Source organism: Manis javanica, chromosome 1 (assembly GCF_040802235.1).
Source record: "Manis javanica isolate MJ-LG chromosome 1, MJ_LKY, whole genome shotgun sequence".
Lineage (NCBI taxonomy): Eukaryota > Metazoa > Chordata > Mammalia > Pholidota > Manidae > Manis > Manis javanica.
In genome coordinates, this window is record NC_133156.1 from 2,507,344 (window position 1) to 2,579,432 (window position 72,089).

The 72,089-nt window shown below is 39.6% G+C and overlaps 2 pseudogenes; one reads left to right on the forward strand and one right to left on the reverse strand.

The window, feature by feature from the left end:
• Positions 1 to 15,373: 15,373 nt before the first annotated feature.
• On the reverse strand, positions 15,374 to 39,361 carry LOC140848756 (olfactory receptor-like protein OLF4; annotated as a pseudogene).
• A 24,410-nt stretch (positions 39,362 to 63,771) lies between these two features.
• On the forward strand, positions 63,772 to 64,714 carry LOC140848805 (olfactory receptor 7A10-like; annotated as a pseudogene).
• Positions 64,715 to 72,089: the final 7,375 nt, after the last annotated feature.

The following is a 72,089-nucleotide window of genomic DNA, read 5'->3' on the forward strand; positions in this document are numbered from 1 at the left end:
GCTACAGCCCACATTGTTTTCTGCCCTGCACGTAAAAAGTTTTGATATAACCATTTGGCCACATCAGAAGCCAGCTTTCCTTCCAGCCAATGCACCTGCACCAAAGTGTCTGCTTCATCATTTCCTGGGGATGCCAGTGGTAAATGGCCTGTCACATGGTATACTATAATTGTTTTAATTTCACTAAAGGCCCCTAAGTCTTCCTACAGCTCATGCCCCTAAAGGGGTCAGTGAGCAGCCAGCCAGTTTGCATGTATAATTTTGGTAGCCACAGAGTCAAGCCTCAGTAGATGGCCCAGCCATCACTGCAGACAACTAATGAGGAGAGCTCCTGGGTGATCCTGAGCCATACTGTCCACAACTGTGCCTTTCCTTCATTATATTCCATCCATATTGTGTCAGCCTTAGGATGGAAATCTAAGGCACCTCATTTCAGTGGCTGTCCATGGCTGGAGCCATTTGTGTACCATGCAACTTCCCTCCTGATAATGGCTGTCTGCTACTAATGGCTCCAAAGAAAATTCTTCTTGCCTTGCACTGATATAAGCATTATAGTTCTCCACTTGGCCAGTGTAGGCATCTATGCCACACCACTCTATGACCTTTGTGCCCACTTTTGTACCCACCAAGGAATGGATTAAGTGGTTATTACCTTTGTCAGGGCTGTTCTGCAGATGGACTCCATAGCCAGCAAAACATGGTACATGTCAGTCATTTGATTGTCTATGGAGGTGTATCAGACCTCTGCTTCTTCCCAGGGTTGTAACCAGAATACGATAGTTTGGTGGTGTCATTCAAGCCATGGCCACAGGCCCAAGCCATAATTGTCTTCAGTCACATGAACATCCAGCTCACAGGGCCTTGATATGCCTATCACACTCAAGGCATACACAGCCCTGACTGCCCACAATGCATCAGTAAGAAAAAGTACATGTCTCAGCCCAGTCCCACCTGACACCCTTTCATACCAAATAGTATAAGGACTTCAGATTTTGTACCAAGTGTGGAATAAACAGTCTCCAGTAGCCTAAAAAACCCAATATCTCTTGTAATACTGCAACAGTTGTAGGTATAGGGAAAGCCTGGATAGTTTCTATGACTACTTTTGGAATAACTTTTTTTCCTGACCCCACAACCCCCAAGAACTAGACTGAAAAACCAAGTCCCTGAGCCTTGGTGCTGTTCATGGCCCCTTCCTCCCATAGATGTTGCAGCAGTCTAGGTGCTTCACCTTCTAGGTCTGTAAGAGAATTAGAAGCAAGCATGACATCATCAATATAGTGGATCAGCCACACCATTTGTGGTTTCTCCCATGCTGCCAAGCCCTGGGCCACAAATCCATGACAAATGGTGGGACTAGAGATATCGATGTGGATGGACAGTGAATGTCCACTGCTGGCCTTTCCACATTAAATCAAACTGCTCCTGACTTTCCCGTGTATGTCAATAGAGAAGAAAGCATTAGCAGGATCCACAACATAATGAAATATCTCTAGTTCATGACTGAGGTGTCCATAAAGGCTGCTATAGAGGGGACAGCAGCATGCAGGGGGTAATGATTTTACTCTATTCTCTGTAATCCATGGTCATATGCAAGGTGCCATCTGGTATTTTCAATGGCCACTCTGGGGAATTAAAAGGGGTTTGAGTAGGCTTTATAATGCCCACCATTTCCAGTGCCTGGATGGTTTCTCCAATTTCTTTCTGCCCTCAAGAAAATTTTTATTGTTTGGGAATTTTCACCTGACAAAGGACAGGCAAAGCTCTGAGCAGGTGCTTAGCATGTCCCCTCAGAACTGCTTCCACCACACGTATCCACCTGAACTCACTTGCAGTGGTCTATGACCTTAGGCCCTACAGAATATCTATGCCCAAAATATATTTGGGAATTGGAAATATGTACAGACTATACTCTTTTGGGGGTAGATGCCCTATTCCTAATGGGATTAAGGCTTGTTTCATTCTAATAACCTTACCCCCATATCCATCAATAACAATGGAGGTCCCAGGAAACCAGTCAGTGTTGCCATAAATCAGAGAGCATCCTATGTCTACCAGAGCCAGGACACATTGCATATTCAATGAGGACCAATGAATTGATATTTCAACATGTGGCCTTCTGTCCTCACATGGTCCCCCAAAATAGGTGCATTGACCCTTTCCTCAGTCAAACCATCTCACCCAGTCATTTCCCTGTGAGAGACTAGGTGGGGTCAGCTAACTGTCGAGCAGGAAGTTCTGCAGACACAAGGGGTGGATTGTGGTTTTGTCTCTGTCTTCTATTTCTTTTTATTTTTTATTAAAGTATGATTGTTATACACTCTTATGAAGGTTTCACATGAAAAAACAATGTGGTTACTACATTTACCCATATTGTCAAGTCCCCACCCAAGTCCCCACCCATACCCCAATGCAGTCATTGTCCATCACTGCAGCAAGATGCCACAGATCCACTATGTATCTTCTCTTTGCTAAACTATTCTCCCCGTGATCCCCCACACCATGTATACTAAACATAATACCCCTCAATCCCCTTCTCCCTCCCTCCCCACCTGCCCTCCCACACCCCTACTGTTTGATAAACACCAGTCTCTTCTTGGAGTCTTTGAGTCTGCTGCTATTTTGTTCCTTCAGTTTTGCTTCGTTGTTATACTCCACAAATGAGGGAAATTATTTGGCACTTATCGTTCTCCGCCTGGCTTCTTCACTGAGCTTAATGTCCTCCAGCTCCATCCATGTTGTTGCAAACAGTAGGATTTTTTCTTTCTTATTGCTGAATAGTATTCCATTGCATATATGTACCACATCTTCTTTATCCATGCATCTACTGATGGACACTTAGGTTGCTTCCATATCTTGGCTATTGTAAAAAGCGCTGCGATAAACATAGGGGTGCATATGTCTTTTTAAATCTGAGAAGTTGTATTCTTTGGGTAAATTCCAAGGAGTGGGATTCTCAGGTCAAATAGTATTTCTATTTTTCGTTTTTTGAGGAACCTCCATATTGCTTTCCACAATGGTTGAACTAGCTTACATTCCCACCAGCAGTGTAGGAGGGTTCCCGTTTCTCCGCATCCTCACCAGCATTTGTTGTTCATAGTCTTTTCAATGCTGGCCATCCTTACTGGTGTGAGGTGATACCTCATTGTGGTTTTAATTTGCATTTACCTGATGATTAGTGATGATGAGCAACTTTTCATGTGTCTGGTGGCCATCTAAATTTCTTCCTTGGAGAACTGTTCCTTCACATCCTCTGCCCATTTGTTAATTGGGTTATTTGATTTTTGGGTGTTGAGGCATGTGAGTTCTTTATATATAAAGGATGTTAACCCCTTGTTGGATATGTCATTTACAAATATATTCTCCCATACTGTAGGATGCCTTTTTGTTCTGTTAGTGGTGACCTTTGCTGTATGGAAACATTTAATTTGATGTAGTCCCATGAGTTCATTTTTGCTTTTGTTTCCCTTCCTCAAGGAGATGCGATCAGGAAGAAGTTACTCATACTTATATTCAAAGAATGTTTGCCTATGTTTTCTTCTAAGAGTTTTATGGGTTCACGACTTACATTCAAGTCTTTAATCCATTTCTAGTTTACTTTTTTGTATGGAGTTAAACAATAATCCAGTTTCATTCTCTTGCATGTAGCTGTCCAGTTTTACCAACACCAGCTGTTGAACAGGCTGTCATTTCTCCATTGTTATGTCCATGGCTCCTTTATCATATATTAATTGACCATATATGGTTGGGTTAATATCACGGCTCTCTAGTCTGTTCCATTGATCTATGGGTCTGTTCTTGTGCCAGTACCAAATTGTCTTGATTACTGTGGCTCTGTAGTAGAGCTTGAAGTTGGGGAGTGCAATTCCCCCTGCTTTATTCTTCCATCTCAGGATTGCTTTGGCTATTCGGGGTCTTTGGTGGTTCTATATGAATTTTAGGATGATTTTTTCTAGTTCATTTAAGAATACTGTTAGTATTTTGATAGGAATTGCATTGAATCTGTAGATTACTTTAGGCAGGATGGACATTTCGACAATATTAATTCTTCCTATCCATGAGCACAGGATGCATTTCCATTTATTAGTACCTTCTTTAGTTTCTCTCATAGGTGTCTTGTACTTTTCACGGTATAGGTCTTTCACTTCCTTGGTTAGGTTTATTTCTAGGTATTTTATTCTTTTGATACAATTGTGAATGGAATTGTTTTCCTGATTTCTCTCTCTGCTAGCTCATTTTTAGTGTATTGGAATGTCACATATTTCTGTGTATTGATTTTGTATCGTGCAACTCTGCTGAATTCAGATATTAGATCTAGTAGTTTTGGAGTGGATTCTTTAGGCTTTTAATGTTCAATATCATGTCATCTCCAAACAGGGACAGTTTAACTTCTTCCTTGCCAATCCTGATGCCTTTTATTTCTTTGTGTTGTCTGATTGCTGTGGCTAGGACCTCCAGTAATATGTTGAATAGAAGTGGGGAGAGTGGGCATCCTTGTCTTGTTCCCGATCTTAAAGGAAAAGCTCTCAGCTTCTCACTGTCAAGTATAATGTTAGCTGTGGGTTTGTCATATGTGGCCTTTATTATTTTGTGGTACTTGCTCTCTATACTCATTTCATTGAGAGTTTTTATGATGAATGGATTTTGAATTTTGTCAAATGCTTTTTCAGAATCTATGGAGATGATCATGTGGTTTTTGTCCTTCTTTTTGTTGATGTGGTGGATGATGTTGATGGATTTTCAAATGTTGTATCATCTTTGCATCCCTAGAATAAATCTTACTTCATTATGATGGGTGATCTTTTTTATGTAGTTTTGAATTTGGTTTGCTAATATTTTGTTGAGTATTTTTGCATCTATGTTCATCAGGGATACTGGTCTGTAATTTTCTTTTTTTGTGGTGTCTTTGCCTGGTTTTGGTATTAGGGTGATGCTAGCCTCATAGAATGATTTTGGAAGTATTCCCTCCTCTTCTATTTTTTGGAAAACTTTAAAGAGAATGGGTATTAGGTCTTCACTAAATGTTAAAATTCAGCGGTGAAGCCATGTGGTCCAGGGGTTTTGTTCTTAGATAGTTTTTTGGTTACCAGTTCAATTTCATTGCTGGTAATTGGTCTGTTCAGATTTTCTGTTTCTTCCTTAGTCAGCCTGGGAAGTTTGTATTTTTCTAGAAAGCTGCCCATTTCTTCTAGATTATCCAGTTTGTTAGCATATAATTTGTCATAGTATTCTCTAATAATTATTTGTATTTCTGTGGTGACCGTGGTGATTTATCCTTTCTCATTTCTTATTCTGTTTGTGTGTGCAGGCTCTTTTTTTCTTGGTATGTCTGGCTAGGGGTTTATCTATTTTTTTTATTTTCTCAAAGAACCAGCTCTTAATTTCATTGATTCTTTCTATTGTTTTATTCTTCTTGATTTTATTTAGTTATGTTCTACTGACTCTGGGCCTCATTTGCTCTTTTTCTAGTTTCATTAATTGTGAGTTCAGACTGCTTATATGGGATTGTTCTTCTTTCCTGAGGTAGGCCTGTATTGCAATATACTTTCCTCTTAGCATGGCCTTGGCTGTGTCCCACAGATTTTGCAGTGTTGAATTATTGTTGTCATTTGTCTCCATGTATTGCTTGTTCTCTGTTTTTATTTGGTCATTGATCCATTGGTTATTTAGGAGCATGTTGTGCAGTCTCCATGTGTTTGTGGGATTTTTCATTTTCTTTACATAATTTATTTCTAGTTTCACTCCTTTGTGGTCTGAGAAACAGGTCAGTACAATTTCAATCTTTTTGAATTTACTGAGGCTCTTTTTGTCGCCTAACATGTGATCTATTCTTGAGAATATTCCATGTGCACTTGAGAAGAATGTGTATTCTGCTGCTTTTGGGTGTAGAGTTCTGTAGATGTCTGTTAGGTCCATTTGGTCTAATGTGTTGTTCAGTGTCTCTGTGTCCTTACGTATTTTCTGTCTGGTTGATCTGTTCTTCAGAGTGAGTGGAGTGTTGAAGTCTCCTAGAATGAATGCATTGCATTCTATTTCTCCTTTTAATTCAGTCTGTCTTCTATTTCTTGTTCCTTGCATCACCCTATGTCTGGAACTGCTGCTCCAGTTTCAATTGCTGCCACAGTTACAAAAACATTTTATTCTAATTTCCATCCAATTTCTTTTTATCCACTCCAACCTTTATTAAATCAGCCTCCATCTGAGTATCTGTGACCTTCATGGGCCCTTTAAACTCTTACTCTAATTATCAGATTGCACTGTCTTCCATCCCTACATTGTCTCTGTCTCTCTGAAGTCTGCTACAGCATGAGTAACCACATTTATGTGTTGTCCTAAGTGAGGGGCAAGAAGAGCCACTAGGGACTCACAGAGGGATGGGCAAGCTGTTTGAAGCACCAATTTCTTCTTCTTTATTATAAACAACTCCTCATCTGAGCCATTATGTTCTGGGTTATAAATGGCATTTTTCATGCCCAACTCATATAACACCTTTAGATGTTTGAATTCATTTCCCATCTAGTGTGAAAAGATATTAAATCACCCTGATTAGGCCATACAGTGCAAAGCATAGCCATCATCCAATCAAGAAGGGAACTTTTTTATTAAAGCATCATTGATATGCAATCTTATGATGGTTTCACATAAACAGCACAGTGGTTTCAACATTCACCCATATTGTCAGGTCCTTGATGCCAGGGTTCTTATTCATGGAGCTGAAAAATGAACTTCACAAACACTCAAGGTAGGAGAGCCAGGTAGAGGCTTTTATTAAGAGATAAAGTGAAAAGACAGAGCTCCTGGCTCACATCAGGAGGGGACAAGAGAGTCTGTGGTTGGCTCATTGTCTAAGGGATTTCTCATCAGTTGAGGGTTTTCAGGAACATGGCTAATGCCTCTGCCTTTTGGTTGTCTCTCCTGTCCTGGTCCATCTTTTCCTCCTCATCTCTATTATAGACAACTGAGGTGGTGACCTTCAGGAGGCTCTCCAGATTTTATTCTGGGCCAAATGCCAAATTTTGTAACTTCCTCCTGATATCTGGGGCCGATTGGGTGATGAATTTATCCTTGAGAAGGACTCGGCCCTCTGGGGACTGTGGGGACATGTGAGTGTGCTTCACGAGTGCCTCCCTGAGCCTTTCTAGAAATACTGAAGGACTTTCTTTTTCTTGCTGCCTCATGGCTGATAATTTAGAATGATTTATAGGTTTTACTAGTGCTCTTTTCAGCCCTTCTAAAATACAGGTCATAAAGTGGTTCCTGTACCAGTTATCAGCATCGTCTGTATCTTGGCCCCACTCTGGGTCAGTGAATGGCACTGCCTGACAGCCAGTGAGGACTTGGGTTAGCTCCTCTGGAGGTTTGCCACCTGCATTTATAGTAGGGCATTCATCTCCAAACTCTAAGGCTCCTCTGATTACTTTTTCTTTCTTCCCTCTGGTAAGGGTTTGGCTCAATATAAGCATAACATCCTTCCAGGCCAGTTCAAAAGTTAAAGTAAGTTCTTGGAAGGATTCTATGTACTTGTTTGGGTCATCTATAAATTTACCCATGTCCTGTTTAATTTGCCTCAGGCCTTGGAGGGAGAAGGGGACATGTACCGGGCTGGTCCCCACTCTCTACTGGTTACTTCCTGTGAGGGCAATAAGGATGGGTATAACTGTCTTTTCTTCACCCCCTGGGAAACCTGGTCTGGTGATTGAGTCAGTGATGCTTGAGGTGGTAGTTCTCCTGTGGTCTGACTTTTGGGGTTCTTGCCAAGTGGACTTGGATCTAGATAAGGTGGGCATGGCAGAGCCAATGAGCAAGAATTAGGGTTTGGAGTATGGTCTGGAATTAATCCACATTTTTGACATAGTTTTTTTCTTTCCCTAAGAGCAAAGAAAGCCTGTGCATGTGGGACTTATAACCATTTGCCCTTTCTTGCATCAAAATAAATCTAGCTGCCATGATCTTATTATACAGCAATATATAGGAGGCCTTGGAAGGCCAGGCCTCTCCATCAGAGAGTTTGTATTAAGGCCAGGCTTGTGTGCAGAAGATAAGGCACTTCTTCTTCAGGGTCTGAGGATCAAATTGCCCCCAGTTCTTCAGAATGCATGCCAGAAGCGTGTCCAGTTTTAGACTTGAAGAGGATGCTCCCATCTGGTACAGAGAGAAAGACAGGTGTCCAGCACCTAATTGGCCTCTCTGTGAGGGAGTCCCCTCACACTTGGAGCCTGGGTGACAGTGGTCAATCTCCTCCTCTGCCAGGCCTACTGGGCTTAACCGCTCCTTACCAGCATGGCCTCTACCTTGCCTTGATTTCCTCTTGCCTTCTGACTAAGTGAGAGTTGCTTCAGAACCCTGGACCTAGTGGGGACCTCACCAGTATGCCCTTACTTTACGCCTTCTGGGAGTCCTGATCCAGACCCTAGTTTCTCTGCACAGACTTTAGCACAGTATAGTTGGGATCATTCTTTAAGAGGTCCCTGTCTGTCTGATAAGTGCAGGGACTATTTGACCTCTCACTGCCAGTTCCATGGGCTTCAGATAAGGAAATGCCATGGCCCCAGGAAGATTGCCTTCAAGGAAGAGAGATCAATAGAATAGAGCCATAGCTAGAGTTTAAATGGGGCCATTTACATGTACAGTTATGGAGGGGGGTGTCTATACTCTTAAATACCAGTTTCTGCCACTGCCTGAGAATTATTTAGCCAGTCACCCACTGTAGCAAATCTAATCTGTGAGACAAGAGGTCAGGGGTCATCTGCGACTCTCACATAGGCAGTAGCTTAGCCAGAAATTTAGTCAGCGCCATGGGATCAATCAGCCAGAGCCGAGATCCAAGGACCACTGTCTACTAATCTGGTCTGCTCTCGGAGTCCACAGATTAGGATAGGAAAGTAGGAAAACGGCTCAGCCACTCCCCGATATTCCTGTCCATCCAGAGGTGGGGGATCAAGGAGCAACAGACACCAGGAAACCTTTCACCCAAGACTTAAGACTAGTAGCCAATGCTAATCATCTTTTAAGTCACTAATGGGTGCCCAGACACATTTTTATGAGATTTTTTAAAAGTGCATCATTAAGGCAGGAATAAGAATGAAGTGTAGGTCTCCTACCTTGTGGTGGTGAGCATCAGATTCCATGAAACGATGAAGTTAGAGGCACACATAGAGCATGTAAAGGAAGTAAAAAGCATCCTTGCCTCACCCAGAGTCCATGGTGGACTGAAAAGGCAGGCTGGAAGAGTGAGAGAGAGACACTCCCCATGGACACCCAGTCGGGCTGTCGGGGTCGGATTCCAGACACATGGGCCTTTGAGGAGCCGCTGAAGTGTAGCCTCAGCCTAGACTCTCGCAGTTGCTCATGGCTTTCCTCAGTCCCTTGCATCCAAGGAGAGCCTCTGAAAGGGAATCCCGGCCTCCACTCAGGTGACTTTCCCAGCTCCCAAAGGTGATGGGGGATCCACTGAGGGTGATGCAGGGGAACCTGTCACTTGAGACTCTGAGATCAGCAGTTGGGCTAGTCCCATTTAAGAGGCTGATGAGCACCCAATGCTGTGCCATAGACAGCTTCCTTCTATAAGGAGAGTGAAAGAAAAGGCAGGATTGGATGCGGATACTCACCTCCACAGTGATCCCCAATGAGCCCCCAAAGATGATGCCAGGGTTCTTGTTCACACAGCTGGAGAATGAGCTTTGCAAACACTCAAAGTAGGAGAGCCAGGTAGAGGCTTTTATTTAGAGATAAAGCGAGAAGACAGAGCTCCCGGCTTATGCCAGGAGGGGACAAGAGAGTCTGTGGTTGGCTCATTGTCTAAGGGATTTATAATCGGTTGAGGATTTTCAGGAATGTGGGTGAAGGGCTAGGGGTGCAGACTTGTACCACCTGCCCTGCCCCCAGGATGGGCTGGGCTGTCTGTTTGCCAGGGCTGTTTACAGTGAAGTTGTGGGTTATGCTGAGATACTCTTCTTTATTTTCAGAAGACTCAAACATTCCAGGCCAAGTTGCTCCTGGCCTTTTGAGCTTTAACTGATCTCACCGAAGATGTCTATATTCTTACTCTGGTATCTCTACCCTGGAGAACTAGTGTGACTTTGCATAATGTTTAACACAGAGTTTTGATAGAGACTTCTTTGCACATTGTTTCATTGTTCTGACTGTAATTATCTTGCTCTGTTTTTTCTCCGGAGGCCCTCACCCTACTCTGCCTAAACCTATGCTACCTGTCTCATCCTCGCCCCTTCTACTGTGGTCACAGTCTATCAGCATAGGAAGATGTTATACAGTAATTTGTTGTCTTCTCTTTGGTGTAATGCCTTCCTGTGACTTACCTGTATTGTGATTGAGAATTATAGTTCCTCTTTATTTCTCCTTCCCTCCACAACCCTTCCCCTTTGGTAACCACTGGTCATGTCTTGGTGTCTGTGAGTCCGCTGTATTTTGTTATATCAGTTTTGCTTCATTTTTCTACTCCCCCATGGTAACCACCAGTTACTTCTATGTGTCAATGAGTCTACTGTTGTTTTGTTCATTTTGTTTTTCTTTGTGGTTAGATTCCGCATGAGTGAAATTTTATGTTATTTTTTTCTCCATCTGGCTTATTTCACTTAGCATAATGCCCTTCAGGTCCACCCATGTGGACGATTATTTCTCATGGCAGGATTTCTTTGGGAGGCAGGGACTGTAGGTTTAGACACAGTAGGGTGAGGGCCCCCAGAAAAAGATGCCTACCAAAACTCCATATTAAACAATTAAGCAAAGTCAGAGTCACATTAAATCTCTAAAGTAAAAATCAAACTAGGAATATAAGCATTCTTCTGTGAGATTAATTAAAACTAAAAAGCCAGAAGTAACTTGGACTGGAATGTTTGAATATCCCCCAGATAAGAATACACCTTGGCATAACCCATGTCTTTATTGTGTCAATTATGCCAGGCTATTGTAAGATATACTTTAACCTCCTAAAAGGCCCAGCTTATTTTCTTTAACTTTACCCAGATGCTGTTTTTCTTCCTCCAGCCCTAAGTCAAATAATTTGCAACCTGGACAATTAATAATGGCAAGAAAACCCAATCATAAACAGCATAGTGAAAACAGGAAGCACTCCATCTTAAAGACAAGATTGCATTTTTAAACTCAAGAAATCAAAAAGTAAGTTTCTTAACAAAACAGACAATAACTCAGCCCCCCTTGGGAGCAGAACAGGCAGTCTTGATTGACATGCTCCCAGACCAAGAAGCTACTCTTCTGGGAAAGAATCTGCTCCCAGACTGAGGAGCTGCTATTCTGTAAAAGAATCAAAGCAGTAAATTTCTTGTGTTGATAACTTTGCAAAAAAACTTGGAAAACTGATAAGAAACTTAGTGTCTCTTCAAAGATATACATTTGGGGACCTTTTGGCAGGTCTGCATCCCTAGCCTTTTGTCTCTTAACTGCCTATAAAACCCCTAGATAACGCATAACTATGGATGCTCATGTCCCCTCCTGGCACAAGCCAGGAGCTCTTTCCTCATATTTTGTCCCTAAATAAAAGCCTCTCCTTGGCTCTGCTACCTTGAGTGTTTGCTAAACTCATTCTTTGACTCCACAAATAAGAACTCTGGCATCATTTGTCCTTTTTGACTAAATAACATTCTGTTGTGTATCTGTACCACATCTTCTTTACCCATTCATCTATTGATGGACACTTTGGTTTAAAGTTTATGAAAGTCTATTCTATGAGGTAGCACCACTATGAACTACATGTTCCTTACAGAAGTGGAGTTTAGAGATCTTCCCAAAGTTGTAGTCTGAGTAAGGGATGGGACCTTGGTGGTAATTCTGTCAGGATGCTTCTGGTTCTACCTCTGGGCAAGTGGTTCTCAGCCAGAGAGGATTTTTCCCTTGGGGATATTTGGCCATGTCTAAAGGGATGATGCTCAGCACCTACAGTGCACAGGACGGCACCCAACACAAATAATTATCCTGCTTCAAATGTCAACATGAGAGGGTGAAAACTAATTCTAGACCAGCTCTTTTCCAGCTTGAGTATGCCTGTGGGTCACCCAGGAAGTTAGTTCAAATTGTGATTTTGATTGAGCAAGTTCTGGTGAGCACAGAGACCCTGCATTTATGAGATCCTGAGTGACATTGGTGCCACAGGTTCGTGTCTGTGAATCTTTTCAGCAGCAAGACTGTTGTCCTGAGCTGGAGTCTAGTGTAGGTAACCACAAAGTTCATTTCTACTTGTGATTGTTAAGGAAACGTGTATTCACTCATCCCAGAGGCTGTGATACATTCTGTGCTTGATTCTTTCATACAAGGGCTCTTGAGTGACACCAAATAATACACTCATGAAAACACTGTAATAGGTAGCATAGGATCCTCCAAAAGATGTCCACATCCTAAGTTCCAGAACCTTGAATATCTTATTTTTTATAGTGAGGGAGGATTAAGGAAGCAGATGGAGTAAGGTTGCTACCTAAAGCTGGCTTTAGAAAGATTAGCCCTGATCATGTTGGCTGTGTGAGGTAATGACAATTATCCCCAAACACAGGGAGGAAGAAGAGTTACTGTCAGGTAGAGATTTGGAAATGTCAAGCTGCTGGCTTTGAAGACAGAGGAAGGGCCATTAGCCAAGAATGCAGGTGACCTCTAGGAGCTGGAATAGGAAGGGAACAGAGTCTCCACTGAGTCTGTAGAAGGACTCCACTCCTGCATACTTCTTGACTTTAACCCAATAAGGATGATTTGGGGCTGTGACCTCCAGAATTCTACAAACACATTTGCCTATTTTAAGCCACTAGAGTGGGAACTTGTTACAGCAGCAATGGGAATCTAATACAGACATTTACCCAATGCAATTTTGTTTTAGGGAACTGAATTTAAGTCTACAAATTCATTCATTTAATTCTCATTGTGTAGGATATTTTGTGTGAATTTCCTACTTTAAATAAAGAAAGAAATCCAAAGTCAATTTGATATTTGGCACGAATAGCTGGTATTGAGAATTTCCCATGGCATAAATGTTAATGTGGTTCTGAATGTAAGACATTTAGGGCATTAAGATAGGAAAAGTAAACATTATTAAAATTAAGGTCACCCATTCTACTTTAAAAATTTCAATCAAAATTTCTACACTTTTTTTCATGTTAATTCAAACCTTCCTTCTTTAAATTTCTTTCTTTGCCAATATTCTCTCAAGGTTTCTTTCAACATAATAACAGAATTAAAAATGAGTCACTGAGTTCATATGTATGTGTGAATATGCTTCTTTGAAAGACAAATGTGCACAAATGCACACACATATACATATGCATACCTGTTACTCGAACATTCTCTTGGGGGAATTCATCAAACTATTTCCACACATTTCATTTATACTTCGCAACATCCATGTGGGGATAAGTTTATTACCTATATTACCTTTAGATATATGGAAACAGGGTTTCAGAGTGATTAAATTTCTTATAATCCACAATAACGTAGCTAAGACTTATTATGCCCTTACTCAAAGTACATAAAAATGAAAAATGCAGTATGTACACTCAGTTTTTTGTGTGGCTCCTTTAATTCATCAAATTGTACATTTAAAAATGTACTGTTTATTCTGTCATTACACTTTCACAAGTTAGTTAAAAGGAGAAAACTCTGAACCTATGTGGCTCAAAGTCAGGTCTAGATCACAGGCAGCTGAGACATGAATGAGTCTGGGGGATTCTCTTCTAACGGAAAAGAAATAAATGTTTCAAACATTTCAATAGGACATAGAAGCAGTGGAGTAAGACAAGTCACATTTAAGAATCTCATTTATTTTCTCTAAAATGGATTAACTGACATATATAAGTGGACCATATATTGGCTCTTAACAATATACAACAATAACAGACATATATCAGCTCAGACAGAAATACACCCCATCGTAGGATGACTTTAGAAACACAATGTAGGAACATACATTTGACTTCAGGCCCTTGAGGAGCCCTGTAGAGGTCAGAACAGCTTCCTATCATATGGTCCATTTCTATAATGAAGGTATTCTGTAAAACAGTTTGATAAGATGACTTGTAATGCAGCAATACCTGACTGATTGAGTAATCAAGCAAACAGAACTGAGGGAAAGCGTAATAATCTGCTCTCCTTACTTTGGCTTTTCCCCCCTGATATTTGAACATTCTTAAATACTTTGTACTTCAAGTTTATTTCAGGTAACTATTAAAAATGACTATCTGGATGGTCTTTGCAGGTACCTAGGAAAGGTGGAAGGACATGTATGTTGTGTAGAAAAAATGGTGACCTGAGACACATGGCTAGACATGTGAACCAAGGCTTTTTACAATGAGTCATTATTTAACTGTAAATATTAAGGGGATTCCTGAGAAAAATGGAGATTAAAATTCATGATGCTGATATTGTTCATTCAATCACTGTCCCTTTAGTGGTTAAGACAAATTTAGAATGGGTGTGGATTTCACTTAGAAGAAGGAATCATATTTATAGGCATCATCAGAAATTTTAAAACATAAACAAGAAGATGTCAATGAAAAAGCACACACATACAAGTGATCCTTCACCCAGTGAGTATATCCTTTTACACACAGACACCAGCATTCCACACATGAATGAGTAGATATACAGCTTGGAAAAGAAATATTTTGTGTAGCAATTAAAAGTATAACTTTAAATTTTACTTCAGCATATTTTAAATGTTCTCTTATTTTAAAGCCATAAAATCAATCTTTTCATTGAATTTGTGTATCCATGTAGACTCCAGTAGGCAACAAATATGATAATTTTTGGCAGTGACTATGACAGGTGCTGTGAACAGACTGAAAAAGAACAGTTTCTACTGAAGAAAATAACCACAGTGACCAGGGGTAAAGCATGCCAGTGTGTTAAAGTCTAGATTGTCAGGAAAAGGAGTTACAATAGTGATACGGAAAAGAATGTCATGAATATATGTGAAAACAGTGGTTTCAGATTTTCCTCTATGATAAAATTATATAAACTGCCTTGTTTATTATGTAATTTTTTTTCCATTGTGGCAACACAAGGCATGAAAATCCTTTTAGAAAAACAAAAGAAACATTACTTGGTATGATATAAGTCATTTGAGAAAATATTTATTTAAAATATCTTTGTTGTCTCATTAGATAAATGGAAATTACCAAATAATTCAAATATATAATTGGAAATAAATTTGGAAAAGTAAGAAAACAAAGGAAAAATCTGTTGGATAACAGAGAGAGCAGAAAGCTACTATAAGTTATGTAAATTGGATAGAGTAATGAGGGCAAAGAAATGGAAATTCCAGAAATATAAACAGAAAGAACAACGCTATATCCATTTGTCTGGTCAAATAATCACAATTTCAAACTCTGAGTCTGCCTCTGCAATCATGGGCCCTTGTTCAGTCCAGAGGGCTATTGAGGTCCTTAGTTTCATTCACATAGAATCTTTTCAGAGCACCCTTTATATATTTGTTCCTCAGACTGTAGATGAAGGGGTTCAGCATGGGTGTGACCCACGGTGTACAACACTGAGGCTGCTGCACCTGAGCCGCAAGCTGGGGGTAACAGCAGAGCTGAGGTACACCCCTAGGCCCATACAATAAAATAAGGAGACAGCAGAGAGGTGAGATGCACAGGTAGGAAATGCTTTATACTTGCCCTGAGCTGGTGAGATTCCATGTATGGGCAAAACTATCTTAGAATATGAGTAAAGGATCCCAGCGAGGGGGACCACCAGCCAGCAGTGCAGCTGCAAAATGCCATCATCAGGTTATTAAAGAAAGTGTCAGAACAGGCAAGTTGGACCATTTGATTAAGTTCACAGAAAAAGGGGGGGGATTTCATGTTGGAACAGATGGACAGACCCAACACCATTAAGCTGTGTAACAAGGAATTCAGGACACTCATAATCCAGGACACCACGACCAGCAGTCTACAGAGCTGGGGATTCATGATGGCTGTGCAGTGCAGGGTGGTGGCAGATGGCCACATACCTGTCATAGGCCATCACAGTGAGGAGGAAAATCATCCATCCCTACAAAGAGTAGGATGAAGTACATCTGCCTGATGCACCTTCATAGGTTTTGACTTGGCTCTGTGTCTGGATGCTCAGTAGCATCTTTGGGTTTATGGTGGTGGAGGTGAAGCACATGTCCACAAAGGACAGATTGGAGAGGAAGAAGTACATGGGTGTGTGCAGGGTGGGAGTCTGAGCTGACAGCCAGGATGAGGAGCAGGTTCCCCAAACCAGTGATCAGGTACATGGAGAGGAAAAGCCCAAATAGAAGAAATCCTGAAATTCTTGTATCATTCCCAGGATCCATGTGTTGAGAGGGTGACTACCAGAAAGTAGAGAAAAGAAATGACTAATTTTCCCATAAGGGAATATTGGTAACCTAGAATAAGTGCTATCTTTTATTTTATATCAAAGAAATTCATTTCTATATTTGATGCATGTATGGCCTGCTTTGGGCCTCCCTAGTTCCTCTGTTATAGGAATTCCTTTTTCGCTGTCCACCCTGTTCCTCAAACATAATGTGTGCTACTGTTTTATTGAGAGCATCTTTCATTTATGTGAGGAACAGATAATGAATACAGACCACATGTCAGGAACTGTCCAGAGTAGAGAATGCTGAAAAACAAACTTCCCTGGATCTTGTGCTGGAGGAGGAGTGATCAGGTACAAATAATAGTGCTCCTCTCAGAGGGTGCAGGGGCTATGAAGAAAGGAAAGCAATGTATAAAGAATAGTGTAAAGGGGTTTTATTTATTTTTTATTAGGGGTTTAGGAAATATCTGCAAACAAAGGTGACAGTGTTAACAGACACCTCGAAGAAGAATGACGCAGGAGACACACATTATCTGGCGATTGCGTGCCTGGCAGAGGGAATGGACAGGGTGCAAGTGCCCTGAGGAAGGTAGTGGTTTTAGGAAAATCAGGGCTCAGCATGGGTCAGCATGCCAAGGGGGATGGCAAGGCAGAGGGCGGCGAGAGGATGGTGTCAGAGGATGGTGAGGGCGAGGCGGCCTCCTGCCTACTGAGTCTTCAAGGCCTGGTGAGTCCTCTGTCACTACAAAGTAAATCTGTTGGCAAAGTCATCACAGCTTTCAAAAAGATTGCCTTCCTCATACCTTATATTGACTGAGTTCTGGCCCCTGAGTTATGGAAGTCACCTTGAATTTATAATCCCTGGCACCCCTGTTTCTGAATACTGTCCTCCATTACAAGGAAACCACCACACATGCACACACACACCCCCACACTGGACCCCCACTATGCACCCAGGTGTCCTACTGCTGTTATTTCCACGTCCTCACTCTTGCCCACACCACTTAGTCCTATAAGTACTTATGCTGCTCAAATCAATTACCTGTTTCCTATAACATTGAGACATCAGACCCAGAAATTGTTGTCATAAGCCACCCGTGGAAAATTTAATCAGGGTTCCATGTTTATATGTATATTTCATGCCCTGTATTTAAAGAAACATAAACAATCGGTTCAGTAAGCCTAGAGGGGAGAGGAAGGGAAAGGACACGAGGAAAGAACGAAGGTTCTAACAAGGCACAGGTGGCCCCTGAGAGACTGTGAGGAAGGAAACACCTCCTTGACTCTGGAGGCTTTCCAACCCTGATCACATCCCCTTGATGCCAAGCAAATAAAATATACCAATCACTCAAAAAAGGAAATATACAAAATACAGCAAAGCATCTATTTGAAATATCAAAGAGTACAAGTCTGCTTGTTTGTATTGGTGCTCATTCTATATTTATGTGACCAACTGGTTTTTATATGGCTGGATAGTAGATGAGGTAAGTCTTTTTCTCCCTTTCGTTTGGCATTTTTTCTTTGTTTTCTTGTACTTTGGGATTTAATCTCAAATGTAATAAACACAGTGGACACACTGCAGTCCTGGTTTTTGTCTTCATCCAACCTGCAAGGACCTCTCCAGACCAAACTTTATACAGTGCTGCATGTCATGTGACTCCATCCTTTTTACCAAAAAAAAACATTCTTCATATGATTTTTCCCAAAGCATATTATGTCATGCAAGTACTTGTTACATTTTTTAAATTATTTTTAAACACAAATTATATTTAACATACAATATTATATTGGTATGAAGTGTACCACATAGTGATTTGACATTACTAAATGGTTATCATGATAAGTGTAGTTAACATCTGTCACTGCACAAACTTATTGCAGTATTATACTGACTATATTCCTGATGCTCTACTTTTTATGTGAATTGATACAACCACTGTGGAAAGCAGTATGGAGGTTTCTCAAAAAACAAAAATTAGAAATATAGTAAGACCCAGAAATTCCACTTTAGAGGAATTTACATAAAGAGAACAAAAATCACTAATTCAAAAAGATATGTGGAGGGAAGCCAAGATGGTGGCATGAGTAGAGCAGTGGAAATCTCCTCCCAAAACCATATATATTTTTGAAAATACAATACAACTATTCCTAAAAGAGAGACCAGAGGATACAGTACAACAGCCAGGCTACATTTACATCTGCAAGAACTCAGCATCTCATGAATGGGGTGAGATACAAGCCATGGCCCTGCGGGACACGAATGCCCCACTACTGCAGCTCCCCGGCAGGAGGAGAGGAGTCAGAGTGGGGAGGGAGAAGGAGTCCAGGACTGTTAAATACCCAGCCCTAGTCATCTACACCAGGAGCGCAGACACACAGTGTGTGGTGTGCTGGATATTAGGGAAGCAGAACAGTAAAACCTATGAGCTGGTCCCTGCAGCCTGCACCACTGGGACAAAAGGAAGGCGAGTGATTTCTGAAAGCCTTATAGGGACAGGAGCCTCACCACTGGATGGAAGCATCCCAGCATACTCAACCCAGCAGCTGGGAATCCTGGGGAACTTTGGGCACCTGAGCCCCCTGGGCAGCAGCACAGCTCTGATGTCCCTCACAGTGATAACAGCCTCCCATCCATTACTCCTCCAGTATGGCCCTACCATAGCAGGGGAGCAGCCTGGGAGTGGCTGCACCCACAGCAAGCACTCAGAGACTCCTCTGCAACTTCCCAGACCAGACTCAGAGGCCCCACTGGAGTGCACAGACAGAGGAAGCAGGGAAGAGGTGCTAAGGTCACATTCTCCAGCAGAGCATATCCAGTGTGCCTGCCACTCCCCACAGGCATCCAGGCTGCCCCAATGGCTGCTCCACCTGTGGCAGCTCAGGAAATAAAAACAGAAGTGCTCCCCTTGGGTGGGTAACTGGCAGAGGCAGCGAGGATGGCAAGGCAACCAGCAAGCAGAAACGACTTTGTTCTCCCAGCTAACACATGTGTCAATGGCCCATGACTACCTCTATCACCATGAAAAGGAAAAAGAATCTGATCCAGTCCAGAATCACAAAGACAATCCCTGAGAGGAAGCCTGGGGAGATAGATTTAACCAATATTCCTGAAAATTAATTCAAAATTAAGGTCATAACCATACTGATGGACCTGCAGAGAAATATGCAAGAGATAAAGGATCAAGTTAGGAGGGAGAATACAGAAATAAAACAGTCTCTGGAAGGACATACAGTAGACTGGATGAGGTGCAAGAGGCTGTTAATGGAATAGAAATCAGAGAACAGAAACACAGAGAAGCTGAGGTAGAGAGAGTTAAAAGGATCTCCAGGAATGAAAGAATATTAAGAGAACTGTGTGACCAACCAAAATGAAACAATATCTGCATTTTGGGAGCACCAGAAGAAGAAGACAGAGAAAAAGGGGTAGAAAGTGTATTTGGAGAAATAATTGATGTAAACTTCCCTAAACTGGGGGAGGAAATAGTCTCTCAAACCATGGAATCCCACAGAACTCCTAACACAAGGGTCCCAAAGAGGACAACACCAAGACACATAATAATTAAAATGGCAAAGATCAAGGACAAGGACAGCATATTAAAGGCAGCCAGAGAGAGAAAAAAGGTTACCCACAAAGGAAAACCCATCAGGCTATCATCAGACTTCTCAACAGAAAATCTGATCCAGCCAGAATCACCAAGATGATCCCTGAGAGGGAACCTGGGGAGATAGATTTAACCAATATTCCTGAAAATTAATTCATAAGGCCATAACCATACTGATGGACCTGCAGAGAAATATGCAAGAGCTAAAGGATCGAGTTAGGAAGGAGAATACAGAAGTGCAAGAGGCCTTTAATGGAGCTGCATAGAAGAGAATGGCATGACGTATTTAATGCAATGAAACAGAAGGGCCTTGAACCAATAATACTGTATCCAGCACGATTATCATTTAAATATGAAGGAGGGATTAAACAATTCCCAGAGAAGCAGAAGTTGAGGGGATTTGCCTCTCACAAATCACCTCTACACAGTATTTTAAAGGGACTGCTCTAGATGGAAGCACTACTAAGGCTAAAAAAGATGTCGCTAGAGAAAATAAAATCACAGCAAAGAAAGCAGACCAACCAAATACAAACTAAAGGCAAAATATGAAATCAACTACTCACAAAAGCAGTCAAAAGAAACACAAAAGAGCACAGAATAAAGAAGCTAACATATAAGGAATGGAGGAGGAAGAAGAAGAACAGAGAAAAATAAAGAATCATCAGACTCTGTTTATAATAGCATAGTAAGTGAGATAAGGTATATGGTTAGATAGTAAAGAAGCTACCTTTGAACATTTGGTAACCATGAGTCTAAAGCTGCAAATGGCACTAAGTACATATCTTTCAATAATACCCTAAATGTAAATGAACTGAATGCACAATTAAAAGACACACAGTCACAGAATGGATAAAAAAGGAAGACCCATCTATATGCTGCTTACAAGAGACTCACCTCAAACCCAAAGACATACACAGACTAAAAGTGAAGGCATGGAAAAAAATATTTCATGCCAACAATAGGGAGAAAAAAGCAGGTGTTGCAGTACTTGTATCAGATAAAATAGACTTCAAAACAAAGAAAGTAACAAGAGATAATGAAGGTCATTACATAATGATAAAAGGCTCAGTCCAACAAGAGGACAGAACCAATAATATATATATATATATATATATATATATATATATATATATATATATATATATATATATATATATATATATATATGCACCCAACACAGGAGCACCAACATATGTGAAACAAATACTAACAGAATTAAAGGAGGAAATAGAATGCAATGCACTCATTTTGGGAGACTTTAACACACCACTCACTCCAAAGGGCAGATCCACCAGACAGAAAATAAGTAAGGACACAGAGGCACTGAACAACACACTGGAACAGACTGACCTAATAGACATCTATAGAACTCTACACCCAAAAGCAGCAGGATACACATTCTGCTCAAATGCTCATGGAACATTTTCCAGAATAGACCACATACTAGGCCACAAAAAGAGCCTCAGTAAATTCAAAAAGATTGAAATGCTACCAACCAACTTCACAGATCACAAAGGTATAAAACTAGAAATAAATTGAACATAGAAAAGAAAAAAACACACAAACACATGGAGGCTTAACAACATGTTCCTAAATAAACAATGGATAAATGACCAAATTAAAATAGAGATCAGGCCATATGTGCAGACAAATGACACAAATAGTACAGAGCCCCAACTTCTGTGGGACACAGCAAAGGCAGTTCTAAGAGGAAACTATATAGCAATCCAAGCCTATTAAAAGAAGGAAGAACAATCCCAAATGGATAGTATAAAGTCACAATAACTGAACTTGGGGAAAGAAGAACAAATGAGACCCAAAGTCAGCACAAGGAGGGACATAATAAAAATAACAGAAGAAATAAATAAAATTGAGAAGACTAAAATAATAGAAAAATTTAGTGAAACCAAGAGCTGGTTCTTTGATAAAATAAACAAAACAGATAAGCCCCTAGACAGACTTATTAAGACAAAAAGAGATTCCATACACATCAACAGAATCAGAAATGATAAAGGAAACTTCAAGAAGGACACCTCAGAAATACAAAGAATCATGAGAGAATACTATGAGAATCTACATGCTAATAAGCTGGAAAACCTAGAAGAAATGGACAACTTCCAGAAAAATATAACCTCCCAAGACTAATCAAGGAAGAAATAGAAAATTTAAACAGACAAATTACCAGCAATGAAATTTAAGTGGTAATCAAAAAACTAGCCAAGAACAAAAACCCTGGGCCAGATGGATTTACCTAGGAATTTTATCAGACATACAGAGAACACATAATACCAATTCTCCTTAAAGTTTTCCAAAAAATAGAAGAGGAGGGAATATCCCAAACTCATTCTATGAAGCCAACATCACCCTAATACCAAAACCAGGCAAAGACCCCACCAAAAAAGACAACTACAGGCCAATATCCCTGCCAAACATAGATGAAAAAATACTCAACAAAATATTAGCAAACCGAATTCAAAAATACATCAAAAGGATAATACACCATGACCAAGCGGGATTCATCCAGGGGATGCAAGGATGGTACAACATTTAAAAATCCATCAACATCATCCACCACATCAACAAAAAGAAGGATAAAAACCATATGATCATCTCCATAGATGCTGAAAAAGTATTCGACAAAATACAACATCCATTCATGATAAAAACTCTCAACAAAAAGGGCACAGAAGGCAAGTACCTAAACATAATAAGGACCATATATGATAAACCTGCAGCTAACATCATACTAAACAGCGAGAAGCTGAAACCTTTTCCTCTGAGATTGGAACAAGACAGGGATGCCCACCCTCCCCACTGTTATTCAACGTAGTACTGGAGGTCCTAGCTATGCCAATCAGACAAAACAAAGAAATACAAGGAATCCAGATTGTTAAAGAAGAAGTCAAACTGTCACTATTTGCAGGTGACATGATATTGTACAAAACAAATCCTAAACACAGACCAATGGAACAGAATAGAGACTCCAAACATTAATCCAAACATATATGGTCAACTAATATTTGATAAAGGGGCCATGAACATACAATGGCGAAATGGCAGTCTCTTCAACAGATGGTGCTGGCAAAACCGGACAGCTACATGTAAGAGAATGAAACTGGATCACTATCTAACCCCATATACAAAAGAAAATTCGAAATGGATCAAAGACTTGAATGTAAGTCATGAAACCATAAAACTCTTAGAAAAAAACATAGGCAAAAATCTCTTAGACATAAACATGAGAGACCTCTTCTTGAACATATCTCCCCAGGCAATGAAAACAAAAGCAAAAATGAACAAATGGAACTATATCAAACTGAAATGCTTCTGCACACCAAATTACACCATCAATAGAAGAAAAGGGTATCCTACAGTATGGGAGAATATACTTATAAATGACAGATCTGACAAAGGGGTGACATCCAAAATATATAAAGAGCTCACACACCTCAACAAACAAAAAGCAAATAATCCAATTAAAAATGAGCAGAAGAGCTGAATAGACAGTTCTCTAAAGAGGAAATTCACATGGCCAACAGACACATGAAAAGATGCTCCACATCACTTATCATCTGAGAAATGCAAATTAAAACAACAATGAGATATCATCTCACACCAGTAAGGATGGCTACCATCCAAAAGACAAACAACAACAAATGTTGGCAAGGTTGTGGAGAAAGGGAAACCCTCCCCCAGTGCAGGTGGGAATGTAAGTTAGTTTAACCATTGTGGAAAGCAGTATGGAGGTTCCTCAAAATAGAAATACTGGAGTGGAGCCAGGGTGGCGGTGTGAGTAGAGCAGCGGAAATCTCCCAAAACCACATATATTTATGAAAATATAACAAAGACGACTCTTCCTAGAATAGAGACCAGAGGACACAGGACAACATCCAGACCACATCCACACCTGCGAGAACCCAGCACCTCGCAAAGGGGGAGAGGAAGGCCACAAACCAACCAGAAGGAAAGCTCTTCCAGCTGTCACTCGTACCAGCTCTGCAAACTATCTCTATCACCATGAAAAGGCAAAACTACAAGCAGACAAAGATCACAGAGACAACACCTGAGGAGACAGACCTAACCAGTCTTCCTGAAAAAGAATTCAAAATAAAAATCATGAACATGCTGACAGAGATTCAGAGAAAAATGCAAGAGCAATGGGATGAGATGCAGAGAAAAATGCAAGAGCAAAGGGATGAAGTCCAGAGGGAGATCACAGATGTCAGGAAGGAGATCACAGAAATGAAACAAACCCTGGAAGGATTTATAAGCAGAATGGATAAGATGCAAGAGGCCGTTGAAGGAATAGAAAACAAAGAAAAGGAATGTATAGAAGCTGACATAGAGAGAGATAAAAGGATCTCCAGGAATGAAACAACACTAAGAGAACTATGTGACCAATCCAAAAGTAATAATATTCATATTACAGGGGTACAAGAAGAAGAAGAAAGAGGAAAAGGGATAGAAAGTCTCTTTGAAGAAATAATTGCTGAAAAGTTCTCCAAACTGGGGGAGGAAATAATCGAACAGACCACGGAAATACACAGAACCCCCAACAGAAAGGATCCAAGGAGGACAACACCAAGACACATAATAATTAAAATGGCAAGGATCAAGGACAAGGAAAGAATTTTAAAGGCAGCTAGAGAGAAAAAGGTCACCTATAAAGGAAAGCCCATCAGGCTAACATCAGACTTCTCAACATAAACCCTACAGGCCAGAAGAGCACGGCATGATATATTAAATGCAATGAAACAGAAGGGCCTTGAACCAAGGATACTGTATCCAGCATGACTATCATTTAAATATGATGGTGGGATTAAACAATTCCCAGACAAGCAAAAGCTGAGGGAATTTGCTTCCCACAAAACACCTCTACAGGGCATCTTACCAGACTGCTCTAGATGGGAGCACTCCTAAAAAGAGTACAGAACAAAACACACAACATAACAAGAATGGAGGAGGAGGAATAAGAAGGGAGAGAAGAAAAGAATCTCCAGACAGTGTATATAACAGCTCAATAAGTGAGCTAAGTTAGGCAGTAAGATACTAAAGAAGCTAACCTTGAACCTTTGATAACCACGAATCTAAAGCCTGCAATGGCAATAAGTACATATCTCTCAATTGTCACCCCAAATGTAAATGGACTTAATGCACCAATCAAAAGACACAGACTAATAGAATGGATAAAAAAGCAAGACCCATCTTTATGCTGCTTACAAGAAACTCACCTCAAACCCAAAGACATGCACAGACTAAAAGTCAAGGGGTGGAAAAACATATTTCAGGCAAACAACAGTGAGAAGAAAGCAGGGGTTGCAGTACTAATGTCAGACAAAATAGACTTCAAAACAAAGAAAGTAAGGAGAGATAAAGAAGGACACTACATAATGATAAAGGGCTCAGTCCAACAAGAGGATATAAGCGTTCTAAACATATATGCACCCAACACAGGAGCACCAGCATTTGTGAAACAAATACTAACAGAACTAAAGAGGGAAATAGACTGCAATGCATTCATTTTAGGAGACTTCAACACACGACTCACCCCAAAGGAGAGATCCAGCAGGCAGAAAATAAGTAAGGACACACAGGCACTGAACAACACACTAGAACAGATGGACCTAAAAGACATCTATAGAAATCTACATCCAAAAGCAACACGATATACATTATTCTCAAGTGCACATGGAACATTCTCCAGAATAGACCACATACTAGCTCACAAAAAGAGCCTCAGTAAACTCCAAAATATTGAAATTCTACCAACCAATTTTTCAGACCACAAAGGTATAAAACTAGAAATAAATTCTACGAAGAAAACAAAAAGGCTCACAAACACATGGAGACTTAACAACATGCTTCTAAATAATCAATGGATCAATGAACAAATCAAAATAGAGATCAAGGAATACATAGAAACAAATGACAACAACAATACAAAGCCCCAACTTCTGTGGGATGCAGCTAAAGCAGTCTTAAGAGGAAAGTATATAGCGATCCAGGCACACCTGAAGAAGGAAGAACAATCCCAAATGAATAGTCTAACATCACAACTATCGAAACTGGAAAAAGAAGAACAAATGAGGCCTAAAGTCAGCAGAAGGAAGGACATAATAAAGATCAGAGAACAAATAAACAAAATTGAGAAAAATAAAACAATAGCAAAAATCAACGAAACCAAGAGCTGGCTCTTTAGAGAAAATAAACAAAATAGATAAGCCTTTAGCCAAACTTATTAAGAGAAAAAGAGAATCAACACAAATCAACATAATCAGAAATGAGAATGGAAAAATCATAACAGACTCCACAGAAATACAAAGAATTATTAAAGACTACTATGAAAACCTATATGCCAACAAGCTGGAAAACGTAGAAGAAATGGACAACTTCCTAGAAAAATACAACCTCCCAAGACTGACCAAGGAAGGAACACAAAAGTTAAACAAACCAATTATGAACAAAGAAATTGAAACGGTAATCAAAAAACTACCCAAGAACAAAACCCCGGGGCTCGATGGATTTACCTCGGAATTTTATCAGACACACAGAGAAGACGTAATACCCATTCTCCTTAAAGTGTTCCAAAAAATAGAAGAGGAGGGAATACTCCCAAACTCCTTCTATGAAGCATACATCACCCTAATACCAAAACCAGGCAAAGACCCCACCAAAAAAGAAAACCACAGACCAATATCCCTGATGAATGTAGACGCAAAAATACTCAAAAAATATTAGCAAACAGAATTCAACAGTATATCAAAAGGATCATACACCATGACCAAGTGGGATTCATCCCAGGGATGCAAGGATGATACAACATTCAAAAATCCATCAACGTCATCCACCATATCAACAAAAAGAAAGACAAAAACCACATGATCATCTCCATAGATGCTTAAAAAGCATTTGACAAAATTAAACATCCATTCTTGATAAAAACTCTCAACTAAATGGCCATAGAGGGCAAGTACCTCAACATAATAAAGGCTATATATGATAAACCCACAGCCAACATTATACTGAAGAGCGAGAAGCTGAAAGCATTTCCTCTGAGATCAAGAACCAGACAGCGATGCCCACTCTCCCCGCTGTGATTTAACTGTGATAGTACTGGAGGTCCTAGCCATGGCAATCAGATAAAACAAAGAAATACAAGGAATCCAGATTGGTAAAGAAGAAGTTAAACTGTCACTATTTGCAGATGATATGTTACTGTACATAAAAAACCCTAAAGACTCCACTCCAAAACTACTAGAACTGATATTGGAATACAGCAAAGTTGCAGGATACAAAATTAACACACAGAAATCTGTAGCTTTCCTATACACTAACAATGAACCAATAGAAAGAGAAATCAGGAAAACAATTCCATTCACAATTGCATCAAAAAGAATAAAATACCAAGGAATAAACCTAACCAAAGAAGTGAAAGACTTATACTCTGAAAACTACAAGTCACTCTTAAGATAAATTAAAGGGAACACTAACAAATGGAAACTCATCCCACACTCATGGCTAGGACGAATTAATATAAACAAAATGGCCATCCTGCCCAAAGCAATATACAGATTTGATGCAATCCCTATCAAACTACCAGCAACATTCTTCAATGAATTGGAACAAATAATTCAAAAATTCATATGGAAACACCAAAGACCCCAAATAGCCAAAACAATCCTGAAAAAGAAGAATAAAGTAGGGGGGATCTCACTCCCCAACTTCAAGCTCTACTACAAAGCCATAGTAATCAAGACAATTTGGTACTGGAATGAGAACAGAGCCACAGACCAGTGGAATAGATTAGAGACTTCAGAAATTAACCCAAACATATATGGTCAATTAATATTTGATAAAGGAGCCATGGACATACAATGGCAAAATGACAGTCTCTTCAACAGATGGTGCTGGCAAAACTGGACAGCTACATGTAGGAGAATGAAACTGGACCATTGTCTAACCCCATATACAAAGGTAAACTCAAAATGGATCAAAACCTGAATGTAATTCATGAAACCATTAAACTCTTGTAAAAAAACATAGGCAAAAACCTCTTAGACATAAACATGAGTGACCTCTTCTTGAACGTATCTCCCCGGGCAAGGAAAACAACAGCAAAAATGAACAAGTGGGACTACATTAAGCTGAAAAGCTTCTGTACAGCGAAACACACCATCAATAGAACAAAAAGGAACCTTACAGTATGGGAGAATATACTTGAAAATGACAGATCCGATAAAGGCTTGACGTCCAGAATATATAAAGAGCTCACACACCTCAACAAACAAAAAACAAATAACCCAATTAAAAAATGGGCAGAGGAACTGAACAGACAGTTCTCTAAAAAAGAAATACAGATGGCCAACAGACACATGAAAAGATGCTCCACAGCACTAATTATCAGAGAAATGCAAATTAAAACTACAATGAGGTATCACCTCACACCAGTAAGGATGGCTGCCATCCAAAAGTCAAACAACAACAAATGTTGGCAAGGCTGTGGAGAAAGGGGAACCCTCCTACACTGCTGGTGGGAATGTAAATTAGTTCAACCATTGTGGAAAGCAGTATGGAGGTTCATCAAAATGCTCAAAACAGACCTACCATTTGACCCAGGAATTCCACTCCTAGGAATTTACCCTAAGAACGCAGCAATCAAGTTTGAGAAAGACAGATGCACCCCTATGTTTATCGCAGCACTATTTACAATAGCCAAGAATTGGAAGCAACCTAAATGTCCATCGGTAGATGAATGGATAAAGAAGATGTGGTAAATACACACAATGGAATACTACTCAGCCATAAGAAGAGGGAAAATCCTACCATTTGCAGCAACATGGATGGAGCTGGAGAGTATTATGCTCAGTGAAATAAGTCAAGCAGAGAAAGAGAAATACCAAATGATTTCACTCATCTGAGGAGTATAAGAACAAAGGAGAAACTGAAGGAACAAACAGCAGCGGAATTACAGAACCCAAAAATGGACTAACAGGTACCAAAGGGAAAGGAACTGGGGAGGATGGGTGGGCAGGGAGGGATAAGGGGGGGGTAGAAGAAAGGTGGTATTAAGATTAGCATGCATGGGGGGAGGGAGAAAGGGGAGGGAGGGCTGTACAACACAGAGAGGACAAGTAGTGATTCTACAACATTTTGCTCTGCTGATTGACAGTGACTGTAATGTGGTTTTTAGGGGGGACCTGGTATAGGGGAGAGAATAGTAAACATAGTATTCTTCATGTAAGTGTAGATTTAAGATTTAAAAAAATCAGTTCCTGTGTGTTGACCTCCAATGAGTTCTACACAGTGGTATAGAGGGCATGTCAAAGTGTGGGCAAAGGGTCTGTTTGTTTTTATGCAGAAGATCAAGGCCTAGCTTGGCTACCCAGAAAATGAACTAAGATACAATATGAGGAGGAGCTTCCGGCATCAGCACTCTCTGGAGGACTTGTGCCGGGGGATGATCATCAAAAAGCCTCCACAGGGATCCGGGCGATGCTGCGGTTGTGGCTGCATCCATCCCACCATTTCCTGGACTTGCCATTGGAATGAGGAGGGAGATGTCTAGGCTGGCATGTGCATACAGTGAGACAACGAATTTGACTGGATCTGTACTGTTGGAACTCAACCAGGAGTTGGGAGGGGTGCAAGTTGTAGCACTCCAAAATCTTACAACTATCGACTATCTACGGTTAATAGAACATATGGAATGTGAACAGATCCCAGAAATGGGTTGCTTTAATTTGTCTGATTTCTCCCAGACTGTTCAAGTACAGTTGGAGAATATCCATCATATCATAGACAAATTCTCACAAATGCCTAGGGTGCCTAAATGGTTTTCTTGGCTTCACTGGAGATGGATGGTAATTATAGATTTGCTTTGTTTATGTCACCGTATTCCTATTATGTTAATATGTGTGCGCAAGTTAGTTAGTAGTTTAAAACTGATACATGCTTAAGGTACTCTACAAGAAGATATGTCAAAGAAATAATCAATCCTCCCATGTTTTCTTCTATATGCTACCTCTATAGCTTTTCTTCTTCCTTCCTACTTACAACCCTTAAATAGAATTCGTGCCTCATATCGAATTTACCGAGTATCATAATTCCTCCAGGTGGTAAAGATACCTCGAGACAAGTGCTCGGCATAGAAGCCACAGAGCATAAATCTGCAAAGAAGTAAAAAGCTAACCTTTTCAAACAATAAGGCTTCTCTCTCACTTACCAACTTTACATTTCCCTGTATGGCCCCGGAAGATCACTGGTTAGCCTGAGATGGGTAAGATTCCTCAAGGGAGGAACAACCTAAGACAGGCACAGTCACAGGGGGGCCATCAGGTGAGAAATTGGGGAAGAACAGTGGTGAAGCTTAGAACCTCACACCCACCCCTGGTTTGAGAGAAAGCTTCTGCATCCGTGGATGTTTTATTGCCCTTGTCTAGCTCGGATTAGCACATAGTCTACAGGCACACACATGATCATCTACAATTGCTCTCTTACAACACTAAACTATATTTTCTATCTTTATCTTGCATCTACCTACCACTTCAGCATTTTATTAAAAATAAAAATAATAATAATAATAAAGGGAGAAATGTGGTATCCACATATAAATGAAGTATAAAAATCAAACGAATATTCATATTTGACCTGAGTGTTTATAGTTCATAATGCGTGATCAAAACCGAAAATTTCTGTGATGAATGCCCTTGTACTGTTCACCATGTAAGAACTTATTCACTATGTAAGAATTCGTTCACCATGTAAGAACTTGTTTGTTATGCTTCAGTGATTGGAGACTGATGAGAATTAGGCTTGAGATGGATTAATGATTGTGCATTGAACATTGACCCCCCTATACCGAATTTTATTGTTGTTAACAACCCTTTGATCAATAAATATGAGAGATGCCCTCTCAAAAAGAAATAGAAATAACATTTCACCCAGGAATTCTACTTCTAGGAATTTACCCTAAGAATGCAGCAGTCCAGGTTGAAAAACAGATGCACCCCTATGTTTATCACTGCACTATTTACAATAGCCAAGATATGGAAGCAACCTAAATGTCCATCAATAGATGAATGGATAAAGAAGATGTGGTACATATACACAATGGAATATTACTCAGCCATAAGAAAAAACATATCCTATCATTTGCAACAACATCTATGGAGCTAGAGGGTATTATGCTCAGTGAAATAAGCCAGGTGGAGAAAGACAAGTACCAAATGATTTCACTCATATGTGGAGTATAAGAACAAAAGAAAACTGAAGGAACAAAACAACAGCAGAATCACAGAACCCAAGATGGACTAACAGTTACCAAAGGGAAAGGGACTGGGGAGGATGCGTGGGAAGGGAGGGATAAGGGTGGGAAAAAAGAAAGGGGGCATTACGATTAATATGTATATTGGGAGGGGAGCACGGGGAGGGCTGTGCAACACAGAAGAGACAAGTAGTGATTTTACAGCATCTTACTATGTTGATGGACAGTGACTGTGAACGGGTATGTGCAGGGGACTTGATGAGGAGGAGAGCCTAGTAAACATAATGTCCTTCATGTAATTGTAGGTTAATGATACCAAAATTTTAAAAATGCAAAAAAAAAAAACCCCTAAATACTCCACTGCAAATCTACTAGAAATAATATCAGAATTCAGCAAAGTAGCAGGATATGAAATTAACACACAGAAATCTGTAGCTTTCCTATACACTAACAATGAATTAATAGAAAGAGAAATCAGGAAAACAATTCCATTCACAATAGCATGAAAAAGAATAAAATACCTAGGAATAAATCTAACCAAGGAAATGAAAGACCTATAGCTTGAAAACTACAAGACACTCTTAAGAGAAATTAAAGAGGTCACTAACAAATGGAAACTCATCCCATGCTCCTGGCTAGGAAGAATTAATATAATCAAATGGCCATCCTGCCCAAAACAATATACAGGTTCAATGCAATCCCTATCAAATTGCCAACAGCATTCTTCGATGAACTGGAACAAATAGTTCAAAAATACATATGGAACTGCCAAAGCCCCCCATAGCCAAAGCAATCCTGAGAAGGAAGAATAAAGTGAGAGGATCTTGCTCCCCAACTTCAAGCTCTACTACAAAGCCACAGTAATCAAGACAATTTGGTACTGGCACAAGAACAGAACCACAGACCAGTGGAACAGAATAGAGACTCCAGACATTAACCCAAACATATATGGCCAATTAATATATGACAAAGGAGCCAGGGACATACAATGGGGAAAGGACAGTCTCTTCAACAGATGGTGCTCGCAAAACTGAATAGCTACATGTAAGAGAATGAAACTGGATCACTGTCCAACCCCATACACAAAGTAAACTCAAAATGGATCAAAGACCTGAATGTAAGTTATGAAACCATAAAACTCTTAGAAAAAAACATAGGCAAAAATCTCTTGGACATAAACATGAGTGACTTCCTCATCAACATATCTCCCTGGGCAAGGGAAACAAAGGCAAAAATGAACAAGTGGGACTATATCAAGCTAAAAAGCTTCTGTACAGCAAAGAACACCATCAATGGAACAAAAAGGTATCTCACAGTATTGGAGAATATATTCATAAATGACAGATCTGATGAAGACTTTACATCCAAAATATATAAAGAGCTCACATACCTCAATAAACAAAAAGCAAATAATCCAATTAAAAAATGGGCAGAGGAGCTGAATATACAGTTCTCTAAAGAAGAAATCCAGATGGCGAACAGGCACATGAAAAGATACTCCACATCGCTAATCATCAGAGAAATGCTAATTAAACCACAATGAGATATCACCTAACACTAGTAAGGATTTCCATCATCGAAAAGACAAACAACAAATGTTGGTGAGGTTGTGGAGAAAGGGGAACCCTCCTACACTGCTTGTGGGAATGTAAATTAGTTCAACCATTGTGGAAAGCAGTATGGAGGTTCCCCAGAATGCTCAAAATAGAAATACCATTTGACCCAGGAATTTTACTTCTAGGAATTTACCCTGAGAATGCAGCACTCCAGGTTGAAAACACAGATGCACCCCTATGTTTATTGCTGCACTATTTAAGAAAGCCAAGATATGGAAGCAACCTAAATGTCCATCAGTAGATGAATGGATAAAGAAGATGTGGTACATATACACAATGGAATATTACTCAGCCATAAGAAAAAAAAAGATCCTACCATTCACAACAACATGGATGGAGCTAGAGGCTATTATGCTCAGTGAAATAAGCCAGGCAGAGAAAGACAAGTACCAAATGATTTCACTCATATGTGGAGTATAAAAACAAAAGAAAACTGAAGGAACAAAACAGCAGGAGAATCACAGAACCCAAGAATGGACTAACAGTTACCAAAGGGAAAGGGACTGGGGAGGCTGGGTGGGAAGGGAGGGACAAGGGGGGGAGAAAAAGAAAGGGGGCATTATGATTAGCATGTATAATGTGGGGTGGGGGATATGGATGGCTGTGCAACACCGAGAAGACAAGTAGTGATTTTACAGCATCTTACTATGTTGATGGACAGTGACTGTGAAGAGGTATGTGGGGGGGAGTTGGTGAAGGGGGGAGCCTAGTAAACATAATGTTCTTCATGTAATTGTAGATTAATGATACCAAAATAAAAATAAGTAAGTAAATAAATAAATAAATAAAAACTCAATTACAAATAACATTTGACCCAGGAATTCCACTCCCAGGAATTTACCCTAAGAATGCAGCAGCCCTGTTTGAAAAAGACAGATGCACCCCTATGTTTATTGCAGCACTATTTACAATAGTCAAGAAATGAAGGCAACCTAAGTGTCCATCCATAGATGAATGGATAAAGAAGATGTGGTACACATACACAATAGAATATTAACCAACCTTAAGAAGAAATGAATCCTGCCATTTGCAATAACATGGATGGAGCTAGAAGGTATTATGCTCAGTGAAATAAGCCAGGCAGAGAAAGACAAGTATCAAATGATTTTACTCATCTGTGGAGCATAAGAACAAAGCAAAAACTGAAGGAACAAAACAGCAGCAGACTCACAGAACCCAAGAATAGACTAACAGATACCAAAGGAAAACGGATTGCGGAGAATGTGTGTGAAGAGAGAAGGGGGAAAAAAGAGGCATCACGATTAGCACATACAATGTAGATGTGGGGGGACATGGTGAAGGCAGTATAACACAGTGAAGAGAAGTAGTGTTTCTATAGCATCTTATTATGCTGATGGGCAATGACTGTAATGGAGTATGTGGTGGGGACTTGATAATAGCAGGAGCCTAGTAACCATAATGTTGTTCATGTAATTGTATGTTAATAATAGCAAAAAGCAAAAAGCAGAAAAAATTACATGGAACCACAAAAGCCTTCAATGTAGACAATGTAAGCTTGAGAAAGAACAACACATCTGGGGGGTATCACTCTCCTGAATATAAGTTATAATTAATACAAACTTACAGTTATCAAAACAGTATGATACTGGCACAAGAACAGACCCATAGACCAATGAAACAGACTAAAAAGCCCTGATATAAACCCAACCAACCATATATGGTCAATTAATATATGATAAAAGAGCCATAGATATGCAGTGGGGAAATGATAAAAGAGCCATAGATATGCAGTGGGGAAATGACAGGCTTTTCAACAGCTGGTGTTGGCAAAACTGGACAGATACATGCAAGAGAATGAAACTGGATTACTAACACCATGCACAAAAGTAAACTCTAAATGAATTAGTCCCTAATAGAATACATGAACAATAAAACTATGAGAAGGAAAAATAGGCAATAATCTCTTTAACATAATCATCAGCAAATTTTTCTGGGTACATATCCCTGGCCAAGGGAAACAAAATCAACAAACGTAGTGGGACTACATTAAAATGAAAAGTTTCTCCACACAAAAGAGCACCATCAACAAAACATGAAGGTAACTTACATTATGGGAGAATATATTCATAAATGATAAATCTGGTTTGAGTTAACATCCAAAATTCATAAAGAAATCATATGCCACAACATCAAAGAAAAAACTATTCCAGTTAAAAAATTGGAAGAAGATATGAATAGACAATTTCTGCACAAGACATATAGATGATCAATAGGCTCATGAAAGATGCTCCACACATTATGCATTGGGGAAATGCAAATCAAGCCTACCCTGAGATATCACCTCATAGAAGTCAGAATATCCACTATCTAAAAGACAAGAAATAGCAGGTGTTGGTAAGGATGAGGAGGAAAGGGAAACCTCCTACAATTTTGGTGGGAATGTGCATAGGTGAGCCACTATGGAAAGGAGTATGGAGATTCCTTCAAAAACTCAAAATAGAAATACCAAATCAACGAGTAATTCTATTTTGATTAATCTACCTGAAGGACAGAAAATCTTTGTTTCGGAAGGGTGGGTGTGGGGGGGGGGTCAAAAGGCACAAACTTCAGTTATATAGTAAATAAATCCTGGGGAGTAATGTACAGCATGATGGCCCTAGTTAATAATATTATATTGTATGCTTGAAAGTTGCTAATACAGTAGATCTTCAATAAAATTCTCATCACTTCCTTTTTTAATGTCACAAAAAATTTGTAACTGTATGTGGTGATAGATGTTAACTAGACTTACCATGGTGATCATTTCACAATACACACAAATATCAAATCACATGTTGTATACCTGAAACTAATATATGTCCATTACATTTCAATTAGAAATAAATTAAATTGTTTTTAAATGTGAAAAAAAGTTATATGCAACAGTTTTTTGCCACATTATTTACAATAGACAACATAGAAGCAACCAAAATGTCCATAAATAGATAAATGGATGTAAATGATTCATATTATTCATCTATAAAAAAGAAATACTGTCATTTGCAACAACATGGATGAACCTAAAGGGTATTATGCTAAGTGAAATAAGCCAAGCAGAGAAAGAAAAACACCATATGATTTCAATTACAGGTGGAGTCTAAAAACCAAATGTAAAATAACAAAATTAACAAAATAAGAGTGAGAAGTGACTGGTGGTTACCACGAGGGAGGAGTTGGGGTTGGCGGGTGAAATAAGTGCAGAAATAAATAGACACAAAACCTCAATTGTAATATAAATTAGTCATGGGGATGAAAGTACAGCATAGAGAATATAGTCAATAGTTCTATAACATCTTTCTGTGTTGACAGTAACTGCACTAGTTGGAGTGAGGATTTAATAATATATATAACTGTTGAATTACGATGTTGTATACTTGAAACCAATTTAATAGTGTATATCAACTATTCTCCAAGAAAAACAAAAAGAAATGTGATGGATTTCCAAGTCTGAGTAGAAAGAGAGATACAAAATCATTAACCTTTCTAACAAGGAATTCAGAGTGCTGTTCATCTAAATCACCAGAACCAGGAGTCTAAAGAGCTGAGGGGTTTCATGATGACTGTGTAGTACAGCGATGGCAGATGACCAGTTACAGGTCATAAGCCATCATGGTCAGGAGAAAAATGTCCAAAGCCCCAGAGAGTATGAAAATCTACATATGGATGATTCAGTTTGAACACGTTATAACTTTGCTCTGGGTCTGGATGCTCAGCAGCATCTTGGGGATGGTGGTGGAGGTGAAGCAGATGTCCACAAAGGACAGGTTGGAGAGGAAGAAGTACATGGGTGTGTGCAGGTGGGAGTCTGAGCAGACAGCCAGGGTGAGGAGCAGGTTCCCAAACACAGTGATCAGGTATATGGAGAGGAAAACCCCAAGTAGGAGGGGCTGCAGTGGTGGTTCCTTAGAAAATCCAGAATTAATTCTGTGATTTTTTATCACTTCCTGGTTTCATGTATTAGAAGTGACTCCAGGACTCAAAAAAATAACATGACAGTTTTTCTAAAATGGGTGCATTCAAAAACCAACATCCATAGTTTTTGTATGGAACTTGCCCCCTAATCACCTTGAGAACAACTCATGTCCCAGAATGCACACAGACATATACATACACTGTGGCCTCCTGGGCCCATGTTACCATCAGGATAGTCTCACCTGCAGCTGCAATGAGTAGGTAAACAATTATGCAAGGCAAGTTGTCAATATCACATTATCTTTCTCCTAAGCATACAGAAATTGTCCCCAGGTTTTAGTTGTTATGTCTCCCACATGTAAACATGGCAAACCATTTAAATATGACTGGTGTGAGTCCAGTAATTAAACAAAAATAATACCAGTTCAAAACTCTGAGAGAAAGTGATAAAAGAAAGGACATGTGTGGGAAAAATAAGTTCAGGTGGTCCCTAGAGATTGTGAGGAGTATAAAGCTCTCTTGGCCCTGTCATCATGCAGCCCAGTTAGATCCCCGTGATGCCTAGAATAAGAAAGCAGAAAAAAACAATGCATCCTACAGAGAAAGAAGTAATGTCTTCACATTATCAAGACAGCTGACCCACTGGACAACCCACTAGAATAAGGAGCAAAGGGAATAAACTTTGAAGTGGGAGAAGATTTGGTGTATACTAGGTTTTCTCACACTGCCATGCTGACATCTGGGATGGGATGCTTATTTGTGTTGGGTGTATCCTGTGCACTGCATGTGTTTATCAGCGTCCCTCCAGACACGGCCAAATAATCCCTGGGGCAAAAGTCATCTATGGCTGAGAACCACTCTATGTGTACTTGAGAACTGGAATCCTAGTGACAGAATTCCAAGCAAGGTCCATCTCATACTTGGATTATAAATTCCAGCAAATCACCAAACTCCTTCAAGCCCCACTTCTTCAATGTGGAGTGAATTTCTTAATAATACTACTTTGTAGAATGAGCTTTTCTAAAAATTAAATCACACAGTTCATTTAAGGTGCTAAGATCAGGTTATAGTGCACAAAAAAATCTAAATGTAATTCTGATACTTAACATACATTGTAGAATGGGAGACTAATTCCACCTCTTAACTTGGGATGTAAGTAGGGAATTCCTCATTGTTTTGCCAAATTGTTATGAAGCCAAGGATTGTAGTGCCCAAAATTTTTATAAAAGGGACAGAGTCAGTCCTCCCATTTGCTTCAGAGAGAAGTCAATGCCTGAAGGATCTAAGAGATTTAGTCCTAATGGGATCTTCAGTCTTAGCCTTTGGAGAAAACATAAAGTCAGGGTCAAGTAAGGGGCTATAAGGCTGAGTTCATGGAGAAGGGATAATAAAATCTGTAACACATCAATTCAATTAGAGTGGATGTGTGACGTGGACACAGAGGTATGTGGGCAGGCAGTGTGTGCTCCCTTGGGTCTGAGTTCATGTCAGCACACGTCCTGGTTGCCCCTTCTCTCTGCACTGGCCACTTCTTTTGGATTTCTTCATTCATGCTGCTTTTCCCTCATTAAAAGGACATAGATTTCTTTTAAAACTATTCTTTACTGCAATGGATTCCAAATGTTTTTCCATTTCCATTCCATAATAAGGCACACCTTTTACTTGTGATCCAGCATGTGTGCAAATGCAAAACCAAATATACACATATGCACACATGCAGAGCACCAAAGAGAGTCATGAAACCATTTAGTATGTGCACTTCCTATGTACAATGAATTCTGATATTTTCTTTTGAAAGCTACATATTCCATTCTATTTAGTTCTTAAAGCCATACCTGACCCTCTAATGGATCCTGACCTCAAATATGGAAAACAGTCCTCTAATGTATCCTCCACTTGATAGGGAACAACTTACAAGAACAGCAGTCTAATCCAGGTGGCTCCCTTCTGATGCTCTTTTTGGCAAAGACAACAGAGAATCCCTTAACTTCCCCCTCCCCTTCACCCCCGGCTCTGCCACGCACTCACTCCCCACACTCCCTCTCCTTGTCTGCTCATTGCTGTGCACGTAGGAATGTTGCAGATACAGAAACAGAAAGATATATATTGCTCCCCTTGCCTTTGTTTGGGGCTCAGAGCTTGGGACATTACTCCCCTCTGTATTACTCCCCAATGTAAAATAAAACCTCAACACTCCAAGACCTCCGAGTGCCCCTTGGTTCTTCTGTCAATTATCCAGTCCAGGTTTTTCCAGTATTTTACATAACACCCTCTCATTATAGAATTTCCCTGCTTCTTTTTCATTTCTCAACATCAGCAATTTCCATAAAAACACAAACATTCCATAGTGGAATTCAGCTACCATTCTCAATTAAACTCTATCTTGGGGTTAAGGTCAGGGAATATGTATAACATTGATGTGAGCTCAAGGCACTCGCAGTCTTGCAGGAAAATGGGACATGGAATTAAATAATAATTACAGGGAGAGATTAAAGATGGCAGCATGTGAGGTGTGACAGAGGCTTCCTCCTGAAACCACATATAATATGAAAATATAATTAATACAACTAACCCTGAGAAAGCAACAGGAAAGAGGACTGTGTCAGACTGCACACACCTGGAGAAAAGAGCAGACCTCATGGAACGGGGTGACGTACCAGAGCCATGGCTCCACGGGACCCGAGCCCCTCCCCCACCCCAGCTCACCGGCGGGAAGAAGAGAAACAGGGCAGGGAAGGAGTGGAAGACTTGGGACTGCTGAATATCTAGCTCTGGAGATCTGCTCTGGGAGCACAAACCTACATTTCAAGGTGCTTTCATGATACTCTCGTGATTAGGGGATTGGAAAGCTAAAGCACGCAGAATTTGTGGAGGGACTGAGATTCCAACCACTTGTGGAAAGCAGGGATCCATATCTGGCTGCTCTGGGAAAAAAGAAAGATGGGCAGTCTGAGAGACTTCCTAACAAGGGAGCCCTTAGCAAGAGAGCTGCTAAAGGGGCAAGGATTGTAGAGCGCTTACTGCTCCACAAAATTGTCCAGGTGCACTCTGCCCAGCAGGTTGGGAGCTTTCACAATTTCCAGATGCTCCAGTGCCCTGGCTGGCTACACAGCTCCAAGGACCCCCTTCATGATATGCAGCCTACTGTGCCTTTCTCCTGGCCAACACCACCTGGCTCACAAACCGGTAAACCCTACCCTGGCATTAAGCCAGCCAGAGGGAAGATCTGTCTACAGCAACTACAGATGCAAAGCATAGAGGCTTATACCTGTGTACTCGGGGCACTGGTTCAAGCCAGAGGAGACAGGCATAGTAGCTGGGAAGCAGGAAACAGCTCTTTCCTACCCCCAGTCACCAATACCACTCCCGTGTGACCCTCAACATTGCTTCAGGGACTGAGCAGCTCTAGAGAGTACTGCATCTGGACACTAGAGGGCACCACATACAAATATATAATGCCAAAGAAACCTGGTTCAAAGTAAAATTAATTAAACTCCTGAGAAAGATGACATCAACCTTATGACTCTTCCTGAAAGGGAGTTCAAAATAAAAATCATTAACATGCTCATGGAGGTATGGAAAGATATTCAAGAACTCAGAAATTAATTCTGGTTGGAGATCCAATCATTGAAGAGCACAATGGAGGGTACTAAAAGCAGATTATATATGGTGGGTGAGAGGATAAATGAAATAGAAAATAGAGAAGAGGAATACAAAGAAGCTAAGGAACACAGAGAAAAAAGGATGTATAAGAATGGAAGAATATTGAGAGAACTGTGTGACCAATCCAAATGGAAAAATATTCATATTATAAGGGTACCAGAAGAAGAAGAGAGAGAAAAAGGGATAGAAAGTGTTTTTGAGGAGGTAATTGCTGAAAACTTCCCCAATCTGGGGAAGGAGATAGTCTCTCAGGCCATGGAGGTGCACAGAAATCCCAACACAAGGGACCCAAGGAAGACAATACCAAGACATATAATAATTAAAATGGGAAAGATCAAGGATAAGGAAAGACTACTAAAAGTGGCCAGAGACAGAAATAAGATCACATACAAAGGAAAGCCCATCAGCCTATCATCAGACTTCTCAGCAGAAACCTTACAGGCCAGAAAGGAGTGTCATAATGTACTTAATGCAATGAAGCAGAAGGGCCTGGAAACAAGATTACTTTGTCTGGAAATATTATCATTTAAATTTGAACGAGAGATTAAATAATTTCCAGATAAGCAAAAGCTGAGATAATTTACGTCCCACAAACCATCTCTACACTCTATTTTGGAGGGACTGCTATAGATGGAATTGTTGCTAATGCTTAATAGCTGTCACCAGAGGGAACAAAAACACAGTAAAGAAAGTACAATAGTAATTACTAAGCAAACATGAAATTAAATCAGCTATCCCCAAAGTCAATCAAGGGATAGACAAAGAATACAGAATATGATACTTAATATATAAAGAATTGAGGAGGAGGAAAAAGGAGGAGAAAAAGAAAAGAACTTTCAGATTGTATTTGTAATAGCATATTAAGTGAGTTAAGTTAGACTCTTAGACAGTAAGGAAGTTGATGTTGAACCTTTGATAACCACAAATCTAAAGCCTGCAATGGTAGTAAGCACATACCTATCGACAATCATCGTAAATGTACATTGACTGAATGCACCAATCAAAAGACATAGAGTGACTGAATGGATAAAAAAACAAGACCCATCTATATGCTGCCTACAAGAGACTCACTTTAAACCCAAATACATACACAGACTAAAAGTGAACGGCTGGAAAAAGATATTTCATGCAAGGAAAAGAGAAAAAAAGCAAGAGTTTCAGTACTCATATAACACAAAATAGGCTTCAAAACAGAGAAAGTCACAAGAGACAAAGAAGGACATTACATAATGATAAAGTGGTCACTCAATTAAGACGGTATAACTATTATAAATATCTATGCTCCCAACACAGGAGTACCCACATATGTGAAACAAATACTAACAGAATTAAAAGGCAAAATAGAATGCAATGCATTCATCTTAGGAGACTTCAACACTCCACTCACTCTGAAGGACAGATCAACCAGGCAGAAAATAAGTAAGGACACAGAGGCACTGAACAACACATTAGAACAGATGGACCTAACAGATATCTATAGAGCTCTACACCCAAAAGCAGCAGAATACACATTCTTCTCAAGTGCACATGGAACATTTTCAAGAATAGATCATATACTAGGCCACAAAAAGAGCCTCAGTAAATTCAAAAAGACTGAAATTGTACCAACCAGCTTCTCAATGCCACAAAGGTATGAAACTAGAAATAAATTTTGCAAAGAAAATGGAAAATCCCACAAACACATGGAGGCTTCAAAACATACTACTAAATAACCAATGGATCAATGACCAAATAAAAACAGAGATCAAGCAATATATGGAGACAAATGACACCAATAAATCAACACCACAAAATCTATGGGACATAGCCAAGGCCATGCTAAGAGGAAAGTACATTGCAATACAGGCCTACCTCAGGAAAGAAGAACAATGCCACATAAGCACTCTAAACTCACAATTAATGAAAACAGGAAAGGAAGAGCAAATGAGGCCCAACGTCAGTAGAAGGCGGGACATAACAAAGATTAGAGCAGAAATAAATAAAATTGAGAAGAATAAAACAACAGAAAGAATCAGTGAAAGCAAGAACTGGTTCTTTGAGAAAATAAAGAAAATAGACAAACCCCTAGCCAGACTTAACAAGAAAAAAAAAGAGTCTACACACATAAACAGAATCATAAATGAGAAAGGAAAAATCACTATGGACACTACAGAAATACAAAGAATTATGATAAAATACTATGAAAAGTTATATGCTAACAAACTGGATAACGTAGAAGAAATGATAAATTTCTGGAAAAATACAATGTAACAAAGCTGACCAAGGAAGAAACAGAAAATCTAAATAGACCAATTACCAGCAACAAAACTGAATTGGTAATCAAAAAACTACCTAAGAACAAAGCCCCTGGACCAGATGGTTGCACTGCTGAAAATTATCAAACATTTAGTGAAGACCTAATACCCATTCTCCTTAAATTTTTCCTAAAAGTAGAAGAGGAGGGAATACTCCCAAACTCATTCTACAAGGCCAGCATCACTCTAATATGTAAACCAGGCAAAGACACTACAAAAACATGAAATTACAGACCAATATCCTTGATGAACACACATGCAAAAATACTCAACAAAATATTAGCAAACTGAATTCAAAAATACATCAAAAAGATCATTTATCATGATCAAGTAAGATTTATTCCAGGGTTGCAAAGATAAAAATCCATCAACATCGTCCACCAAATCAACAGAAAGAAGGACAAAAACCACATGATCATCTCCATAGATGCTGAAATAGCATACAACAAAATTCAACATCCATTCATGATAAAAACTCTCAACAAAATAGGTATACAGGGCAAGTACCTCGACATAATGAAGGCAATATATGACAAACCTACAGCCAACATTATACTTAACAGCAAGAAGCTGAAAGCTTTTCCTTTAAGATCAGGAACAAGACAAGGATTCCCATTTTCCCCACTTCTATTCAACATAGTACTGGAGGTCCTAGCCACAGCAATCAGACAACACAAATAAATAAAAGGCATCCAGATTGGCAAGGAAGAAGTTAAACTGTCCCGGTTTGCAGATGACGTGATACTGTACATTAAAAACCCTAAAGAATCCACTCCAAAACTACTAGATCTAATATCTGAATTCAGCAAAGTTGCAGAATACAAAATTAATTCACAAAAATCTGTTCCATTCCTATACACTAAAATGAACTAGCAGAGAGAGAGAAATTAGGAAAACAATTCCATTCAGAATTGCATAAAAAAGAATAAAATACCTAGGAATAAACCTAACCAAGGAAGTGAAATAACTATACTCTGAAAACTACAAGAAATTCATGAAAGAAATTAAGAAGATACCAATAAATGGAAATGCAACCTGTGTTCACAGATAGGAAGAATTAATATTGTCAAAATGGCCATCCTGCCTAAAGCAATCTGTAGATTCAATGCAGTTCCTATCAATGTACCAGCAGCATTCTTCAACGAACTAGAGAAAATCGTTCTACAATTCATATGGAACCACAAAAGACCCAGAATAACCAAAGCAATTCTGAGAAGGAAGAATAAAGCTGGGGGATTATGATACCCAACTTCAAGTTCTACTACAAAGCCACAGTAATCAAGACAATGTGGTACTGCCACAAGAACAGACCCATAGATCAATGGAACAGACTAGAGAGCCATGATATAAACCCAACCATATATGGTCAATTAATATATGATAAAGGATCCATGGACATACAATGGGAAATGACAGCCTCTTCAACAGCTGGTGCTGGCAAAATTAGACATCTACATGCAAGATAATGAAACAGGATTATTGTTTAACCCCATACACAAAAGTAAACTCAAAATGGATTAAACACTTAAATGTAAGTCATTAAACCATAAAACTCTTAGAAGAAAACATAGGCAAAATCTCCTGAATATAGGTATGAGCAACTTCTTCCTGCACACATCTCCTCGAGCAAGGGAAACAAAAGCAAAAATGAACTCATGGGACTACATCAAACTAAAAAGTTTCTGTATGGCAAAGGACACCATCAACAGAGCAAAAAGGTATCCTACAGTATGGAAGAACATATTTGTAAATGACACATCCACCTAAGGGTTAACATCCAAAATATATAAAGTACTTTCACGCATCAAAACCCAAGAATCAAATAACCTGATTAACAAATGGGCGGATGATATGAAGAGGCAGTTCTCCAAAGAAGTAATTCAGATGGCCAACACACACATGTAAAGATGCTCCACATCACTAATCATCAGGGAAACGCAAATTAAAACCACAATGAGATATCACCTCACACCAGTAAGGATGGCTAGCATCGAAAAGACTAAGAACAAAAATGCTGGTGAGGATGTGGAGAAAGGGGAATCCTCCTACACTGCTGGTGGGAATGTAAGCTAGTTCAACCATTGTGGAAAGCAATATGGAGGTTCCTCAAAAAAATAAAAATAGAAATACCATTTGACCCAGGAATCCCACTCCTTGGAATTTACCCAAAGAATACAATTTCTCAGATTCAAAAAGACATATGTACCCTTATGTTTATGGCAGCACTTTTTACAATAGCCAAGAAATGGAAGCAACCTAGGTGTCCATCAGTAGATGAATCTATAAACAAGATGTGGTACATATACATAATGGAATACTATCCAGCCATAAGAAAGAAACAAATCCTACCATTTGCAACAACATGGATGGAGCTGGAGGATATTATGCCCAGTGAAAGAAGCCAGGCAGAGAAAGACAAGTGCCAAATAATTTCCCTCATTTGTGGAGTATAACAATGAAGCAAAACTGAAGGAACAAAATAGCAGAACACTCAGAGACTCTAAGAAGGGACTAGCGGTTACCAAAGGAGAGAGGTGTGGTAGGGCAGGTGGGGAGGGAGGAAGAAGGGAATTGAGGGGTATTATGTTTATTACATATGATGTGGGGATCACAGGGAGAACAGTGTAGCACAGAGAAGGCACGTAGTGGATCTGGGGCATCTTGCTGCACTGATGGACAGTGACTGCATTGGGGTATGGGTGGGAACTTGATAATATGGGTAAATGTAGTAACCACATTGTTTTTCCATGTAAAACCTTTACAAGAATGTGTATCAATAATATCTTAATAAAATTTTTAAAAATAAACATAAATAAATAAATAAATCTCCCTGAAAAGAAAAATGATAGTTCAATAATCAAAATTAAGTGCAAGATGAAGGATTATTTTCTGTGGGAATGTTTAAAAAACAGATTCATGAGGGATATAAATTGTAACAGTCCGGAAGAGGAGATGGAGCTTTGAAGACTGAGAGGAGATGAAAATTTCCAAATAGACCCATGAGCAAGGCTCCACACAGAGGGAAGGCTCTGAGCCTTGGAGCTGGGGTGCCTGGTGACAGTGCAAGTCAGTTTCCATGACTGGGAGATCAATGCATAGGAGGTGCTAAGGTCAGGTTACACTACATAAAAATTTCTAAATAAATCTCTGAGATTTAGCAAACATTTTATAAAGGGAGATTAAATCCCAACTCAACTTATGATATAAGAAGGAAATTCCTCATTACCTTGACAAAAGTGTTATGAAGCCATGGATTGTGGCCTCCAAGATTTCAGGTCAAATGAACAGAGTTTCCCCAGCTGTTGAAGAGGGGAATAGCAATTTTCAGGGATACCATGGGATGTACCCAAATGCCACACATAATTTCTCATTTAAAGTGTAGAACACAGGACCTTTGGAGGAAAAGGCTGAGGGTGGATAGGAATTAATAATCAGTGATGATGAGGGGGACACCTTGAGGAGAATAATTTGCATACAAAATTATGATTATTGACTTAGTGACTGCAAAATATAGATTGTATAATTTCACTGCATTAGTAATGCCAATTATTGAAAATTAATCATGTTGTTTTCCTGTTTCCTAGTAGTCATCTCTACCACATGGACCCAGGAAATAATACACAAGTTTCATTGTGTATCAGAACTGCAGCCCTTCATATTTGGAGTTTTCCTCTCCATGTGCCTGTGTTTGGGAACCTGCTCCTCATCCTGGCTGTCAGCTCAGACTCCTACCTGCACACACCCACATAATTCTTCCTCTCCGACCTGTCCTTTGCGGACATTGGCTTCACCTCCACCACCAGCCCAAAGATGCTGCTGAACATCCAGGTGCAAAGCCAAGAAATAACCTATGCAGGATGCATCAGCCAAATGTATTTTTCATATTCTTTAGAGTTTTGTCCCCTGTCTCCTGAGTGTGATGGCCTGTGACTGGTATGTGACCATCTGCCACCCTCTGGACTACACGGTCATCATGAACTCTGGGGACTGCTGTGGTTGGTGTCCTGGATCATCAGTGCTCTTAATTCCTTTTTTAGAAAGCTTATTGGTGGTAAGACTGCCATTCTGTACAGATTTGGATATCCCCCATGTTATCTGTGAACTCAATTAAGTGGTCTGATTTGCCTGTTCTTACACTTTTATCTTTGACCCTGGCTGGTGGTCCCCTCAATGGGATCCTTTACTCCTACTCTAAGATAGTTCCCTCCATACATGGAATCTCATCAGCTCAGGGCAATATCAAACATTTTCCACCTGTGCATCTCACATCTCCATTATCTCCTTGTTTTATTGTAGAAGCCTAGGTGTGTACCTCAGCTCTGCTGCTACCCCCAGCTCACACTCAAGCGCAGCAGCCTGTGATGTACACTGTGGCCACACCCTTGCTGAAACCCTCCATGTACAGTCTCAGGAATAAGGACATAAAGAGGGCTCTAAAAAGATTCCTGGGGATGACAGCTATAATGGGACCAATTGTCCTAGGAATGAAGAAGTGCCTGTGATGTCAGGGCTCAAAGCCTCAGAGCCAGAATTTGCTATTTTTTTTTTATCAGATATTGGAAGTAGAATTTGTTCCTTCTATTTAATTCCTTAATTTTCATTTTTTTAGTTCAATTTATCCATTCAGTTTAAGTCACTCACCTTATAAAGCTTACTTCTGTGTCTGACATATAGGCAGTATTCCTTTTATTCACTTCATAGTTTCTCATACTTTTGCCCAACCTTGATCCACAATATTTGGAAATTCCCATTTATTTCATATGGTAGCATGGCTTTCTTTTCAAATGATACATATCATCCCATTTTTTACTAAAAGTATAGTCACAAATTCTATTATTTGAAAGGAAAAAACTACGTTTGACAAGCAAACTAAGTATATAGCTTGATAATAATGGAAAATCTGAGTCCACATTTTGTTTTGAGAGGGCATCTCTCATATTTATTGATCAAATGGTGGTTAACAACAATAAAATTCTGTATAGGGGACTCAATGCACAATCATTAATCAACCCCAAGCCTAACTCTCAACAGTCTCCAATCTTCTGAAGCATAACGAACAAGTTCTTATATGGTGAACAAGTTCTTACATAGTGAATAAGTTCTTACATGGTGAACATTGCATGGGTAGTCATCACAGAAACTTTTGGTTTTGATCACGCATCATGAGCTATAAACAATCAAGTCAGATATGATTGTGCATTTGATTTTTACACTTGATTTATATGTGAATCCCACATTCCTCCCTTTTTTTAAATAAAATGCTGAAGTGGTAGGTAGATGCAAGATAAAGGTAGAAAACATAATTTAGTGCTGTAAGAGGGCAAATGTAGATGATCAGATCTGTGCCTATAGACTAAGTATTAATCCAAGCTAGACAAGGGCAACAAAACATCCACAGATGCAGAAGATTCTCTCAAAGCAGGAGGGGTGAGGTTCTAAGCCTCACCTCTATTGATCCCCAATTTGTCACCTGATGGCCCCCCTGTTACTGTGCCTGTCTTAGGTTGTTCCTCCCTTGATGAATCTTACCCGTCTCTGACTAACCACTCGTCTTCCGGGATCATACAGGGAAATGTAAAGTTGGTAAGTGAGAGAGAAGCAATATTCTTTGAAAAGGTTAGCTTTTTACTTCTTTGAAGATTTATGCCCTGTGGCTTCTATGCCCAGCATTTGTCCTGAAGTATCTTTGCCACTTAGAATAATTATGATAGTTGGTAATTTTCTATATGAGGCACGAATTCTACTGAAGGGCTGTAATTAGGAAGGAAGAAGAAAAGCTATAGAAGTAGCAGACTGAGTCTACATTTTTTAAGTTTTGTGTACATCACTCTTTTACATACAACCACATTAACTGCTCTTCCTGATAATGTGGACTTTAACTGACAGTTTGTTTTATAGGTGGTCTTTGAGTTTTATTGTCATTAGGATCATATTCTCATGTGACACGCAATGCCTGCCAGAGTGATTGGCAAAATGATTAGCAAATGCATGTCTCCAAGTGGAATCTACATGGAAAAATGAACTTGAATAGACCTAATATGGACATTTGAGCAAGGAAGGTTAAGTATGATGAAGAAAAATGTAAATGATACTAAGGAAAATATTTCATTATCATGCTGTACATCTGATACATTGAAGTATGGATTTTGGTGTCCATGTGCAAGGTTTTTATTTTTCCATTGAGATGAAGGATTGTTTGGCATGTTTATGCTTTTCTATTGAATTCTCTTCCTGCTTATGCCAGGCATTAAAATCAGAACCACCTTTACATTTCTGCAAGGGCAGCCCACACTCCCCTTTCTCCAATTTAAAATTTCCAGTAATACATACAAATATGACTGCACTGCTCTACATGAAATATCTCCATTTTCTAGATTTTATCATAAGAACAAAATGGCAAAATAGGCAATGATTAAATGACATCAACACCATGTATTATACACCATATATATATATATATACACACACACACACACATATATATATATATATTCTCATGATCAAAGGATGACTCACTACAGACTTTACATTCCTGTACATTCATGTAATTAAAGTTATAAGTTTTGTGGAGAGGCATGGCACATCCTTCTAAACTCTCATTGCTTATCTGAAAGGAAACCTCAATGGATTCCATTTTTTAATGATAGTTTTATTGTGATATATACAATACAATGCACAAATTTTAGTGTACAACTTGATGAATTTAACATATGTATACAGACAGTTATGTCCACACTTTTTAATCACCCAGATCAAGATATCAAACATTCACACTGATTATCTTCCCCTTTCACCTATTTCACCCATCCTCCCACATCTTCTCCCCAATGGCCACCACCAGTCTGTTCTCTATGTCCATGAGTTTGTTTCTATTTTGTTTGTTCATTTGCTTTGTTTTTCATATACAACATATATGTGAAATTATATATTTGTCTTTATCTTAGCATAATACCCTCTAAGTCTGTCTATGTTATTGCAAAATATAAAATTACATTCTTTTTTATGGATGAGTAATATTCCATTTTATACAGTCCAGATATTCTTTATCCATTCATCTACAGATGGGCATGTAAGTTGCTCCCATATTTTAACTATTGTATATAATGCTTCAATAAACAGGCATTCATGTATCTTTTCAAATAAGTCAATTTTGTTTTTCTCAAATAAATTCCCAGAAGTGGAATTACTGGGTTATATAGAAGTCACTTTTTAATACAGCTATCTAAAATAACAGAGTAATCACAAATGTCTCCAAATACCCAGAATGAGAAGCTTATTACAATTGCTCTCAGTTCTGCTTGCTCTCATTATTGCATCAGTTAGTGCCATATAACAAGGCATCCTGAAAGCACCTGTTTCAATATAATGCCTTCATAATTGAATGAGATCACTTGGTGGGGAGTTGTTATGATTGCTTCTGGGTTACTCATGGGTCTATGTTCAGTCAAAATTGTCTACATTGTGTTTCTAAATCTCTTCCATGATGCTGTGTACATCTGTATTGCACTTCTTTCTTCCACCAATATATCACATTTGTTTACTTCATTTATATATATGTAGGTTAATCTCCCTATATATTACCATATACATACATGACACTTCACTTTTCCCAGTTACAAGACATACTTCTCACCACTGTGTGGAGTGACTGAGCTACATGTACTCCAGATCTGACCTGAGTTATATACCACTAGAATTTTTAATTCTAATTTACTGGAGTATAATTATGTCCAATAAGCTTCACATGTTTAAAATGTACTATTGCCTGAGTTAAAGGAGTCATAGAAAAATTGAGTACATAATATATAGATACATTTATATATATGTAGGTGCAGAATAAGTCTAACTACTTTTAATATAATTGTTAAAGATATAATCTACCTGGGCATCAGTTTCCTAATTTCTGAAGGTAATGTGAGATGATGAACATTGTTTCAGGCGGATGTTGTAAGGAATGAATGAAATGCTAGACATACTTTGTTGAGTGCAATTAAAGCATTCAATGAAAACATTCAAAGTAAGGAGTGGATGTGTTTTTTATATATGCATGTATGCCTGTTTGCATAATTTTTCAAATAACCACACACACACACACACACACACACACATACATATATATACATATAATGTTAGGCAGGAAAATAGATATGAGCAGGGTGGAAAGAGAATAAGGCCAGGAAAGCCCAGAGTTGATCAGTTAAAGATCAAAATGCCAGAAGCAACTCGGCCTGGAATGTTTGAATATTCCCCAGATAAAGGAGAGTTCTTCAGCATAGCCCAGATCTTTATTGTGTTAATCATGCAGGCTCAGCTTATTTTTTAACTTTACCTATATGCTGTCTTTTTCTCCTTCAGCCCTAATCAAGTAGTTTGCAACCTAGGCAACTAATTTAGCATGTAGGCCCAGCCCTAAACAACATAGTAAAAGGCAGGAAAGATTTCATCTTAAAGATAAGTGCATTTTAACACCCAGGAAGTTAAGAAGTAAGCTTACTCTTTAGCAAGCAAACAATAACTCAGACCATCTTCAGGCTGGGCAGGTGGCCTTGTTAGATGTGCTCCCAGACCAAGATGCCAGTTATCTCAGGGAGAAATCAGTGCAGTAAATTCCTTGTGTTAAGTTAATTCTAAATATTCAGAGACCAATTAACAAGTCTGCACCACCAGCCCTTTGTCACATTCCTGAAAAATCCTTAAAAGGGGAAACTCTCAGCCTTTCAGTGTGTTCCTCTCTCTGAGGTTACCTGCACTTTATAAGTGTGTAACCTTTTAATCATAACCTTTTCCCAACCATTTAGCAGTGCCTCTTCTCTGGGGCAGCCCACACTCCCCTTTCTCCAAGTGCGCTCCTTTTTGCCTTAAATAAACTTCTCACTTAAATGCATTGTCTCTGCGCCTTTCCAGTGGTCTTTGTTACTTCACTTTGTCATTCTAATCCTCTGGATTTTAGCTTAAAGCTTCACTCTCTCTATCATCTCAAACAAGTAGGGAGGGGCTTCTGAGAGCTCAGACCTGGCCTTGCAAATTGCCGTTGCCAAGGTGACTGGGAACAGCAACTCACAGTCATGATGCTCTTTAGTAACCTGTCTGAAAGACTCCCTTCTTTACCCATAGGAAGTTTTCAGAACATGATCTCACTCCATCCAGTGCTCTTCGGCTCCCCCGATGCCTGGGGTGTTGGGGACTCAGTTCCCATGCCATGCAGATCCAAGGGACACTGGATGCCAGATGACCCTTTCTTGAGGAGTTAGCAGGGGTTGTGCCCCATGCTGAGTAGCTGTTCAACTAACTTTCTTTATTATTCTATTCTGTCATTCATTAACACTCTTCTTTAATGAATTCCTTCCTCACATTGTACTCTGACTTCCGAAATGAACTCCGCATCTGAAATGAACTCTCCCTGACATATATATGTATGCATTACACAAACACATCTATAGTTCCATCTATTTCATTGAAAGAAACCTTGAGAGAATTTTGGAGAGGATAAAAATAAAAGTAATGAACATTTGAATTAACATAAAATAGAATATAGAAATTTTGACCACAAAGATTTAAGTTGACTGAGTGACCTTAATTTTATAATGATTATTTTCCTGTTTTAATATCTCAGAAGCATTAAAATCAGAACCACCTTTACATTTATGCAATGAGAAATTCTTTGTGTCACCCATGGTACCAAATAGCTCAAAATTAACTGTAAGATTCTATTTAAATGGAATTTCAAACCATAATGTCTTGCCCCAGGGGCTAACTGAATGATTTGAGTGGTTTAAACTCAGTTACAGCAAACAATATTTTATAGAATAAGTGTATTCGATTCCTATTACTGCTGAAACAAATTAGCACAGCAATGACTTAGATAACATTCTAGCTTATAAATTGGAAGTTCAGAAGCCTGAAATGGGTCTTAATGGCCTAAAATCAAGATGTATACAGGGCCTCTATCCTTCTGGAAGCCCCAGAGGAGAATGTGTTTGTGGATAAAATAAGAGTTCCTGTGGCCAGGATTCTCACCTGGCCCTGGTTGACTAGATCACTGCACACCTGTGGGTAATACATGGCTGTTGACTCAATAAAAAGAGCTCTGCCCAGTGCTTTGGGTTCAACACGGTGGCAGGGCTGCAAGGCTTCAGGAAAGCAAAGCAGAGGCTGGAGTGGTGGCAGTGCTGAGGAGAGAGGCCCAGAGGACAGCTGTGTGGGACGGCTGTGCACAGAAGCCCAGAGGATGGCTGTGCAGACAGAGGGGCCCAGAAGCAGAGACTGGCTTACTGCATACAGACTCACTCTGAGTGAATGGAATTCTAGTGACCAACCTGCCACCTGGAAATAAAGTTGGATATAACCCTTTAACCCCAAAGAATATTTTGCTGTCAATTTTGGTCACACTGAATACATTGCGAACTTGCCCAGGGCTGAAACCCTTTGGCAAGACAGCATTCCATCTCTGCTCCAGTTTGCAGGAGCCACCAGCAGTCCTTGGCTCATGGACCTTCCTCCACTTTCAACGCCAGCCAGGACAGCATCTTCAATCATCCTCTCTCATGCACATTTAAAGCATCAGTGTGATTACACTAGACCCACAGTGATAACCCAGACTAATCTCAATTAAGTGACTAGCAACTTTATACCATCTCCTGTCTTAATTACCCTAGTAAATTCACATATTCAAAATTTCTTGGGATTAGAACATAGACATCTTTTGGAAGCCCTAATTCTATTCATTGCACAGTGTTTTCCAAATATAAATTACTTGCTGTCACTCAAGTGTCATTGCATTTTAAAAGAACTCAACACAGAATTTATCACCAACTATGAAAGAGTGAAAAACTTTTATTTCAAAATTACCTTCATGGAAGATCCTTGCTGAACAATACCTAAATCTACCTGCACCTGGCTGTAATGCAGGACACGGCCTTACTCTCAAATTATGACCCACAAACCAGGACCTGCAGCATCTATACCACCTGGAGCTTGTTAGAAATGCAGAGCCCTGGGGCCCCTGAGGGCCTAAAGAATCAGATCTGGCATTTCAACTATAAACCCTTCTGATTTGTAGGAAGTGGTGGCCTAGAACAGGTTTTCTCATTCAATCACTGTTGATATTTGGAGTGGGATCATCATATGTGTTGGGTGCTGTCCTCTGCACAGTATCTGCTGACAGGCATCCCTTCAGACATGTACAAATATCCCCAGGGGGAAAAATCCACCCTGGTTGAGGAACCTTGTGGCAGAGTTTGGGAACTGGGATCACTCTGACAAATTACAATCAAGACTCTAGCCTTAGGTTTATATCTTTGAGCAGGACATTAAACAACTCTGAGAACCATTCCGACAAAGGAGAATGTAGCTCATAATGGTACTATCTCATAATTTACTTCTATAAAAATTATATTTGACAATCGCTATAATATATTAAGCTACGCTATTCTGCATAACAATATCTAGACTCATAATCGATAGCATTATATAATGAGGGACTAAATGACAGCTCTTAACTTCTAAGTATGAAATTACTTATAATCTTGGAAATGCTATCATGAGGAAAAAAGTATAGTCCCTCTTCTTAAAAGGGGGATAGTAATTTTCAGAGTTATCAGGATCATGTCCCCCCACAAATCAAATCATTGAAGACCCAATGGAAATTATCACAACAAATCCTCAATATTAGACTTTTAAGGAAATCTAACTCGGATTGGTCTGGTGTGCTGGGAGGTTTAAAGCTCTGGAAGCAGGAGAGTTAATGGATAAGGAGTAATTAAAACTGAATTCACCCGGCATGTAATATGCTCTCCTAGGAACAGAGAATCAGCAGGAAAATTTTCCATTCTGTCCAGACCAGTGTCCACAAGGGAACTCATGCATTAGAGGTTACAGTAACAAGAGGGAAGCATGCCTCATGGGCAGGCACAGGAGCTGTAAGTATCTCCTCTGCTGCAGATACTCAGTGGGCTGTATGGGCCCTGGTTGGCCCTTTCAGAATCTTAAATCCGCTGGGAGACCAATGTGTGACCCCTTCCCATTGTCTTGTTTGGGGAGAGAGTTTTGGCTCCCTCATCCACCATCCACGGGGTAATATTCATTTCCACAGGGGAACTTTCCTGTCACAGTTCCCATCCAGGTAGGTCCAAGAGTTCACCAGATGCTGCAGGACAGTACCAGGGAGGATGGAAAAAAGAACTGGTGCCTGAGGTCACCTGAGAGCCAGACCCGCATAGCCCAGATGCCAGAGATCATTGTGGGTTTGCTGGCTTTACTAATAAATTAATGTATTCCTTCATGACGCTAAAAAGAAAAGTGAACCTTGACCTCAGAAATGCAAGTGTTCACACTGACAATTAAATGATATTAATGGAATCCCAATTAGAAGAAATGGAGATCTAAAATACTTCCAGTAAAAATGGAGTATAAATGCAAGCATCTTTTTGATTAGTAGGAGTAAAAAGTGCATTAGGTCTGGACAGATATATAGTGAGGTGAGGGCATTTATTTTTATTTTAAGATGGGGCATATTAGACTATTTTCCATATAGATGGGAAAGATCCAGATCAAGCAACAGTTGCAAATAAATCTTTGCAATAGCAGTGCATGATACATATGTATCACCATATCTTCACTCCCTTTGGTTACTAACATGAGGAGTTGATTGAATAGGTGGAATGGGGAATGCTTTCCTTTGCAATATTTCAATGGCTGAATGCATTTGTGGGTTTGCTACCCATTTTTGTTTCTCTTTTCAAAATTGTGCACATCCTTTGCTTTTGGATGGTGGTGTCAGAGTGCTTTCATTACTCTTTTTCATTGGATTCTTTCCAAGACTTGGAATTTTTTATACAACATATATGCTGTTCTGTTCTTCTGATTATGTATAGATGTGATGTGGAGAATGTATAATAGTGTGTACATTCTGTGTGATCAGATCTATCAATCAAACTATGTCCTCTCCATTAACTTTTTATTTTTATTTTCCTTACTGAAAGAATTCAGCAGTCACTTTCATATTCCTCACACACTAATCCTTGCTATACACAAAAATGGAACTGCAAGTTCTTCATTATTCATGGTAAAAAATTACCCTTTATTTATACATGATTCAACTTTTTTCACATCTCTGATATTCCTTATTTTACCTTTTGACATTTTTTTACTACATCTATCTCTAAAAGTTGCATCACCTTTGGCCATCATTTAAAAGGCATTTTTACCATTTGACTAAAGATCACTTTTGTATTCTATGAGCATATTGGAATCCATTTATCTTACATAAGATGAAATTTTAAGGTAGATACTGCTTCCTCCTTGCACCTTAAAGGCCTTTTTGTTGTATTCTGTTATTTCAAGTCTTTGGCAATTTAATCTTGAATTAATTATCCATGTTGGTATCATTTAATTATTAAGGCTTGTAAGTCTTTGTAGAAGTTTGTTGTAGATTTCCATTTAATTTTGGGATGTACAGTTCTTAAAAGTAGCATCAGTAACCTAATTTCATTCTCATTAATAATCTTTATTCTATAAATTCTTACTTTCCTTTAAAGCTTCTCTTTCTACATGATGCACATATACATACATAGTCCCACACTTTAATACAAGTGTTTTATAATCTATATATGGTCAGATCTAACAGTTAATCATATGCACAATGTAAATAGTTTATAGTGTAGTTTTTTTCTACTTTCTGTCCTCTTTTCCTTCCTTCTCAATGAGATCTTATGGGCTTTCCTCCCATGAACTAGTCATGTAATGGTCCTTTATTTCAGTGGCTGCAAAATATCTCCGGAGGGGCTGTGCACTCACACTGGCTTGTCTTGCATATTCATTCTCCAAAAATTGACTTTATATCACTGTTATGAAAATGTTCTGGGATAACTAAGTTAAACCTGTACTTTTAAACCAGAAGTTATTATTTTCCCTTGGGGACATTGGGAAATTACAATTAGATTTTTGCTGTGATTTTTGGACAGGTAAGTGGCAGCAAGAATGTTCTGTACATCCTGCAATGTAGAGGACATATCCCACCACAGAGAAGGATCTGGGCCAGGACGTTAGTAGTGCAGAGACTGAGGGTCCCTGAGGGTTTCTAAATATTTATTGTTAATAGTCACATAATGGCAAAGGAAAAAACAGATACCAGAGAAAACAGAAAGAGGAACATAGTAAATCACTTTTATGTGTGTGTGTGTGTGTGTGTGTGTGTTTACATATCTATATTTTTATTAAGGTATCATTGACATACACTCTTATGAAGGTTTCACAAGAAAAACAATGTGGTTGTTACATTCTCCTTTATTATCAAGTCCACCCCCCATATCCCATTGCAGTCACTGTCCATCAGCATAGTAAGATGCTACAGAGCCCTATTTGTCTTCTCTGAGCTACACTGTCTTTCCTGTGACCCCCACACACCATGTGTACTAATCATAATACCCCTAAGTCCCCTTTTCCCTCCCCCCCCCACCTGCTCTCCCACACCCCACCCCTTTGGTAACCGCTGGTCCCTTCTTGGAGTCTGTGAATCGCTGCTATTTTGTTCCTTCATTTTTGCTTTGTTGTTTTACTCCACAAATAAGTGAAATCATTTGGCACTTGTCTTTCTCTGCCTGACTTATTTCATGAGCATAATACCCTCTAGCTCAATCCATATTGTTACAAATGGTAGGATTTGTTTCTTTCTTATGGCTGAATAGTATTCCATTGTGTATATGTACCATGTCTTCTTTATCCATCCATATACTAATGGACATTTAGGTTGCTTCCATATCTTGCCTTTTGTGAATAGTGTTGCGAAGAACATAGGGGTGCATATGTCTTTTTGAATCTGAGACGCTGTTTTCTTGGGTAAATTCCAAGGAATAGAATTATTGGGTCCAATGGTATTTCTATTGCTAGTTTTTTGAGGAGCCTCCATATTGCTTTTCACAATGGTTGAACTAGCTTACATTCCCACCAACAGTGTAGGAGGATTCCCCTTTCTCCACATTCTCGCCAGCATTTGTTGTTTCTAGTCTTTCTTATGTTGGCCATCCTAACTGGGATGAGGTGATATCTCATTGTGGTTTTAATTTGCAATTCCCTGATAATTAGAAATGTGAAGCATCTTTTCATGTACCTGTTGAACATCCGATTTTCTTTGAAGAACTGTCTCTTCATATACTCTGCCCATTTTTAATCAGGTTATTTGCTTTCTGGCTATTGAAGCATGTGAGCTCTTTATACATTTTGGATGATAACTCCTTGTCAGATATGTCATTTACAAATATATTCTCCCATACTGTTCTGCTGATGGTATACTTTGCTGCACAGAAGCTTTTTAGCTTGATGTAGTCTCATTTGTTCATTTTTTATTTTATTTCCCTTGCCCTAAGAGATGTATTCTGGAAAAGTTGCTCATGTTTATATTCAATATATTTTTGCCTATGTTTTCTTCTAATAGTTTTATGGTTTCATGACTTACATTCAGGTTCTTGATCCATTTTGGGTTTACTTTTGTGTATGTGGTTAGACAATAATCCTGTTTCATTATCTTGCATATAGCTGTCTAATTTTGCCAACACCAGTTGTTGAAGAGGCTGTCATTTCCCCATTGTATATCCATGGTTCCTTTATTATATATGAATTGACCATATATGCTTGGGTTTCTATCTGAGCTTTCTAGTCTGTTCCCTTGTTCTATGGATCTACTCTTGCACCAGTACCAAATTGTCTTGATTACTTTGGCTTTGTAGTAGAGCTTGAAGTCAGGGATCATAATCTCCCCTACTTTATTCTCTCTCCTCAGGATTGCTTTGGCTATTTGGTGTCTTTTGTGGTTCGATAGGAATTTTAGAACTATTTGCTTTAGTTCATTGAAGAATGCTGTGGGTATTTTGGTAGGGATTGCTTTGAATCTGTAGATTGTTTTAGGCAGGATGGCCATTTTGACAATGTTAATTCTTCCTATCCATGAGCACTGGATGTGTTTCCATTTATTGGTATCCTCTATAATTTCTCTCATGAGTGTCTTGTAGTTTTCAGAGTATAGGTCTTTCAATTTCTTGGTAGGGTTTACTCCTAGGTATTTTATTCTTTTTGATGCAATTGTGAATGGAATTGTTTTCCTGATTTCTTTTTTTGCTAGTTCATCATTAGTCTATAGGAATGCAACAGATTTCTCTGTATTAATTTTGCATCCCACAACTTTGCTGAATTCCAATATTAGATCTAGTCGTTTTGGAGTGGATTCTTCAGGGTTTTTTTATGTACAATATGGTCATCTGCAAACAAGGACAGTTAACTTCTTCCTTGCCAATATGGATGCCCTTTTTTTCTGTGTTTTCTGATTGCCATGGCTAGGACCTCCAGAATTGTGTTGAATTAACGTGGGGAGAGAGGGCATCCTTGTCTTGTTCCCAATCTTAAAGGAAAAGCTTTCAGCTTCTCATTGTTAAGTATGATGGTGGTTGTGGGTTTGTCATATATGGCCTTTATTATGTTGACATACTTGCACTCTATACCCATTTTGTTGAGAGTTTTTATGAAGAATGAATGTTGAATTTTGTCAAATGCTTTTTCAGCATCTATGGAGATGATCATGTGTTTTTTGTCCTTTTTTTGTTGATGTGCTGGATGATGTTGATGGAATTTTGAATGTTGTACCATCATTGCATCCCTGGAATAAATCTTACTTGATCATGATAGATGATCTTTTAGATGTATTTTTGAATTCAGTTTGCTAATATTTTTTGAGTATTTTTGCATCTATGTTCAACAGGGATACTGGTCTGTAATTGTCTTTTTTGTGGTGTCTTTGTCTGGTTTTCATATTAGAGTGATGCAGGCCTTGTAGAATGAGTTTGGGAGTATTCCCTCCTCTTCTACTTTTTGGAAAAATTTAAAGAGAATGGGTATTAGGTCTTCACTAAATGTTTGATAATTTTTAGCAGTGAAACCATCTGGTCCAAGAGTCTTGTTCTTAGGTTGTTTTGTGATTACCAATTCAGTTTTGTTGCTGGTAATTTGTCTTTTCAGATTTTCTGTTTCTTCCTTGGACAGCCTTGCTACATTGTATTTTTCTAAAAATTTATCATTTCTTCTAGGTTACACAGTTTGTTAGCATAGAACTTTTCATAGTGTCCTCTCATAATTCTTTGTATTTCTTTGGTGTCTGTAGTGATTTTCCTTTCTTATATCTGATTCTGTTTATGCATATTGCAATATGCTTTCCTCTTAGTATGGCTATGATGCATCCCACAGATTTTGCAGTGTTGCATTATTGTTTTCAGTTGTCTCCATATATTGCTTGTTCTCTGTTTTTATTTGGTCATTTATCCATTGGTTATTTAGGAGCATGTTATTAAGCCTCCATGTGTTTGTGGGCTTTTTTGTTTTCTTTGTGTAATTTATTTCTAGTTTCATACCTTTGTGGTCTGAGAAGCTGGTTGGTACAATTTCAATCTTTTTTAATTTACTGAGGTTCTTTTTGTACCCTAGTAAATGATCTATTCCTGAAAATGTTCCATGTGCACTTGAGAAGAATGTGTATCCTGTTGCTTTTGGATTGAGTGTTCTGTAGATGCCCATTAGATCTATCTGTTCTAATATGTTGTTCAGTGCATCTGTCCCCTTACTTAATTTCTGTCTGGCTGATCTGTCCTTTGGAGTGAGTGGTGTGTTGAAGTCTCCGAAAATGAATGCATTGCACTCTATTTTCCCCTTTAATTCTGTTACTATTTGTTTCACACATGTAGGTGATCCTGTGTTGGGTGCATAGATATGTATCTCCTGGTGGACTGTCCCTTTTATCATTATGTAATGTCCTTCTTTGTCTCTTGTTACTTTCTTTGTTTTGAAGTCTATTTTGTCTGATACAAATTCTGCAACTCCTTTTTTCCCCCTATGAGTTGCATGAAATATCTTTTTCCATCCCTTCACTTTCAGTCTGCGTATATATTTGGGTTTGAAGTGAGTCACTTGTAGACAGCATATAGTTGTGTCTTATTATTTTATCTACAAAGTGACTCTATGTCTTTTGATTGGTGCATTCAGACCATTTAAATTTGGGGTGGTTATCGATAGGTATGTACTTATTGCCATTGCAGGCTTTAGATTCATGTTTATCAAAGGTTCAAGGGTAATTCCCTTACTATCTAAAAGTCTAATTTAACTCAGTATTCTATTACAAACACAACCAAAAAATTCTTTTCTTCTTCCTTTTTTCTTCCTCCTCCATTTTTATATATTAGGTATCATATTCTGCACTCCTTATCTATCCCTGGATTGACTTTGGGGGTAGTTGATTTGATTTTGCATCTCCTTAGTAATTAATTGTTTTACTTTCCTGTGGTTTTGTTTCACCTGGTGATAGCTATTTAGCCTTAGGAATACATCCATCTATAGCAGTCCCTCCAAATGCACTGCAGAGGTGGTTCATGGGATGTAAATTCTCTCACCTTTTGCTTATCTGGAAATTGTTTAATCCTTCCTTCAAATTTAAATAACTTTGCCAAGTAGAGTATTCTTGGTTCGAGGCCCTTCTGTTTCATTGCATTAATTGTATCATGCCACTCTCTTCTGGCCTGTAAGGTTTCTGTTGAGAAATCTGATGATAGCCTGTTGGGTTTTTCTTGTATGTGATCTTTTTTCTCTCTCTGGCTGCTTTTATGTGTCTGTATTTATCCTTGATCTTTCCTACTTTAATTATTAAATGTCTTGGTGTTGTCTTCCTTGGGTCCTTTGTGTTGGGAGATCTGTGGATCTCCATAGCCTGAGAGACTATCTCCTTCCCCGGATTGTTGAAGTTTTTGGCAATTACCTCTTCAAATACACTTTCTATCCCTTTTTCTCTCTCTTCTTCTGGTACCCCTATAATATGAATATTGTTCCATTTGGATTGGTCACACAGTTCTCTCAATATTCTTTCATTCTTATAGATCCTTTTTTCTCTCTGTGCCTCAGCTTCTTTGTATTCCTCTTCTCTAATTTCTATTCCATTTTCTGTCTCTTCTACTACATCTAATTTGCTTTTATATCCCTCCATTATATGTTTAATTTCAGATATTGAATTTCTCAATGATTGAGTCTCTGACCTAAATTCATCCCTGAGTTCTTAAATATTTTTCTGTACTTCCATGAGCATGTTTATGATTTTTATTTTGAACTCTCTTTCAGGAAGATTGGTGAATTCATTTTCATTTGGCTGTTTTTCTGATGTTTGTGATATTTTTATTTGAACCAGGTTCCTTTTACATTTCATATTTCTATGTGGCGCCCTCTGGTGAGCAGAAGCTCTAGTCTGTGGAGTCGCTCAACCCCTGGAATGATTTCAGGGGTCACAGGGGTCAGTGCTGGTGCCTTGGGGGAAGAAAGAGATGTTTCCTGCTTCCTGGCTGCAGTGCCTGTCTCCACTGTCAGAACCAGTGGGCCGAGCACACAGGTGTAAGTGTCTGTGCTTTGTGTTTGTAGCTGCCATAGGCAGGGCCTCCCTCTGGCTGGCCTGATGCCACGGCAGGGACTGCCAGTTTGCGAGCTGGTGCCAGCAGGCCATGAGGAAGGCAAAAGCAGGCTGCACATCACAGTGGGGATCCTCAGAGCTGAGTAGCCAGGCAGGGGGATAGATCGCCTGAAGCTCCTCAAAGTTCCCAACCTGCTGGGTGGAGTGCACCCAGACAACCTTGTCCACCTATCCCTTCTCCTGAGCAGCAAGCTCCAGGCAAACTCCACTCCTTCAGCAGCCCTCTTGCTGCTAGGAAGCCTCTCAGAATACCCACCTTTCCTGTGTCCCAGAGTGGCCGTGTGTGGATCCCTGTTGTCCACAAATGGCTGGAATCTCAGTCTCTCCAAGTATTCTGCCTGTTTTGGCTTCTCAACCCCACTAATCTCCAGAGCACTATGCAGTGTAGGTTTGTGCTCCCAAAGCAGATCTCCAGGGCTGGATGTTGAGCAGTACTAGGCTTTCAGCCCCTCCCTGCTCTGTTTCTCTTTCTCCCTGCTGTGAGCTGGGGTGGGGGAAGGGCTTGGATGCCGCTGGACTATGACATAGTAGATTACTTTTTATAACTTTGTAATATTCCACATGTATATATTAATGCACTTCCTACTTGCACTCATCTATTAATGCACACTTTGGATGCATTGATATAATGGCTGTTTTAAATAATGATACAATAAATGTAGGTGTACATGTTTCTTTATGTATTTATGATTTCAATTTCTCTGGGTAAACTCCCAGAAGTGGAACTCCTGGGTCACATGGTATTACTATTTTTAATTTTGGAGGAACCTCCATAGTGGCTGCACCAATATACATTCCACCTACAGAGCAAAAGGGCCCCCTTTCTCCACATCCTCATTAACACTTGTTAATTCTTGTCTTTTGGAGAGTGGCCATTCTGACTGGGTGAGGGGGCATCACCTTGTGGTTTGGATTTGCAGCTCGCAGGCTGGCCACTTTGCCCCTCAGCATCCTCTGACACTACAGCTTGATACTTTCCCTCTTGCTCATCCCCCTTCACACACTGACTGCCTTTTGAGCCTCAGTTTTCTGAAACAAGCACCTTCCCTGGGGCCTTGGCAATGGAAGGACCTCAGCTGGGCAGCCACTTCTCCAGATAACCCCCATATCCTGTCCTATCTTCCTTGAGGTTTCTGTTCATGTCACCTTCTTTGCAGTTATTGCCTGAACACCCAGCAAAAAAATAGCCCACCCACTCTGTCCTTTATACCTGCATTCTTTTTCTTCATAGCTCTTATAATGAAGGGACATGTTATTCGATTATTTTTATTTGCTTTTTTCTTTCTCTATTATTGGATTATAGGGACTTTCGTGTTCAGCTCTCCATACTCATTGCCAAGACAGACCCTAGAACTTGATCTACATTCAATACGTACTTATCAAATAAATGAAAACTATTCCCAATCAAACAGTAGCATACATTCTGCTTGAGCAACAGGCCAAAAGTAGGAAAGGAAATCCCACTGAGAAATGGCACCAGGGATGTTCTCAATGGGACTAGACCTCAACATACATTGGAGTTATTTTCTTGACTCTAAAATAGAAATGGTAGTATTTATGCTACATCACTAATGCTTGATTGTGTGAAAATTTGTCATTTATATTTCTGTATCTTGGTAAGCACCTCCCACACATGGATCAAAGGAACCTTACAGGATTTTCAGAGTTTCTTCTTCTGGGATTTTCAAGTGAACTGCAACAGCAGCCCCTCCTATTTGGGTTTTTCCTGTCCATGTACCTGATCACTGTGTTTGGGAACCTGCTTCTCATCCTGGCTGTCAGCTCAGACTCCCACCTGCACACACCCATGTACTTCTTCCACTCCAACCTGTCCTTTGTGGACATCTGCTTCACCTCCACCACCATCCCCAAGATGTTGGTGAAAATACAGAACAAAAGAAAAGTCATAACCTATGAAGAATGCATCAGCCAGATGTGTTTTTCCATAATCTTTGGGATTTTGGACAACTTCCTTCTGGCTGTAATAATCTATGACCAGTATGTGGCCATCTGCTACCCCCTGCATTACATGTTCATCATGGACCCCCAGCTCTGCAGACTGCTGGTTCTGGTGTCCTGGATCATAAGTGTCCTGAATTCCTTGCTACTGAGTTTATTGATGTCATGACTGCCCTCTGCACAGTCTTGGAAATCTACCATTTTTTGTGTGTGAACTCAGTCAAGTGGTCCTACTTGCCTGTTCTGGCACCTCTCTTAATTACATGGTGGTGTATCTGATGGCTGGGCTCTTGGCTGGTGGTTCCCTCACTGGGATCCTTTACTCTTACTCTAAGCTAGTTTCCTCTATGTGGAATCTCATCAGCTTGGGAAAGCATAAAGCATATTCCACATGTGAATCTCACATATCTATTATCTCCTTATTTTATAATACAAGCCTAGGCATGTTTGTTACTTCTGCTGATACGCACAGCTCACACTCAAGTGCAGCAGCCTCGGTGATGTACACTGTGGTCACACCCATGCTGAACCCCATTAGCTACAGAGTCAGGAACAAATACATAAAGAGGGCTCTGAAAAGATCCTTTGTGGAGGAAACAAAGGGCCAGATGTCCTAGGACTGAAGAAGTGCCCGTGAATGCTGATGTCAATGCCTCGGAGTCAAAAAGTGTGATTATTTGATCTGTGAAATATAGTATTGTATTGTCCTTTCTATTTATTTCATGAATTTCCATTTCTTTGACTTCAACTCATTTACTGTTTATATAACTCAATTTATTAGCTTTCTGCTCTCTCTGATATCCCACAGCCTTTCCTGTGTTGTTTTCTTACTTTCTCACATTTGTTCCCAATCACATACCCGAAATATCTTGTAGTTCCCATTTATCTAATAAGACATGGAGTTTTTCAAATAATTTTTCACAGGTGAACATCATATGAAATAATTTTTCATTTGCTTTACTAAAAGAATCCTCATGAGTTGTACTACCCCTAATGAATAAACTACACATGATGACCAAGGCTTCCTTGATGACATTTTGCATTCTCCAGGTTAAAGGGATAGCTCCTGCTCAGCATGAATCTGCTACCTGTGCTCTAGAGCTCACATCAATTAATGCACCACTAGATATTTTCCCTTATAATTAATGTATTAGAGTATAATTGCATATTATAAACTGCATGTATTTCAAATGTACAGTATGTTGAATTAAGGAAGCCATACAAAAATTATAGTACATATGGCATATTCCTATTTGTGTATCAGGCAACAAAGTGTAGAATTTGTCAGGGTTTTTTAGAATAATTGTTAAAAATTGAAGCTCCCTGAGCCTCAACTTCCTTATTTTGAAGATAATATGGGAGAGTAAACATAACTTGAGGTAAATGTTGAAAGAAATAAATGAAATGGACATATTTTTTGAGGCCAAATATATCATTCAGAGGTGTATGTATGCACATGTGTATGTTTATTTGTATACATTTTTATTTCAAATGAACATATACACATATAGGTACACAAACCTGAGACACATTTACAGTCTCATGTTTTATGCCAGAAGTAACAAGAGAAAGTTGAAAAGGATAGATATGAAAAGAATACTTGAAGGAACATGAAATTAAAAGAATGTAGACATTTAGATACAAATATTTGAATTAAATAGTAGATGTAACTTAAAAGATGAGTTACTTTTCCTCACTTAATACCTCAAAGACATCAAACTCTGAAGTCATTTACATTTATGTAAAGAGAAGTTCTCTACCAGATAAATAATATCTCCTAATTGATTTTAATTTCTTCCTTTGATAACGTGGTATGATGACATAAAATGCCTTTACCCAGGGGATGCTAAATGAATGAACTGGCAAGCATTATCTAAGTCTCCTGAACAAAATCACATTGGAAAAATGTTTGTATCCAATTTCTAATCTAATGTAAAATCACCACACTAGTGATTTAAAACAAGAAGATTTATGCTTCTATAATTCTGGAGCTCAGAATCCCAAAGTAGGTTTCTCTGAGTGGAAAGCAAGGTGTTAACAGGCTGGGCTCCTTCTGTACTCTCCAGGGAGGAATCTGTTTACTATATTTCAAGCTGAGGTTATAGTGAAAAAGAATTTTAAATATATTTCACATGGCTATTATTCTAAATACTTCAGAATGAGGGCCCAAATGACAACTATAATCAGGTGGTATAAGTAAATATCCCTCATTGTTTTAGCAAAGGTATCGAGCAGTCAGTGTAAGGCTCAAGATTTATAACAAAGGAATTTAGTTATCCCCCTTGTTGCAATGGAAAATAGCAATTTTCTGTAGATATCAGGGGCTGTGTCTCCACACATTAATATTTTGAAGATTAAAGGGAACAAATTCAGGAAGGGTGCTCAGTATTAAAATATCCAAAAAAATTTAAATCAATTTTGGGATATGGTACCTGCAGCTTAGACCTCTGAAAGCCTGCAGAAATCATGAGGAAAAACTAATCAAAACTGGATTTACTTGATTTTAAACTGGTCTATTGAGAACCCAGAATCTCTAGGAAAACTTTCCTTTACGTCCAGACCAGTGTCCCACAGGGAAATCATGTGCTTAGAGGCTGGAGTAACATGAGGGAAATGTGCCTAATGAGCAGACAGGGAGCTGTGATCAGCATGTGCCACCTTGGGCCAGACATGATCTAGTTGTTGCTTTTAAATTTTAAATTAGGCTCTGGGATGCATGCTTCATGCCTTCCTGCTATCTAACTGGGAGAGAGCTTCAGTTTCATCTTCTACCACCCAGGAGAAATTTGGACTTCCACCTGGAGCCCTTGTTCTCAGCATTCCCAACCAGGTGTGTCCAAGAGCCCAGTAGCTAATGAAGGAAAGGGTCAGAGAGGATCAAAAGCAAGCATGTATACCTGAGGACGATGACAGCCACCAGTGTAGCTCAGAGCCTGGAGATCTCTACAGGTGTTCACTTCCATTAACTAACCAATTTATTTATGATTCTAAGAAGAAAGGTGAACACTGAATTAAGCAATGCATGGATAATTATTGACAAGTGATGGAAGCCCACTTAGCAGAAGAAAGAGGCATAAGGTGCTTTCAATAAAAGTAGAACAAATCCGAGGTCTTTTACAGTTAGAGTAGGAAAACAATGATGAAGTTTGGAGGGGTGTCAAGTGAAATGAGGGCATTTGTCTTTTTATTTTTAAAATGGATCATATTCAATAGGAGGAGCCAAGATGGTGGCATGAGTAGTGCAGTGGAAACCTCCTCCCAAAGCCATATATATTTTTCAAAATACAACATATACAACTATTCCTAAAAGAGAGACCAGAAAGTACAGTATAACAGCCAGGCTATATCTACACCTGCAAGAACTCAGTGCCTCACGAAGGGGATAAGATACAAGCCACAGCCTGGCAGGACCTGAGCACGCCCCCCACCCCAGCTCCCCAGTGGGAGGAGAGGAGTCAGAGCAGGGAGAGAGAGGGAGCCCAAGACTGCTAAATATCCATCCCTAGTCATCTGCACCAGGAGCAAAGACACAGTGTGTGGTGAGCTGGACACTAGGAAAATGGAACAGTAAAACCTGCAAGTGGGTTTCCACAGCCAGTGTCCCTGGGACAAAAGAAAAGTGAGTGCTTTTTGAAAGTATTAAAGATGCAGGAGCCTCACACCTGGACAGAAGTGTCCCGGCACACTTAGCCCAGAAGCTGGGAATCCTGGGGAACTACGGGCACCTTAACCCCCTGGGTGACAGCACAGTTCTTAGGCCCCTCATGGTGATAAACAGTCTCCCACCCATTCCCCCTCCAGTGTGGCCCCACCATAGCAGAGTAGCAGCCTGAGATTGGCCAGACCCACAGCAGCCATGAGGAGCCTCCTCCGCAGACTCCTGGGCCAGACTCAGAGGCCCCATCGGCGCACAGCTACAAAGCACAAGCCACTAGGGGTCACCATTCTCATAGGAAGGGAAGGCGACAGGCAAACAGAAAGGGATTTTGTTCTGCCAGCTGACACATGCGGCAACTGCCTACGACTACCTCTACAACCATGAAAATGCAGAACAATTTGATACAGACAAGAATAACCCAGACATCCCCTGAGAGGTAAAATGGGGAGATAGAGTTAACCAATATTCCTGAAAAAGAATTTAAAATAAAGGTTATAACCACGCTGATGGAGATGCAGAGAAAAATGCAAGAGCTAATGGACAAAGTACGGAGAGAGATTACAGAAATAAAACAATCTCTGGAAGGACTTAAAAGCAGAAATGGATGAGTTGCATGAGGCTGGTAATGAAATAGAAAACCAAGAAGAGTAATGCAGAGAAGCTGATGTGGAGAGAGATAAAAAGATCTCCAGGAATGAAAGAATATTAAGAGAAATGTGTGACCAATCCAAACGGAACAATATCCACATTATAGGGGTACCAGAAGAAGAAGAGAGAGAAAAAGGGATAGAAAGTGTATTTGAATAAATAATTTCTGTAAACTTCCCTAAACTAGGGGAGGAAATAGTCTCTCTGACCATGGAAGGACACAGAACTCCCAAAACAAGGGACCCAAGGAGGATAACACCAAGACACATAATAATAAAAATGGCAAAGATCAAGGACAAAGACAGGGTATTAAAGGCAGTCAGAGAGAGAAAAGATCAACTACAAAGGAAAACCCATCAGGATATCATCAGACTTCTCAACAGAAACCCTACAGGCCAGAAGAGAATGGCATGATATATTTAATGCAATAAAACAGAAGGGCCTAGAACCAAGAATACTGAATCCAGCATGATTATCATTTAAATATGAAGGAGGGGGATCATGGGAAGATTGCGGCATGAGTAGTTCAGAGGAAATCTCCTCCCCAAAACATATATTTATGAAAATACAATAAATACAACTATTCCTAAAAGAGACACCGGTGGATGCAGTACAACAGCCAGGATACATCCACATCTGTGAGAATTCAACATCAGATGAAGGGGGTAAGATACAAGCCACAGCCAGGCGGGACCTGAAGGCTCCCCCACCGCAGAACCTGGCAGGAAGAAAGGAGTCAGAATGGGGAGGGAATGAAAGCCCAGGACTGCTAAACAACCAGCTCTAAAAATCCACACCTGGAACGCAGACACAAGGTGCATGGGGTGCTGGATATTAGAGAAATGGAAAAGCAAAACCTGTGGGCAGGTCCCCGCAACTGGCATCCCTGAGACAAAAGAAAAGCGAGTGCTTTCTGCAAGTCTTAAAGAGACAGGGACCCCATAGCCCGGCACACTCAGCCAGCAGCTGGGAATTCCAGGGAAACTTAGGCAGCCTAAACCCCAGGAAGGCAGTGCAGCTCTGAAGCCCCTCACAGCACTAAGCAGCCTGCCAGTCATTCCTCCAACTGGCGCGGACCCCAACACACCAGCCCAGTAGCAGGAGAGTGGCAGCATGCGCCAGGGACGAAGGCACCGGAAGGGACCGGGAACAGATCCATGCACCAGCAGTGCTAGAGAGGACCAGGACAGGCTTGTGCGAGCCCACAGCAGTGCGACCAAACAGCCCAGGTGCAGCTCATGCGCACTGGCAGCAGTAGAGCCAGAGGAGCCTGGTAGAGGCCCATGCACATGTGCAGTGGAGCCAGAGGGAGCAGGTGTGCTCCCAGCAGTGAACTGGAATCTCAGCCCAATGCACAGCCCGCTCCCAAACCCTAAGGCTGCTACTTCCACACAGCTGCCTGGCAGGGGTGCTGCTAGCATGGAGGAGCACACCTGGCATGCCTGCCACTCCCTGAAGGACTCTGTGCTGCTCTGACAGAGACCCCACCCACAGCAGCTTAGGAGACTAACCTGGTGGCTGCTCCAGGAGTGTGGGTAACCATCACAGGAGGCGGAGAAGGGCAAGGGATCCAGCAAGCAGGAAAGGACTTTCTTCGCCCAGCTGACACACCCGCAACCTGACCTACAGCCACTGCTATCACCATGAAAAGGCAAAAAAATTTACCCAATCCAAGATAGTTACACCTGAGAAAGGATCTGCAGAGGCAGACCTAAACAGTCCCCCTGAAAAAGAATAAAAATCATAAACATGCTGACAGAGCTGCAGAGAAATATGCAAGAGCTAAGGGATGAAGTCTGGAGGGAAATTACAGAAGTGAAACAAACTCTGGAAGCATTTATAAGCAGAATGGATAAGATGCAAGAGGCCATTGATGGAATAGAAACCAGAGAACAGGAACAGATAGAAGGTTACAGAGAGAGAGAGAAAAGGATCTCCAGTAATGAAACAATATTAAGAGAAATGTGTGACCAATCTAAAAGGAACAATATCCGCATTATAGGGGTACCAGAGGAAGAAGAGAGCGAAAAGGTATAGAAAGTATCTTTGAAGAAATAATTGCTGAGAACTTCCCCAAACTGGGGGAGAAAATAGTTGCTGAGACTCCAGAGGCACACAGAACTCCCGAGAGATGGGACCCAAGGAAGACAAAACCAAGACACATAATAATTAAAATGGCAAAGATCAAGGACAAGAACAGAGTATTAAAGGCAGCCAGAGAGAAAAAAAGGTCACCTACAAAGGAAAACCCATCAGGCTATCATCAGACTTCTCAACAGAAACCTTACAGGCCAGAAGAGAATGCATGACAAATTGAATGCAATGAAACAGAAGGGCCTTGAACTAACAATACTATATCCAGCACGATTATCATTTAAATATAAAGGAGGGATTAAACAATTCCCAGACAAGCAAAAGTTGAGGGAATTTGCCTCCCACAAACCACCTCTACAGGGCATCTTAGAGGGAATGCTATAGATGGGAGCACTCCTAGAATAAAACTAAGCACAAAATCAAATTACCCCCAAAAAAAAAAACCCCAACATACGAAGAATGGAGGAGGAGGAAAAAGAAAGGAAAGAAATAATCATCAGACTGTGTTTATATCAGCTCAATAAGCAAGTTAGATCAGACAGTAAGGTAGTAAACAAGCTAACTTTGAACCTTTGGTAACTCCCAATTTAAAGCCTGCAATGGCAATAAGGACATATCTTTCAATAATCATCCTAAATGTAAATGGACTGAATGCACCAATCAAAAGACCCAGAGTAATAGAATGGATAAAAAAGCAAGACCCATCTATATGCTGCTTACAAGAGACTCACCTCAAACCCAAAGACAGGCACAGATTAAAAGTCAAGGGATAGAAAAAGATATTTCATGCAAACAACAGAGAGAAAAAAGCAGGTGTTCCATTACTAGTATCAGACAAAATACACTTCAAAATAAAGAAAGTAACAAGAGATAAAGAAGGACATTACATAATGATAAAGGGCTCAGTCCAACAAGAGGATATAACCATGATAAACATACATGCACCCAATACAGGAGCACCAATATATGTGAAACAAATACTAACAGAATTAAAGGAGGAAATAGAATGCAGTGCATTCATTTTGGGAGACTTTAATACACCACTCACTCCAAAGGACAGATCCACAAGACAGAAAATAAGTAAGGACACAGAGGCACTGAACAACACACTAGAACAGATGGACCTAATAGACATCTATAGAACTCCGCACCCAAAAGCAACGGGATACACATTCTTCACAAGTGCACATGGAACATTCTCCTGAATAGACCACATATTAGACCACAAAAAGAGCCTCAGTAAATTCCAGAAGATTGAAATCCTACCAACCAACTTTTCATACCAAAAAGGAATAAAAGTAGAAATAAATTGTACAAAGAAATCAAAAAGGACCACAAACACATGGAGGCTTAACAACATGCCCCTAAATAATGAACGGATCAATGACAAAATTAAAATGGAGATCCAGCAATATATGGAAACAAATGGCAACAACAACACAAAGCCCCAACTTCTGTGGGACACAGAAAAAGCAGTCTTAAGAGGAAAGTATATAGCAATCCAGGCATATTCAAGGATGGAAGAAGAACAATCCCAAATGAATAGTCTAATGTCACAATTATCAAAATTGGAAAAAGAAGAACAAATGAGG